The sequence below is a fragment of the Saccostrea echinata genome, unplaced genomic scaffold, assembly GCF_033153115.1.
Source record: "Saccostrea echinata isolate AGI-Se365-2 ecotype Australia unplaced genomic scaffold, CSIRO_AGI_Sech_v1 ptg000028l, whole genome shotgun sequence".
NCBI lineage: Eukaryota > Metazoa > Mollusca > Bivalvia > Ostreida > Ostreidae > Saccostrea > Saccostrea echinata.
The window spans coordinates 3024191-3078343 of NW_026889777.1; the positions used below are offsets into that span (position 1 = coordinate 3024191).

At 32.8% G+C, this 54153-nt stretch overlaps 2 protein-coding genes across 4 annotated transcripts; one reads left to right on the forward strand and one right to left on the reverse strand.

Moving 5' to 3' along the window:
- The first annotated feature begins 1024 nt into the window (after positions 1 to 1024).
- LOC133193850 (peroxidasin-like) lies at positions 1025 to 20341 on the forward strand. Its single transcript, XM_061329772.1, has 14 exons — positions 1025 to 1169; positions 1377 to 1494; positions 5636 to 5847; positions 7876 to 8055; positions 8740 to 8785; positions 9718 to 9830; positions 11177 to 11275; positions 11513 to 11599; positions 14667 to 14992; positions 15883 to 16046; positions 16290 to 16502; positions 18153 to 18319; positions 19408 to 19510; positions 20153 to 20341. The coding sequence occupies exons 1-14, from the start codon at positions 1025 to 1027 to the stop codon at positions 20235 to 20237; spliced, it is 2058 nt and encodes a 685-aa protein (XP_061185756.1). The 3' UTR covers positions 20238 to 20341.
- A 3680-nt stretch (positions 20342 to 24021) lies between these two features.
- Positions 24022 to 30707, reverse strand: LOC133193629 (uncharacterized). Of its 3 annotated transcripts, none has more exons than XM_061329584.1 (3): positions 30611 to 30707; positions 27249 to 27504; positions 24022 to 24571 (listed from the first exon to the last, which is right to left on the reverse strand). In XM_061329584.1, the coding sequence occupies exons 2-3, from the start codon at positions 27498 to 27500 to the stop codon at positions 24317 to 24319; spliced, it is 507 nt and encodes a 168-aa protein (XP_061185568.1). In that variant the 5' UTR covers positions 27501 to 27504; positions 30611 to 30707; the 3' UTR covers positions 24022 to 24316. The 3 variants fall into 3 exon arrangements, with proteins under 3 accessions (XP_061185568.1, XP_061185569.1, XP_061185566.1); XM_061329585.1 differs by having other exon boundaries at positions 27249 to 27501; positions 30539 to 30701; XM_061329582.1 differs by having other exon boundaries at positions 30539 to 30701.
- Positions 30708 to 54153: the final 23446 nt, after the last annotated feature.

Sequence of the window (54153 nt, forward strand, 5' to 3'; positions counted from 1 at the left end):
CAAGTAACCTGGGAAACTGGTTATTTAAACTTTACATTTGTCCACCTAAGGTGGGGCGGAGGGGGGGGGGGTGGTAGTGGAGCAAGATGGATGGTTTGGAATCCTTATTATTATTAATTTTTATGCATATAGATTAATAGAATTGAAAAATAGACTTTTGTGCGTCGGAAGAGGGGGGGGGGGTTGCAGTCTTTGTCAGAGTATGAAAATCGTACTTTGCCAACTTGCTGTGAAAGAAAACTCAGTTTTAAAAGGAATTTTGTCCTACAACTTTCTTGTTACTTTAAATGGGAAGCGTATTATTAATCATGTACATGTATTTTGTATTTTTTCTTCTATTTAAAAACAACAGCAATTTGATTCTTTGTATTGATTCAAAAAGTTATTAATTGACATTGGTTAATTATTGGTTGATTACTATGAAGACTATATTATCAATTTAAAAAAAATACACTGCAAAGGCCCTGACTTTGTACATGTAACTTGTGTACCATGTAAGCCTGAGATCGGCGATATATATGAAGATGTACATGTGTATAATCATGTTAAAAAATGATAAAGTACTTGGTTTAGTTCTGCAGTTCTTCTAGATTTGCTTTTTACACAGGTATTTCTAGGTTTATCAAATTCTGCTGAGAGTAGAAAAAATGCTTAAATGACCCGTGTAATCAGTATGAAATTGACGTTATTCCCAGGAGAAACTTCCTTAAAAATTGTGCCTTTGTTGTTGTTGTTGCGTGAGCTTTTAAAAATTCTATTCAATTAATTGTTTCCTTAGATGGTGTTTTGTTCATACACACCCATCATAGGAGGAACTTCTTTAAAGTTTGTGCTTTGTGTAGTTTCATGAAACCCTGCTTGAATTCCTTTCATATCGGAATATAGTTTCCGTAAACTGTCATCGATCTGATACCTGTATATAAACTGTAGCTTAAGTTTCGATACTGGTCAAATTCAGCGCATTTTAGAAGAAGAAAGATCATTTCTAATTTCTCACTACTGCATAGAAGACACGGTTTTCGAAATGTTTTGTATAAAAATCGTTGTACTGCTTCTGTGTTTTTTGGCGATTCATGCGCGACTTGGAGAAGACGTTGATGACATCATTGCTGACGCAGTTCAGCTTTCCTACCAAGATCCTCAGCGAAGATTTGGTACCAGGAACGAGAGTAAATTTTTTTTGAAAAATTATTTTAAATTATTTTTTTCTTAATTATTGTTAGTGTGTTTAATAAAAAGAATACTATATTTAATTTCGCATGTTCTGATAAATATAAATAAAAGCACTCGTCAGCTAAAGTGGTGTAATAAACTTGTCAATCCTTATTTTTAAACAAATACTTCAATAAAAGCATACTGCTTGCCATTTTCTTCAGCCACGATGCCTAGAACCGGGAACAGATTCGCTTTTCTGCAGAAACAGCTGGAAGAGGAAGACAGACTAGCCAGGGCGGGATACAAGTATCTCTGTCTCATCAAAAACCTCGTAAACGTGTGAGTTACCTGATAATTAAATTCGTGTTGTGGTGTCTCAACATATTCTTCATATCAAAACCCGCTGAAGTGAAGACGTTTACATTACTGTGAAAAAAATTTATATTCCCTTTTCATTAAACTTTTAAAACGATTTTTAGGCCTTTTAACTGCCGCTAGGGTTCGATGAAAAGAACGATAACCCATTACCGGAACTTGTTTAGAGCGGGTCCGAGGAAGCTAATTGTTTTTAAGGATGTCAAGTTTTAGCATTTCCCAAGTGTTCCTTCACTGACAGGGAAATCCAGTGGTTTTAAAATTTAGTTCAAATGTTCAACTCAATTATCATGTAGTTATAGACACTGTACAATAATATATAAGTGAATTTTTTAATAAAAATATAAGGTGAAATCCATCCCCCTTCTTAATTTTGATCTGATTAAATTTTTATACTTGATCGTTCTTCTTCGTGCTTAATGAAAAGAATAAGATAATTTATTGTTGCATTTAATTGCAGAAATATTTATCTTTATAGATGAAGCACAACAATGCACAAACAAAAAACATAGCATTATATTTTCTTCTTCATAACAACTGTTAGGTAGAGTTAAAAATCTTGAATATAGTCTGTTCCCCATTCACTGATCCCGTTATTCCAGGTATAGACTGAAGGCATTTTCCTTCTTTTTGGTCAACCCTTTTGTGTTCCAAAGAATATAAGGAACCCTTTTGTGTACATAACAATACCAATTGAAGTAGCCTATATGTCATTCCTATAAACGATAACTCAAAAATCGGCACTTTGTTGGTCATGTTTTACATTTGAGTTACCTGTCCTTAAAACACCACATCGTACAAATCAAATATTAATAATTAATTTTTTTATGATTTAATCAAAGGTATGTATAGGTTATAATCTTTTTTAAGAATTTCATGTACCTACAAATATATCTATCAATTGTTTTTTACCATATGTATAACTTGAAAAATTAGTTGAAAGGACTACGATTTTATCTTTGATAACTTATCAAGTACGGAAGCGTATTAGTGCCATTTTTACACTTTTTATTTTTTTTTAAATTTCTACACTTTAATCTGTAAAATTTACACTTTAATCTGTAAATTTTACACTTTAATCTGTACATTTTACACTTAAATCTGTAAAATGTACACTTTAAGCTGTAAAATTTACACTTTAATCTGTAAAATTTACACTTTTATCTGTAAATTTACACTTTTATATGTAAATTTTAAACCCTAAAGTGTAAATTTTACACATAAATCTAAATTTTTTACATTAATCTGTAAGTTTTTCACATTAATCTGAAAATTTTACACTTTAATTTGATAAAGTTATACTGAAATTTGTAATAATAGAACGGTCGTTACATGGTGTTAAACTTATGACAGTTGAAAAATTAGTATAAAACTGAGATGTTCACAAGTGTTTGTATAAAAATTTATACAGGTATATATAATAAGTAAGGATGGGCGATTTGCTCATGGGCCTCGTAATTTCCCCCCAACAAATTATCGGGAATCTGCTTTTCAATCCAGTATATTTAGTATTATAGCAAAGAGCGACGAACAGTTAAAATATATATCTCGAATATTTTTGTCTTTTCATTTGCAGTTTAGATTGATATTGCATGTTTATGAGACTATGATCATGATGTAAAATATATCAGTTAAAATTACGGTCATTTTAGAACGTAACAATAAAGATACGTCATTGAATCAAAGGACATTAATTTCTATGCTGTTCCAAATTAATATAAACTCATATACTTTAACTATTTATACATGTATATACTTTCATAATTAATATAATAATTAAAAAAATATATATAATTATATTAAAAACTTTCAATTCAATAAGTAATTCAATTGTTGTCCGTAATGCATGTAGAATGTAATTCAATTTATGCTTTCAATAATTGAACTGCTGAGCGCATCAAATGATTTGAGTATAATGATATCAATATCATATTCATTAATCGTTGAAAAGATATGTGTGTTTGATTTGCTCTTCACTTCCACTGAATTCATAATTCTTTCAAATATTCTATAGAAATCTCTCTATATCAGTCTTACTGGATTACTTGTATTTGTTTTATATCTATACATATAATATCTGATAATTATTTTCCACATTTATTGTTAATAAGAAATCAAAATTTAGGCCTTTCAACTAATTTTTCAAGTTGCACATATGGTAAAAACCATTTTATAGATAGATCTGTAGGTACGTGAAATTCCCAAAAAAGATAGTAAACTATACATACATTTAATTAAATCCCCCAAAAATTTATCATTAATATTTGATTTGTACGATGTTGTGTTTTAAGGACAAGTAACTCAAGTTTTAAAAAAAAAACTACCAACAAGGTGCCGATTTATGAGTTATCGTTTATAGGAATGACATATAGGTTGCCTCAGTTGGTATTGTTATGTACACAGTAGGTTTCCTTACATTCTTCGGTACACAAAAGGGTTGACCAAAACAAGGGGAATGTCTTCACGCTCCATGAAACAACGGGATCAAATGAATGGGAAACGGACTATGTTCAAGATTTATAACTCTCTCTGACCGTTGGTATGTAGAAGAAAATTTAATGCCATGTATTTTACGTGTGTGTTGTTGTTCTTCATCTATAAAGATAAATATTTCTACAATTAAATGCATCAATAAATTATCTTATTCATTTTACTAAGCACGAAGAAGAAAGACCAAATATAAAAATTCAATCAGGTCAAAATTAAGAAGGGGGTTTGATTTCACTTTATATTTTTATTAAAAATTTTACTTATATATTATTGTGCAGTGTCGTAATTACATGACAAATAAGTTAAACATTTGTGCTAAATTTTCAAACCACTGGATTCCGCTGACAGTGAAGAAACAATTGGAAAATGCTAAAACTTGACATGCTTAGAGACAGTTAGCTTCCTCGGACTCACTGTAAACAAGATCCGGTAATGGGTTATCGTTCTTTTCATCGAACCCTAGCGGCAGTTGAAAGGCCTACAAAATTAAATTTTATCATGCAGGAGTCATGGTCTGTTGGCTTTATAGCGTGTTACTTAAGATGTATGAAGTTGCCAACTTGATTATGTGAAATAAACAGATAAAAGTGTAAATCATACAGATTAAAGTGTAAATTTTACACTTTATTGTGTAATGTGTAAAATTTACAGATTAAAGTGTAAAATTTACACTTAAAGTGTAAATTTTACACATTAAAGTGTACATTTACACTTTAATGTGTAAAATTTACAGATTAAAGTGTAAATTTAACACTTTTATGTGTAAAATTTACAGATTAAAGTGTAAAATTTACACTTTAAAGTGTAAATTTTTCAGATTAAAGTGTACATTTTACGGAATAAAGTGTAAATTTTACAAAATAAAGTGTAAAATTTGCAGATTAAATGTAAATTTTATAGATCGAAGTGTAAAATTTACAGATTAAAGTGTAAAATTTACAGAATAAAGTGTAAAATTTACAGACTAAAGTGTGGAAAATGAAAAATAAAAAAGTGTCCAAGTGGCAATAATACGCTTTCGTAATCAAGACTAGACAAAAAGTACTAACCAAGATATCATCATACATGGAAATGTGCTATAAGGTAATTTTAACTTTTCAATATTTATGCATTTAGTATGCCGTCTTGCATCAGCCAAATCTAAGTAATTAACGAAAGACATTTTTTCACAATTAGAACACATATTGATTATAGCATGTTTTTAATCAGGGAGTCAAAACAAATTGTGGAGAGGGCTTATATAGGCAATTGCTGCTGCCTAATCCATTCATGTTTTATTACATAATAAAATACATTGTATCTTCAAATCAATTATAAATTCCAAGTAATTTCTTGTAAGCAATGTTTTCTGTATTATAGGAAATAAAATATTTTTTTAAACCTTCAAACTAATCAGAAATATGAAAAAGTTAACAGATGTTGTCTTTTTTCAAAACAATGGTCCAGACTTGGAAGAATCGAGGATGTGTTATTAAAACAAGTTTTAAGTAAAAAAAAACACATCAAACTGTGTATTCTATGAGAATACGGTCTGCTAGGTTCCCCCTTTCATAAAACACAAATGCAACAACTATAGGGTACTGCTTCTGACATTGTTGTTCTTAAATGTTTTCAGTTCGGGAAGGAGCAACAGAGATCTGGAAAGAAACAATGAATTCCAAACTTCTTTCCGTAAACAATTATGTGACAAGGTCATTCCGCTGTGTCAAGAATATGAACATTCCAGATTCAGAAGCGCCACCGGTGTGTGTAACAATCTTTTCCATCCAACATGGGGGAAGGCATTGCAGGCTCACGCACGATACCTATTACCGGTCTATGATGATGGTAGGAAAAAAATATGCATTTTCTGCATTCTTTACTAGTTAAAATTATTTTTCATACGTGAATGTTATATGCATAACATCATTCAACCGTGTTGAGTTTTGCAATTGAAAGGATTCACCTTCATTGAATTTAAAATTTTGAGGAACTTCTCGTTCTGCATAATTATAAATAAACAAGCATTCTGAGAGTATTGCATTAGCAATACTAGTCCCCTACCGGCAAGTGTAATCTGGTTCCCGTTAAGAATTGAAAATGCCATAATTCCGTCAAAAATCAATGAAGCGGGACCAAATGCAAACTTGATCTATAGCTATAATCAAGGTAAAGTCACATACCAAAAATCAGCTCAATATCTGAAAGCGTTAAGAAGAAAAATGCGGAAAACCCCTAAAAATTGAAAAGGCCGTAATTCCGTCAATAATCAATGAAGCGGAACGAAATGCAAACTTGATCTGTAACTCATCAAGATACACTCGCATACCAAAAATCAGCTCAAGATCTGCTAGCGTATAGGAAAAAAGTGCGGAAAACCAAGTGGGACAGACTGACAGACAGACAGAGGGACAGACAGACGGACGGACAGACGGACGGACAGACTCAGAGGAAACCTATAGTCCCCTCCGGTTTCACCGGTAGGGGACTAATAAACAATGACAAAATTACAATGGTGATTGTTGAATAAGTTTATGAAATCATCACAAATTTGGGATAATCCATCGAGAAAGTACTATATCCTATATTATAGACTGATGGGGTTGTAGGTAACGTAGCTCTTAGGTAATTGTGGTTGTAGTAATATTAGTTTATTCAGGATATAACTTTGGGCAATACAGCCCATCAGTTTACAAAAATAACATATAATAACATATATTACAGAATTTAAGACTCTCAGTGAGCCTAAATTTGGGGGGGGGGGGGGGGGGGAGACCCCTGGTCAAGTGTTTCTCAGTCCCACAGTTCAATTCATTTATAGTATACAATTATATATTGAACAAATTAAGTACAATACAATAAGCAGTACAATACATAATTCAAAGTTATAATACAATATATAGCAATGATGCTTTAATGTACAGACATCTGAAAATATAAACCTTACACAGATAGAAATTAGGTTAACCTGATTGATCTTCGTTACGTAATATTAGAGCATATAATGAATATATTTCCCTAAACCAACCAAGGTAGATATGCGGTTGGTACCCAACAATTGGATTAATTTAAAAGTACTTGGCGATTTGTAATAATATTCATTTATATATTTTTTTCTTAAATTTAGATATCTAGGCATTGAAGAATGAAATGGAATTCGTCTTCTATTTCACGTGTATTACAAACATCGCATAATCTATCCTCTCTACTTTTGCCTTGGTACCTTCCGCATTCTATGTTAAGATAGTGAGACGAAAGTCTAATGCGGGAAATATATATTTTTTTAAATTACTCTGAAAAGGTTTTGTTAAATAGGATTGCATTTTAAAGAAGTCAGATTGGACAATATGTTTATATAGAGAGCATTTTGACGAATTATCCATAAATGCAGTGCACTCTTGGAGGTATATATCTAGGATTCTATTTTTATACACGAGCATAAAATGAGCAAAGTTTATTGCTTGCTGTTTTATCTAAAATTCTCCCAGATCCAATCTAAATAGTTCAAATTTTTACATCACATTGTAGCTAGGTTATTATGAATGGCATCAGTATAATTTCAATGCCATGCAAAGAGCGACAAGAATGGAAGTAAGCATAATTCGAAGAATAGACTATTGGATGTTTTACCTTAGCAGGTGCAGTTTGCATTCTCAGACCTTAATTTTAACTTTTATCTATTTCATAAAAAAACATCGAAGAATTAAACCTTTTGTATCAACCAAACAATCCTATTCAGGCAACCGGATAAAATCAGCTGGGTCCATACATGGGTTTTAAATGAGCCCAGAACAGGGCTCGATGATAGAAAAACCTTTTCACGTTTAAAAAAGACAAAATGTTCGATTATTTACATAAAGTTTCATTTTATTTTAGGTTATAATAGTCCTCGGGAAAGGAACAGAAATGGAGGGAAACTTCCCAGTCCAAGAGAAATAAGTAACAAAGTTTTTGAGGGAGGTGCAAACACCCCTACAGACAGCAAACACAACTTGATACTTTTTGCCTTTGGACAGTTTCTAGACCATGACTTAACATTTACCCCAATCGCTATTGGTAAATTTTAATTCTAATTCCTTTTATGTTAATCACCTTTCCTACCTTTTGATCAACAGATAACACAATCATTTTAGAATTTCATCTCTGCTTAAAATATTTTTCATTCAATATGTCAAATTATAATTTTACATAAATTTTGATTTAAAATCAATCGGTAAATGATTTTAGTATCATACAGGTACAAGATAGAATTATATGTTAGATTTATATATAATCAATTTCAATTCCATAAAGCTTTGAATATTTACGTATGTTTACATTATGCTCTCAAGTCTGAATCTGCACCAGTCTGGTTGCTTCAAGCATAACTTGTTACATCCTCACAATGTCAGGAGCCCTGAGTCCATTCTCAGCCATGGGATCCCTGACAAACTTTATACGAATTTTTACGTGCTAACTGCATCGACGTCTTTCAGGATGATTACAAATTATGATTCTTTTCTTACCATACCTTTTGGTGACAAACAACTTGTACACCCATATTGAGGTGTCAGCTTCTTATTTTCTGTTTACTTTTTATGTCCACTTTTGAAAACCCCAATTTGATTTGTGCTTCACAATGAGAGAAGCTGGCCCAATAAAAATGTATAGAAATTTGTCAGGGAACCAATGGCAACGAGTGGATTAAGGTACCCTCGTGTTATGAGGATGATCGTCTAATTTATCTTCTCTTTCATGAAGGAAGCAATGGCAAACCTCTTGATTGTTGTGGAGCGGACAAGTCGGAGTAAGTGTCCTTACAATAATTGATGTCTGATATATGAAAATATATGATTATATAAAATAATTGTATATATAGTTACCTTGTCTTGGTTAAAACCATGGTGCAATTCCAGGTGTGTAGCTCTAGTGTCTCAAGGGGGGATAGTGGCCTTGACATTTAAACCTTGAACTTTTAATGATGATACACTTGTTAATTGATGGCCATCTCTAACTTCTTTGATTGCCAATAAATCTTGAAAATATTATTATTATATATAAAGACTAGATAACTCTACTTCCTCGATGTTGATTATTTGAAATATTAGTGGACATATTACACTGTATTCTGACGCTGTGAAAAATAACTTGCAAGGTTTTGTATAGAAATAATTCATTGTTCTATATTTGGATATGGAAATTATTTCTCGAGTGGTATGTGATTTTCTTAAATCTTTTCACGAATGTACATACATCATAAATCCTTTTTCACGAGAGAAATAAATTCAATAACCAACAAAAAAATATTGAATTTTCTGTTTAGTAGACGTTCTTTGTTTTTCCTATTGCACCTGTCTTTTCATAATGCAATGTCGTAGGCTTTGCCGTCACGTAGCTCAGTGGTTGTGAGATTATAAGGGATTGTGAGAGCGGAGAGTATAAACTTAGATTTTTATAACAATTTGGAGGAACTATGACAGTTTAGTTTAAATCCGTGTCTGGATGACATATTTACACTCCTACTATAAACAGGATTTTTGTTATAAACTATTCATAAAAGGAGGGAAATTCGAGAGGTTTTCCTAGATTTTTTTAATTTTTACTAATGAAAATATCATCTTGATATTTTCACTGGAAAAATATCACTTTCGAAAATGAAACTTTAATTCAAGGAATAAATTAAAGCATTTCACTGCTGAAAATGTAATAAAACTTAATTTTTCGATTACCTTTTTTCAGCCCTGAATGTATTGCAATAGACATTCCAGCAAATGACAATCGGTTTCGTAACAGAACGTGCATGGACCTGTCCCGGTCTATACCTGCTCCATTTGATGAGGGCTGTAGTATAGGTGAGTGATCTTTATTTACAATTGTTTTGTAGCTTGTTTAGTCCTTGTTACTGAGAATTATCAAATAGATTTAAGTACTGTAGTTTAAAACAATGCCATAAATTATTTAAATTTTCACCGCATAAACGTGCACAAATAAATGTTGAGGAACACTAATTTGCATTGATTTTTAACATTCACTCGTTCTATCATATATTAGATATCCTAATCTACTGCTGTAGAGTTCGCTTATTTAATAATAAGGCGGGATATCTGAAGGAAATATCAAATTTATTTTATCCAGACAATAGCCCGTCTATATTTCGTATTGAACATCGTAGGATCTTTAGCACTATATATGTACATGCATGTTTGATTTTTACAACAGAACGAAAAGGAGGGATTCTTGTCTGGTTTCTGAATAAATGAAATATTCAATTTAAGTATCTTTGTTTATGTGTCTTTAATATCAAAATGTTAGGGATTTAAAAGATCATTTTGTCTTATAAATGTAACATTTAAAAAAAAGAGTTTGAAATCTAGCAGTGATTATATTTTTGGCGGATGAGTATGTCTCCTTTCCTGCTTCTTAAAATTATTAAAGGCTTATGAGTTTAGTCAATACTTTTAAACAATCAAAGGTATAATAAAAGGAATTTTCTGAAGTCACTCAAATTAGTAATCGTGGACCATAACTTTGAAATATATCAAAGAAATATGATTTTCTAAAGCAATATTGTTTGATTTTGAAAGTTTCAAATCTAAGAACAGATTGGGAAAAAAATCAGTAAAATGTGTTTTCTTCTTTCAGTAAACATTTTGCTTTTTGTATCACTTTGTGTATTTATATAACAACTTCATATGTGAAAAGCCGAAACAAAAAAAAAATGAATAAATAAATAAAATATTAATAATAATAAAATCTAAATAAATCAAGCAAATCAAAACCATTAATGTTCCCCAAAATTGAAAAAAGAAATATAGGAAATTCCAGTTATTAATTCCAGTTTAATTTTTTATCTCAATTGTAGGCCCTATATCATTTTAAATGCCAAAAATTAATTATGAATTTGTAGTAGACATCACAGTATTTTTTATTTCTAATATCAGGGAAAAAAATATCCTTGACCTGACCTTTCTTCAAAATGAAATTGTCAATTTTAATTTAGTTGATCCTAAATTGTTTTCTTGAATCTGTAAACATTTTATAAATTTTTTAAATACAATAAATATGAGAAGAATCCCTCTTTAAGGTGAAATTAAAAATATACATAATTGGATTAGGAAAAAACTTTAAAGTAGAGGCAACATGCAATACATGTATAATTATGCATTATGTGTCTTAATTTTTTTCCCATTGATTATAGGGTACAGAGAACAAGTGAACCGTATTTCCTCCTTCATTGATGCAGGAATGATATACGGAGACTCAAAACTTTTTCATGAGAATCTAAATGGACGTGTTGGTTTGTTAATATTTTGGTTTGTTATTTTATGACAATTAATGATATGAATTATATCTGAGACGACTTTGAGCAAATACCATTCAATAAATCAATTCCTTGGGGGCCTTTTGATTTTAACTACGGAATCAATTTATTTTGGAATTCTAGATATCAACAATTATATCTGAGTAAATTTAAACAGATATTACCTTGTACCTTAAATTTGAAATTAATGTAAATGTTTGACGGTAACTATAGGAACCCTGAGGACCTCCAAAGGTGACCTTCTTCCTCCTGGAGGTGCCTGTGAGATTTCACAACCTGAGGACTTCTGCCAACTGGGCGGTAAGCTCTTTATACCACACATTATACCTGATAGTGTTAGACATTTTAGAATCAATGTAAAATCCCACACAATATCAATCAATCAAAATTAATTGTAATTACTTATTATAATTGAACGAACTGATGAAAAAACATCCCTAAAGTTAGACTCGATGGGAGGTTCTTCTTTTTATGTAAACGGGGCATTTTATCTCATCTGGGCCAGAGGCTGAAATAAGTTTATCTTAAACTGGTCATCTTATGTGATCTAGCTGACAACGTCAATTTCGTCCGGTATTTGTTAAGTTTCAACACTTTCAACTTCTTTTCAAGAAACACATGACTATTTTCAAACACTTGGAACAAGGTTTTCCTTGGGTTTAAGATATGAAGTGTGTTCAAACGAAGCATATTTGATCAGATTTTATCCAAGACATATTTTATCATCTAAAACCAGACCTTGAAATATTACGACAGGCAAATAAATATTCTTTACCAAAGAAAGCAAAATGAGTTTTTAAAAATCGACCAGATGAGGGTAGCGATTATGCCCCAGCACTCTGCTATGGAAAACAAAGCATTGTTAAGCAAATTAAAAGTGTTTCGAACAACGATAGCAATAATGTTTTATAGGTTACATTTACAGGGATGACCCTTCATCGACCCTAGGATTTACTGTACATGTACTTAAAAAAGCGGGCTTCATATTTTAACGGCTTTGGCGCAGACAACGATGCGCTAATTCATGAATACCGGTAAGAAATCATTTATAAAAACAGTATACGGCACGGACATGTATAGCGCTAATTCATGATTTCGCCAACAACTCCATACCCAGTGATTGCGCTAAATTTTTAATACGTCAATTTATGTACATGTACAGTATTTAGTCCTCTTGTTTTCTCTTTTTATGCCCCCGGATCGAAAGATCCCGGGGGTATATTGTTTTTGTCCTGTCTGTCTGTTTGTCTGTTTATCTGTTTGTCTGTTTGTTTGTCTGTTTGTCTGTCTGTCTGTTGTCAACTTTAACTTTGCCCATAACTTTTGATTGGTTGGAGCTATTACTTTCATATTTCACATGTGTATTCCTTGTGACAAGACCTTTCTTTGGGTACCATCATATTTGACCTTTTGACCTTGACCTTGGAGTTTGACCCACTTTTGCAAAATTTTATGAGACTTTAACCTTGGCCATAACTTCTGAACAGTTGGTGCTTGGGGTTTCAAACTTCACATGTGTATTCTTTGTGACAAGGCCTTCCTTTGGATACCAACAACTTTGACCTTTTGACCTTGACCTTGGACTTTGACCTACTTTTGAAAAACTTTAACCTTGGCCATAACTTTTGAACAGTTGGTGCTTAGGGTTTCAAACTTCACATGTGTATTCCTTGTGACAAGACCTTCCTCTGGATATCAACCACTTAGACCCTTTGACCTTGACCTAGGAGTTTGACCTACTTCTGAAAAACTTTAACCTTGGCCATAACTTTCGAAAGGTTGGTGTTAGGGCTTTCATACTTCACATATGTAATCCTTGTGACAAGACCTTCCTTTGAATACCAACCACTTTGACCTTTTGACCTTGACCTAGGAGTTTGACCTACTTTTGAAAAACTTTAACCTTGGCCATAACTTTTAAATGGTTGATGCTAGGGCTTTCATTCTTCACATATTTAATCATTGTGACAAGACCTTCCTTTGGATACTAACCACTTTGACCCTTTGACCTTGACCTAGGAGTTTGACCTACTTTTGAAAAACTTTAACCTTGGCCATAACTTTTGAATGGTTGGTGCTAGGGCTTTCATAATTCACATATGTAATCCTTCTGACAAGATCTTCCTTTGGTACCAACCACTTTAACCTTGACCTTGACGTTTGACTTTTATTTAAAAAACTTTAACCTTCGCCATAACTTTTGAACAGTTGTATCTAGGTCTTTCAAATTTCACAGGTGTATTCCTCAAGACAAGATCTTTCTTTGGGTATCAACATTTTTTATCTTTTGGCCTGGATTTTGACTTGCATTTGAGAAACTTAAACCTTCGCCATAAGCTGCCATACGGGGGCATCAGTGTTTCACAAACACATCTTGTTTTTTTTTTTTTTTTTTTTTTGGAAAGGAATTCTTTTCAAAAAATCGGCTTTGCAATTCCAACAAGAGATACGCTTTTTAACTTTTAGTAATTTATTTAAAACGTGTTCAGTATTCAATAACGGTCAGTCTGACACAATAGCCTGTTTGATGATTGGTCCTTGATTTCATTAATGAAACAACATAGGATTCCTTTTTGCAAGGGTACTTAAGTATTATTTCGGTACATGTATCTATAACAGCCAATAAATATAAGCAGAGATCTATACAGTCGAATATTTACTTTACAAAGAATAATCAACGATATTTTATACAGAATTAAGGTTCACTGACCCTCTTAAAAGAGACATGATAACTCTCACTGAGATAAATAACTATTTCTTTCTTTAATTTCAAGTTAAAAATTCTTTTTTGTACCCACTTTTTTCCCCAAAATAACTTGTTTTTAATGTGTACTGAAAGTTTTCTAGAACTATTTATTGAAAAGAAATTTGCATCGATTGTTTGTTCACTTCCTAGGCATGTTGAATTGATGAAGGCACCATAGATATGGTTCAAAGCTTCTTTTATAAAGTTATGTGCACAAAATCTAAAATTGAATTCCACATATTTATAACAATGTTGTAATGAATTTTTTTAATCGGCTACCTTGAGGGTTTAGAGATGGGGAAAATTCCTCAGGTGAACGATGTGGCCCATGGACCCTCTCGTAATTTTTGACATTCTCTTGTAGTATTAAACTTTTTAGTAGTAAACTTATCATTAAAGGAGATTTATGTTGGATAATGCAATCAACATAATCAAAAAACTTTCAATGTGAAAAATCAGTTCTAAATAATAATACATATTAATATTCAGAGAGTGTTTCTAATACGTGTACATACAATTTATTATAATTATATTGATGTAGAATACACAGTTCAAATTATGAAAAGTACTTTTGTAAATTTGAACTGGGAAAATTTAAAATTAAAGAAAATTGCGTTGCAGGTGATGAAAGGGTAAATGAAGTTCCGTCTTTGAGTGGATTACACGTAATATTTCTCCGCTTCCATAACATCCTAGCAAAAGCTTTAAAAAGAAAAACCCACCAAACAAGCCAAGAGGTGTTCCTGGAAACAAAGAAAATCATGGGCGCCATTATACAGCAGATAACATACGGAGAATACCTTCCGATCCTGTTGGGTGGAACGACCCGAGCAATTCTGGATTTGAACCTTCAGCCAACTGGTTTTTGGGACAGGTATGACCCATTTGTGAATCCAACCGTGAAGAATGTCATCGCCACGGCAGCTCTTAGATACGGACACTCGCAGGTTCGCTTGTTTGTTTTTAAACTCATGTCTTACCTTATTATCATTGTATATAGGTTAGATTTTTAGACTCTACGAATTCCCTGTTCATAATCATATATCAATTTTTTTAACAAAACGGATATACCCCCCCCCCCCTCTCAAAACAACAACACTTGTCATCATCAAATGATCTTGATGACATGCCAACCGCTAGTCTATGACCTCTTTTGCATGCCAATCACTCGATGTCGATTGATGACATATCCATCAATGTATGTCCTTAATGATATGTCCTTCACTATATGACCTTGATGGCAACCATCAATACATATTCATCACTATATGACCTTGGTGACATATCCATCACTTTATGACCTTGATGTCATATTCATCACTATATGACCTTAATGACATCCATCACTTTGTGTCCTTGTTGACATTTCCATCACTTTATGACCTTAATAACATAACTATAACTATATGGCCTTGAATTCATGTCCATCACTATTGACCTTAATGAATGTATCACTACGTACACGTAAGAGATGTAAGAAAAATAAATTAACAGGTTAAAATTATATTAATCATCAGATACCAAAGATACTATGTTTGACGCATTGTAAATTACAGCATCTCATAGATAATTGACCTTGAATTCAAAGACATTGGCGTGGTCATATTCATGACTCGTTTGACAACGCAATATTTACCCTTGAATCAATTCCATTCAATAAAGGTCTGAAGGTCTCAAGTGACGTTTACTTGAAAATAACGTTAGTTTTAAAAAAGAAGATTCATTTTTTTATTTTGCTTAAGGGTTATAATAGACAACTGCTCTTGACTTGATTAGGTAGAACCCATCCTTTTGATATAACTCTGACATCACAATACAATTACAATGTACATTGCAGATACCCCCAGAGCTTGGGTACATGACACGGAAGTTTGCCACGTCTAGAGTTTTTAAAACAGAAGATGTCCTAATGGATCCACACATGGTAGTCACGAAAAACGGGAAAAACATACCCGATTTAACACGATTTCTCTTAGCCACGCCCTCCAGAAAAGTTGACAGGTACAAAATGCATTAAACTTTATTTTTACACCAGAGCTGTTTAAGCAGTTATTTTAAAGCAACCACTTAATTGTTTTTATTTTGAATTCTACACATATATTTAAGGAAAGAACGTTTAGATGTGGATACCATTAGTCTTTGAAGAATTCGTTATACTGAGATCACTTTGGAAAATGGGGGGGGGGGGGGAGTTAATTAAGAATATGCAAATTTGATAAATTTACATTTTTTTGACTATTTCAGGGAAGTTGAAAATGCTGTCAGGAATGAATTGTTCCGTGACATGAATGGGGTAACCTTTGATCTGATGTCATTTAACATCCAGAGGGGACGAGATCATGGTCTTCAAGCTTACAACGCATGGAGAAAGTGGTGTAATCTTCCAGTGGCGCTATCTTTTACAGAATTATATGATCATAACTATGATAGCAGGATGCGGCTGGAACAAGCTTATGAGTAAGACCTGTAAAATTTAGACTTACATTTACGAGTAATATGTAGGGTTATGTCAAATCAAACATTTCCGATTCAGGTGCCTAGGAGGAGAAAACATCCCTTGTAGACCGGTCACACCAACCGTGAGTTCTCTGTATATATCAGGCAAACGGAGTATTTCGTAGTAAAAATTTGTATAAATACAAGGTCTAGAATTGGCAATAAACAAAATACTCAAAATACTACCCAACAATAGTTGTATTTGCATACCAATTCGTCCTTATATACTTGTAGTTTATATAGAATTTGCGAAATGCTTACTTTACTGTGGAATATGTTGCAAGTTTCTCCTTCAAAACAAATTTTCGTTTGTATTTTTGTTTTTTGAGGAGACTAAAAGATAAATAGGGACTTGGTGGAACATGCTTTATACTGTATAATGAATCGTGCAATGTATCTATGTAGAGATTTTTATGAAGTTTTAGAATCCAGTGTAGGTCCGGTAAATCAAATTCTCTTTCGTTGACTGGAATGTTAGAAGTATTTGAAACTAAAATGTGATTTTGAAGAATTTAATCTGTTGTAAGGACACCCTGAGTATAAGTTAGATTATCTGATGTGGAATTAAAGCCAGGTTCATTCTAAAATGCATTTGTATGATTGTGTCTTGCATAGAATATTTTGATGCAAATAATATTTCCCTGGGAACCAAGCACTTCTACAGTATGAGTTATGTGAAAGGTGTAAAGTTTCACAAAGTAATTTGAAACGTCAGTTGCTATTTTGCAAAAGGATAGTAAAGTTGTGTAGTTAACAATTTTTAGCATTATTAGTTACTCGAAAGGTTTAAAGTCATATTCTAAATATATTCGTTGTTTGTGGCTAGCCATCATTGAGTAGGAATTCCAATCGTTATTAATTTGCCGTTATTATTAGCAGACCTGTTTTTGAATGCCTTTGAAGCAAAATTTATTGAAAAACATCTTCATGAAAAGAAGTCTCTTGCTGTGGCCATCATCTTCATTGTTTATGTAGCAATATACATGTACCATTAACACTTGCATATGAGGTTTATGTCTCCCAGTTGATTCGATACTGAAGAGCATGTTCTTCGTACCATCAATTTCTAAAAAGAGGCAGGAAATTAATAAATAAGCTGAAAATACAAGGATATCAACAATTTCAAATGAAGTCTGCTTTCGAAAATTCTATGGTATATACAATCATAACCTTGTTTGCATATACAATCTGTCATTAAGTAATGTTGACTTACGTCTTCCATTCGAATTGTCAGGCTATTATTATTACACTTAATTGGTAAGATTTTTCCGCTTACCCGAACATGACAAAGATACACGGCGAGTGTGGCTGGTCGACAAGGGATGTTCGCCTCTCTTTGGAACCTGATCCCACCTCTGTTATCAGAGTCCGTGTTTGCTCTGCTCACAATTTTATTGTTGAATTGGATTTTGAGCATATTGTTCGTTATCTTCACATTCAATTTAAAGCATTTGGGGAATTTTGCCTTTTTTTAAAAAAAATATGAAAAATGAAAGCTTGGAGTTTGTTTATCTGGTACCCTGCTGAATATCCTCCACTACCTTTTATGATCATTGCACCATCCTCTATAATTCTGATGAAGTTAATAAAGAATTTCTTTACTTACTGTAGAGATGTTGATGATATCGATGTGTTCGTCGGGGGTATCACCGAGACACCTCGCGATGACGCACTTGTTGGGCCTCTTTTTGAATGCCTGCTAGGAAATCAGTTCAGGGACCTTAAGTTTGGAGACAGATATTGGTACGAAAAAAGTGGAACAGAGGGATTCTCTATAGGTATAGACTAGTACCGATATTTGAAAAAAAAAGCTTTCCTGATATATTTTCAATACTAAATGTATGCTATCGAATGTAAATAGGTAAAGAAAATAATTTATGTACATGTATTTTGTGTAAATATTCAAAAAAAGGAGCTACATGTATACTTTGTTTCTGTTGTGTCATATGTAAGTTTATTCATTCGGCACACTCTATAATTTCTTTTGAACCGTAAGAGAATTTTGATATTTAGCTAATTGACGTTTTTCGCCTTTTCTAAAACGTCTGGACCGCTAATATCTACACCATTGACCTGCTCCCTCTTTAACAGAATATCTTATAAACAATCAGAAATACATTTCAAAAACATGCTGGCAAGCATTGATAATTTCTGGAAAAAAATCCTTATTTTCTTTTAGATTTTTTTTAGGCAGGACTTTGATATGAATAAATATGGCATGTATTTCTTGTCATCGGTCCTTCTAAAACAAACCAGCAATCATGTTTTCGTGACTTTTATCGAGACCTTTGACATAGTTACATGTATATGAATGAATTCAATTTTGTTGATATTTCTAACCCTGGTAAATTGAGCTTTGATACGGCAAGATCTATTTAGAATATGACATTTATTCAAAATGCAGGAGTTACCTTAAAGTTTTCTCTTCATTTATCCCAATCCTTCTTTGTTTTAATGAGTCACATATCTTGCTTTTACATTTGCAAATGGTAGAAATTTAATAAAGGGGATGAATATTTCTTACTTTACGTCTTTCAGGAATTGCAGGGTTTACCAACCACTTCGTGCCGTGAAATGGACCTTGACGATTTATCTTCTTTTTTTGAAATTAAAATAAAAATATCTGCGTGTGATTAGGGCCTCAGTTTAGCACAGACGACCTATAGAGAAAATTGGTGCCTAATATTGTTTACTTTTATCATTTACCTGCTTTCCTTGATATGATTTAGAAAGTATCTTTGTATGAATTTAACCTTACCTCGTAGATGTTAAGCAAACACAACAGTTACACATTTATTTACAAACTCAGTTGCCTCAAGTAAACACTTTTCCTTGGAAAACACAAGTTTACATTTCATAATTGCAGGACAACTAAATGAAATCAGGAAACTGACCTTGTCTAAAATCATCTGCGATGCGCTGAATTTGAATAAGATACAAAGGAATTCCTTTTTCTTGCCTGGATTAAGGTAATATAATTATATCTTTATATATATATATATATATATATATATATATATATATATATATATATATATATATATATATATATATATATATATATATATATATACTTGTATATATATCGAGAGTCTGAACTATGCTATAGTGTTAAAATACAGTTTACTAAGCCCAAACTTGTAATTCCGTCCAAAATCATCGAAGCGGAACGAAATGCAAACTTGATCTGTAACTCATCATCTTCATATCATGTTAATCATACCTGCATTTATATTTAATCATCTCAATATTCGTAGCTTCAAATCCAGTTTATTCACAGCCACTTAGAACAATAATTTGTTGGTTTTACTTTTCATGGGTATATAAAGAGAAAAAAGCTTTCAGAAATACGTACTCTGATGACAAATATCATGGTCAAGGTAAGCGTTGTGGCCCAAATGCTTCTTACTTTTATTTGCATGGGAGAGGGCTGAAAAGCTCCTGTATCGGCTATTGAAAGCAGAGCAGTATTAGAAAACTGTTAAAATGCATAAAAGGTCGGGAGGGCTAAATGTCCATCTTTGAAACAAGAGATCTCGTTTGGTCGTTTAAGCTTTTTTTATCGATGTTTGTATAATTATGCATTGTATACATATTTTTTTCTTTGACAGTAATCCTTTAGTGACGTGTTCATCCTTACCATCCCTGGACTTTTCTGAGTGGGGAGACGCAGCTGCTCCACCACAGTACCATTGACTGGGGAACTTTTCACACTAAAAGATGAAAGATTTTTCTTCCGTATAGTATTACTATGTGTTAATTGATAATTTTATTCTCTAATACACGTAAAACCTCTGTGTAGTGACAAGATGTTTTACTTCATTACAAAATTCTCTGATTAAAATGAAACATTGGGATTTCATTCCACCATCTGTTGACTTATTTAACAAACACGGAGCAAATAAAGTTAGTGTTTAACATTTGCTTTTTGTAATAAAAATCCTCAATTTTATTATACTTTTAATTGTCTTTTTTTTATATATATATTTTAAAATGTGTGTTGATGATAAGAAAATAGCAATCTCTCTCTTTCTCAATATGCAATTTTTCTCTACAAATTATGTCGACATGAACATTGTGCATTTCCTGTTTGGTATGCTTGCGGTTTTTCTTTTTTATGAAGGAAACTGAAAATGAAATAAAGTTTTATCGATGAAAATACCTCTGAAATATTTTAGACAGTTCCACCATGGTTAAGGGGTGGGTATGGGGAAGGTATCTTATAGATCCTTGTCATATTCTCAATCAGAGAGACTTTGTATTGATTTCCTTTCAGTACTTTACGTTTTAAAATAAAAAAAATGTACATATACCTTGATACATTATCAGAAAATTGATTTTGAGATCATGTTCAATAGATGTCGATAAAGAACATATAAGCAAATCAGTAGGTAAACAAACAACTATACAATAAAATTAATATTCTTTTACATATTTTAAAGACATTTTGATAGTTGGTACAAAAAGTATACTCAAATATTTAACATTATCACAGATTTACCGTGTGTCCCCCCCCCCCCCCCCAATCATTTTAATATGCTTTAAAAAATATTTCTTACAGTCATTTTTTATGCTTCCTAAAAAACCGACTATACAGACCGATTTATGAACATGATTGACGGGGAAATCATACATTTTGGACAAATTAGCGGTCTATATTTAGTAAATATAAACATGCTATCCACATTTTAGGTCCATGTGAACATCTGTGTCTAACATTTGATGTTACTTTTTAATAAAGGACAAGGTGCGTTTGGTGCAAAATTCGGCCCCGTGTCAAAATTAAATAGTATTCCTCAAAACTCTTTTTTTTTTTAACAAGCATATATCCAACCTTTAATTTCAATGTAAAGTTTTGATTCAGCATAAACTTTAATTTTTAGAAATTCTGAGGGCCAAATAATATATCAAGTGAACCTTGTCCTTTAAGAAAAGGGGATTTGTCATGTACCAGTGAAGTTTGAAATAAAATTTTAGTTTCCGAAAAAGGTTTCGAGTACATTCGACTATCGTTCGAATAATGCAATCGAATATTCGACTAAAGAAATCTTTTGACATGTCATCCCTAAAAAAAAAAGGAGCCATGTGTCATACATGTATGTCGTTGAGCTCACTCTTAATCTCAGTCTCACTTTTCCAATAATAATTCCTTTTTTAAAAGTGAGACTGGGATAAAAATAGAGCTCGTCTAAGTTTTATGGCCTCGGAGCTACATTAATCAATGATACCGCTAGCATTTAATACAGTCAAAAAACCCTCTCTTTTTGATTTTTCTTTTGGCCAAAAGCAGGCCCATTTAGACATTTTTTTTTCAACTAAATTGGTATAATTTATTTTATTTAATCATATGCAGCATTGTAGACACAACATATCTTCAGATCTGTAGCACACTAAACGAAAATGATGTTCAGATAACTAAAGATCCATGTATTTTTTCTAAGCAAAAAATGTACAAAATTTTAGAGCTCATTCTCCGCATTTAAAGACAGTCATATTAAAATGTAACAAGCCCTTTTTCTTATTGATTTACTGCATATATATGCTTTCAAAATCAAATCAATCCCAAGATAATTGTAAAAAGCCCTTTTGTGCATTTGCTTGAAACTATTTCCAATGTCCTTTTCTCCAAATAAATTTATTGTGCTTGTAAATATGTGTAATACCAATGAAGTGCAAAAATGGAATTCAAACCATTCTTTTCAATCATATTATTTTTCAAAAGCAAAAATTGAATTTCCAAACTGATTTTAATTCTTTCTCTTTAAAATACCCCAAGTCAAAGTACATCATAACCACTTCAATCATCAGTTAATGAGTCCGTCAGTTAACGCCTGCCCGAAAATTTCATATTTAAAGAAAGGCAATCATACCGCATTCTAAAATCTGACTTATCAAATAGACAGTGGATTAGGAGATCCGTGATTTTAGTGATGGATTTAGTCCAGCAATTCAAAATCTATAGCAGTAAGGTTTCAAGATTGAAGGGAAATTATGGATACAACTATCAAAATACTTTGCATAAATGTAACGAGGGGACAAAAGGAAAAAAAAAAACTTATATAAATGTAATTACAATTTTAAAAAGTATCCTCTTTTTAGGAAGATTTCACTTATAACACCTTTAATGAAATAAATGCTTCCGCCACAAGCCCATCCGCGACCGAAGATTATATAATATACATGAACATGTATTTCAAATATGAAAAAAAGATTAACGAATTTCTTAATCAAGTAAATACAGAAAAACGAATTTGTAAACTAAGGGACCAACCTACTAACCTGGACCCAAAATTTAAGGAAACATCACTTCTCCCTCAGAGAAATTTAGGGAGAAGTTTTAAATTCTACGGAGACTTCTTAGTGCACATTGATCATTATTTAAACTTTAAAAAATTAAATACATGTTAATGTATATACCTTAAATAAAATTATATCCTAAGAATACTTAAAGAGACAAAAAGGTATAGTAAAAAAAAAATGATTATTTGATATTTTCTAATTGCAAGGCATACAAATGTCTACCTGGAAAACAAACTTTGTCAATCTAAAGTATTCAACTGATAGACTTAGGTTTATCAAAGTTATTTCATTTCTTGCATAGTTTATTTACATAATATTTACACTTAAGATTAAAACATCATCTCTTTTCATCTCTCCATATTTTCAGAGCCTTATCAAGGTAGCAAATTTGTTACATTCTCTTCAAAGTTCACTTCTAAATTCCTTATTATTTCTTTTTTGTGAATGTGTATTTATTAATAAATGAAAACAAAGAATAATATATTAATTAGTATATTATGAAAACTAGTAGATCTTCTTCTGCATGTCGACTGAGCGACTTTACCACACAATTACCTTTATTACATAAAAAAATGAAATGTGAAGAAACTGAACGGAGATTATTTTCAAATGCCCATTTACAAAATACAAATTATAAACAGAGCCAACAAGGACCTCTGAAAACAAATGTGGGACCAGGTAAAGTTCTTTGCAGAGTACCAGATACTATTACATTCTGTGTTGACTGCCCTCATGTGGCTAGTCTACTCTGGTTGGCGTTTTGGTGGTTTTGGCAAACTTTGTTTACTTTCTGAAGGCATCTATTTATGTTTTATTTTTGAACGCCAACTTTTTGCTTGTAGAGTACATGGCAACGAATGAGTCATGATTTTATCTTTCCACTATAAATTTAATTGAAATATGCATTTTTCTAAAATATTACTGCTGAGCTATTTGTTATTCGTTTTTAAGACTAAAACAACATAAAATGTAAGTAAAATTCTTTGTAGTTTCTTCTCATGATTTCAAAATAATTTTATCTGTAGGTACTGCGGTGATATCACATGTCAAATGCGACATGTGATATCACTGCAGTCATGTTCGTTAAAGTTATTTCTTTAAGAAGTTTCACTCTGCAGCAAGATAAAAGTAGTAGAGTTAAGAAACTTTTCTAAAATCAATAAATAAACTTCAAAACATATACACTCATAATATGGCATTTATTAAATTATCACAGAAATTGATGAAATCCATTACACAATAGAGTTATCCAAATGCTAACACACTCTCAATTACATTATTGCCTTAACAGTTACCACTGATGGGTTATTTCAGGACTGGTTGCAACAACCTACATTGCAAGTAGGACATAATTGGCATATTAATATTGTTAGCTTAAATTTGTAAGCAAAGTTCGATGTTATTATTTTATTCAGAATACGTGTAAATATTAATTTACAAACAAAATACTGTATAAAGATTTATCTTACATGTATTTATACAGGTAATACTGGGGGAGGGGGTGCCCCCGGAACAATTCCTACATGTGGAACATCTAGTTTATTTATTTCAGAAAAATCATCAACTACTTGTGGATCTAAAGAAGAGATGATACGTTCTCTAATACTTGTAGCATCTTCATATATACGAAGAGGATAAGTTTCAAGAGTATCCCAAGCAATATCCCCAGGAAAGAAGTCTGATTCCGAACCGGGGGCACATGAAGTCGTGGAAGTGATGTTCCTGGGTATCTGGAAATTAAAAAAAATTATAATAAAAATCTGATTGCATGCATATATGAATCATATCAATATATTGTTAAAATATGGCATTCTTCTTATTACGGCAGTATTTTTGATGCGGTTGAATATTGACCGAGGTCTTACAGAGTAATATTCCCTGAGAACTGTAACATTAAGATTTACGGAGTTATTGTCATCCACATTTTAAAAAAAAAGGTTCCTGTAATTCTCGCTCTTTAATGTATAATTTAGTCTTTTGCTTAATTGCAAAAAAAAAAAAAAAAAAAAAAAAAAAAAAAAAAAAAAAAAAAAAAATCTCGAACGCCCTATGATAACTAAACAATGACTGGACAAAGCAAACTTTAGTGCCAATCAGTGCGAAAGTAAATACAGGCAGAAAACATAAATGAAAAATGAAAACCACACAAATTGTAACATTTAAAGCTAAAAATCTGATAATTTTGACTACTTATATATTTTTGATACCATAAAATTTTGAATTCAGTGCCTTAAATCATTGAAATTATTTTAAAGTCTTATAAACATGATACTTTTTTGAATACATTAATATATTATTTATACTCATATATGTTGCGCACCATTTTATTCTTCTTCGATTGAATACAACTTCAATAGAAAAACAAGCCACACGTTTGAAACGCCTTCACTGCCTCATAGTAGAAGTTTTGTCAAACTTACATTACATTGTGTTAACTCAATGTGTTAACCCAGTATGCCATTAGAATAAGTCTACTATGTGATATGAAGATTTTTTTTTTCATTTCAACTGTTTATTACGAGAGGTTAAATGTTCATTACGTGATGGAATGATATGTTCATATCATGGCGATTCAGAGCTACATCAAGTCAAAAATTCTTAACTTTATGTAAAAATTCATTTATTTTGTGTCAACTTACCTATTATATTATGTCGATCAAATCTTTATCAAATGTTGTCGAAAAATCATGAATGTTTGAATATACCTATATTGCTTCGTCATTATATTATGTGAACTCTTTACTATTTGGTGTACGTAGTTCATTAGATGATGTGAATTTATCTTTACATACATATAAAGTCTTTATGATATGATGTCAGAATTTCTTTACATGATGTGAAAAAAATTTTCAGTTATGGTCAATTCATACTACATTATGTCAGCAATATGCTACATGATGGCAGAAATCTATTACGTGATGTGAATTTGCCGTTACTCTTTGGCAATCATTATTACGCTATGCCATTTTACCTTTATACTGTGTCAAAAGTGCATAGCCTATTGCCGGCATATCTTATATTATTTCAACTTTTTATTGTGCGAAGTAAATATATCTTTATATGATACAGAGTCTACTATATTATGTTTGTTTACAGATCATTACACAGATTATGCTCCTTCATTAGATTATATCGAAAGTTCATTTTGTGGTGTCAATATTATGTTACAATTATTTGTCTTTGACGCCGAAATTCGATGAAGTTTAATATAACAATTTTCGCTCATCAAATGTTACATTAAATTTAGTTTTGTGCAGTACAAAGGTTTTTTTTTTTAATTTTGAGTTGTTCTTCCATGATAGTCTGTAACTTCTAATCTTGCTAAAGACATTGTCCTTACTCCTTAGCTTTTTATTAGCCGTTAACCCCACCTTTTTTCAAGAAGTGCAAATACATTGTATCACGTGTGTGTGTGTGTGCATTCTAAGGCTCGGTCATTTGATTTAGAAAATTGGGCGTGGCAAATTTTGGAAATAGATATTCTGGGCATGGCAAGGGAAATCTTGAAAAAAATATGACTGATTCGCTTTAATTTATCAGGATCCTTCTCCCAGTTGTGAAAACACGGCCCCCATGTCCACTGTACAGGCCCGGAGCAACGGTTTTAAAAGGAAGGGGGAGCATCTTCCCCAAACAATCTAACAAGCAAAAAAACTGTCCAAAAAACCATGGAATTGGCCTGTGCTCGACCTTACAGTAACATAAATTAATATATGTACATCCTGCTGTATACTAGATTGACACAAGCGTCCTCTTTCTACAAAACAGATGGAAAGATAAATTCACTGATAATGTACTAAACGTTCAAAATCACGAAATGTGTATTGGCATAATAAATATGTGTTCACATTACATATAAGAACTTTGATAAAAAAGGAATACAGTTTGAAATAATGTAAATGTATTTTTACATCACATAATGAACTTTTGGCACCAAGATAATAAAGTGTTAACACAATGTAAAGACATTTTTACATCAAATTAGAGTTAACATAATCTTACTATATATCCACATCATGGAATGGAGTTTTGACATCATGTAATAACGAGTTGATATAATATAAAGACACATTATATTATTAACTTTTTCAGACCACTTTGTAAAGTATTGACATAAAGTTAAGATATATTCATCTAACATCTACATGCTTTTGGTGTAAAGTAAAGATATACATTTACATCACGTTATAATGCTTTGATATAATGTAGATATATCATTTCTTGATCCTTAAAGTATTTAAACCATTTAATGGAATAACATTATCAAAATCTTGACATATATATAGATAGATAGATAGATAGATAGATAGATAGATAGATATATATATATATATATATCTTGGGTAAATAACGATCCTGGTGTCTTCAAATCATCTAGAAAAACAAAATTTTAAAATACACATATACCTGCTGGTTACCGTCGTAAGAACGTTGACGATACATGTCTCTTTTTATTTTCTCGTCTTTACTGAAAGCATCCGGTATACTTAGCAAGTACAAAAAATCATCAAAAATGGCCATTTGCTCTCCAGGTAAATCAACTAGTTCTTCTACATCACCAGGTCCGTTCCCGCCATCTTCTTTCCTTTTGTCCACCGCACATGCTTCAGGCACAAGAAGCAGAGTTAAGAAGATGGAAAATGTTCGTTGATTTTTCATTCTGCTGTAAATAAGAATCTTTCAAGAGTCTTAAATGTTGTTGTACTTGAGTTAATTATACGACAATAATCGTCATGAACAATCATTTTATACATACCAGTGCAATTTGTTATGCAGCATTGTAATTTTAAACAATTAGTTTATTTTTTTTCGTAAGGAGTAAACAGAGTAATTATGTCTTCTACCTCATAGATGTAATCGCCAGTTTAGCTTTACAGGTTGTTTAAATTTTCAACAATTTTTGATAAGGTATATTTTACAGGTATATAAATGTCTTCCATAAGTTCTTACTTAAAAATTGAAGTTTGTTTTAATTGTCAAGTCAGGGTATAATCTAAATTGAGCTTCTAAACATTGGCATTATTGATTCTACGTGGTATTTTTTGAGGTTCTAAACATTGGCATTTTTGATGATTCTACGTGGTATTTTTTTTTACATTAATAGGACACTTGTTCTCTTTGCGCTTTCTAAGTTCTTTCAATTAAGGTTTTACTCATTTATTCCAACATAAAATTGTTATAATCAATATATTGCTTTACCTAGCCATGAAAAAGAGACTTCAACAATCTTTTATCTAGGAGGAAAAATGTCTTTCTATGCAATTCTTTAATGACCTCCGTTTTGTCTATAACCCAGCTGGGGGGGGGGGGGTGTCATGTTTTGAAATATTTTAATCCTAACTAAAAAATTTTTTTTGTAAAATATTAGCCCCTATAGTGGTAGCAGTCTGGTCACGCATATGGGGCCACAATTTCAATAAAGAGCATCTGGACTATAGAAGGACGCCTTCATACAACTCCTTTCATCGCCAGGCCTGTGGTTCCTTATCATTTTTAAGAATAACCACCCATGATACATGTACATGTATATGGAATATTATCAAACAGTGTTTTGTGCCAAGATTGATTAAAGATTAACTAATGGTTCTTGAGAGGAATTTCAAAACTGTTGGGGAAAATTTACAAGCCGACGAACATTTAACAAAAATTTTAACCCTTTCGCTCAAGTGCGCTAATAACCTAAAGGTGACTAATTTTTTCTGTTACAATACACAGTTAATGAAACACCGAGGGAGATTGCAAGATTCCATTTCGCCGATATCGGGACATGCTTTCATATTTCTTTGACTTATAATGGCTTTGGATGATTTTTTTTTTTAAATTCTAGACATTTAGTTTTTATATAAACGTTTGATCTTCTATTGTGGCCATGTCCTACCCCCGGTGACATGGTTTGAACAAACTTGAATCTACAACATCTGAGAACTCCCCTGTATTAATATGAATAATCATGGCTTTGTTATTCTTGAAAAGATTTCTAAAGAAATTTCCTATATATTCCTTTGTATAACGTTGATCATCTGTTGGGAGCCCATCCTACCCCGGGGTCATCATTTAAAGAAATCTGAATCTACATTACTTGAGGATGCTTCCATATCAATATTACTAATGGCTTTGCTGTTCTTTTTAATTATTTTTTCCTATAAATTCTAATGTAAAAAATTGGTTGCCCAATATGGTCCCACCCTACCCCCTAGGCGTCATGAGTTGAACATTACCTGAGGAAGCCTCTATGTAAATAAGACTAAGCACGGTTTGCTTTTTTTGAGAAGATTTTAGAACTATAAGATTTTTCCTATGTAAAAATTTGATAGCCCCACCATATCCCCGGGGGTCATGAACATATCTGAATCTACACTACCTAAGAATGCTTCCATACCATTATGACCAATCAAGGCTTTGCTCTTCCTAAAACGAAAATTTTAAAAGATTTTTTTTATGAATTCCTATATTAAACTTTGATCGCCCATTGTGGTCCAGTATTACCTTAGGGGTTAGTATTTGAACTTACTAGAATATACACCACCCGAGGATGCTTCCATGTGGATATAAATAAACATGGTTTTGTTGGTCAAGGGAAAATTATTTTTGAAGATTTTTCCTTTGCATTTCAAAGTTATACCACCCATAGTGGCTCCACCGTACCTCTTGTGTCATGATTTGGACATATATGTCAAGAAACTTTCACATGATTTGTTTTTTTGGCCATGTGGATTTGGAAAATGTGGTTTTTATTAGACCCCATTCAATTTTCACCATATCTTAATTATTTCCTCTTGTAAGAGGGTGTGTCCCTTTATTTGAACAAATGTGAATACCCTTAAGGGGACTACCATTTGATTCTGAGGAGGGGGGATGGCAATTTTTTAGAGTCAGATTATTTCTTTTCATATCGGTCAAGGACAGATTATTTATTTTCAAAATGATCGAGAACAGATTATTTATTTTCTTCTTATTGTCTGAAAGCGAAAAATAGATAATAATAATACTACTACTAATAATAATAAATCATTTAAAAAATAAAAAAGGAAATTGTCTTACTCTAAACCTCTATTTCCTGGGGGAGGGGTGGGTTAGCACCAGTCAAAGATTATTTATTTTCTTGCCAGTTAAGGGCGGATTATTTATTTCAGATATTTTCGAGGACAGATTTTTTTATTTCAAAAATCTGCCAGCCGACCCCCCCCCCCAAAAAAAAAAAAAAAATCCCCATACAGAATCAAATGGCCCTTCCCTTACCCGAGAGTATTCTGTAACAAGTTTGGTTGAAATTAACCAAGTGGTTCTTGAGAAAAAGATGAAATTGTAAAAAGCATACGACGACAACAATGGAAGACAACGGATAACTTCAGCTCATCTGAAACATGCAAGAAAACAGGCACTACATGTAAGTAACATGAATCTTGTTCAGTTTACATAAATCTACGTAATTTAGGCTATGTACGCCCTGTTATCGTTAAGTGTAATGAATTATGACGATTATTGTTCTGGTATCATAAATATACACTTTAAGCAGCAGATGATTTTTTTTCTGTATAACCACACACATGCCTGACATATTTACAAATTTTTAATTGACCTATGTCTAGAAAATTCGAACGTAATGAAATACATCAAAATAGATTTCTGGCTGTAACATGAAACCATACATAAATAATTTCTTAAATACTTGCAAACAAAAAAAAAAAAACACTTACCTACTCTGTACTGGAAATTAAAAGAAAACAATGACTGTTTAGACAAGCTGTACACATGTAGATTTAACGTACTTTGAAAGGTATTAAAACGAAAGTAAAATAAAAAAAACCCCCAGAATTCCCATGATTCCATTTAAAGGAGATGATCAGAGGCCTGTTCAACAGAGCGAGAGAGCTTGCAAACATTTCTGGTGAAGGGATAAGGAATTTTAGCAAGCTCGTGAAAGTTCGCTCTGTTGAACACGCCTCTGGAAATGTAATATTTAAAGCCCCGCTTTACAAATTAAAGAACTTACGATCATGACCAAAATGTTATTTTGCAACCATCGAGACCAAGCAACAGTGGCTGTCAGCTATCATCCGCAACTGTACTCGGCAATGCTGGTACCGGACATCCCATGACTGTACCTGCTCACTAATATCAAAAACGGAATGTTAGAGCAAGATTTTTCCGGATTGTTCAACGTATTAAACTATATGTTGTTAATTAAGTATGGATTGTTTTTTAATGAAAAATACGAAATGTGTTAATATGGAGGAAAGAAAATTTCTGATTTTAAATAAATCTACTTTATGGAGGCTTGGGGTAAAAAGCTGAGTGGAGTGGAGTGGAGTGGAGTCTTGTGGAGTCATGGAGTGGAGTCTGTATCATAACAGTACAGAAAGTTCAGAAAGTTATAAAAACAATTTGATTTCCCTAACATACAATCATTCCTTGCAATGTGATTTTGGATTTGTGTAAAAAGAATGAAATAAGAAACAAAAGATTCATTATGAAAAACAAATAAACAAAAAATTATGACCTTTAAATGTCAGCAGAGGATCACCTAAAAACGTTCTCATAACAAAGACTAGGTGATGCATAAACGAAACTAGGCTTAAATCCTATCCCAAACCAACAAACCTATTTAGAGGTGTTGACAGCTTTAATATCAGACAGATAAATAGCGATCATTAGAGTTTTTTTTTAGCTAACAGCTGCACTGAAAAGTGAATTATTAAGATGCATGATTTATTTTTAACTACCACATATTTGGATATGGAGGGGGCAGGATTTTCATTTATTGAATTTCTATTAAAATATTTCTTTAACTAAACTCCAGCCTACCCTACCCTATGGAAACACATGGACCCCTCCTAAATAGTAAAGAAGAAAGGGAGTCATTTAATTTCCATGGTTGACATTTTGTTAGAGTTGATGTGGGAATCACCCTGGAAATAAATCCAGGATCTGTGCATGTGCAAGGGTTGTTTAAAAAAATGAATCAACATACAGTATATCATAATAAATATAGAAGTATTAAATTTTATTTTTTCACAGTTGAAAAGTTCTATTAAAGAGCTCCCAATCACTGAAAAGTGAAAACCTCGTGATTTTTCCTATTATCCTTGCAAAGAAATTCTCTTTCAAATAAAGCATGGTCACTAACTGTTTAAAAATGTTCTCTTAGACATTGCTTAGACACTAAACATTTTATCATCACAACATTTGATAAAATTCTGACAAAGGAAATGAATGTAATAATATTTTTATCAGATAGGTGCCTTATTTTCTTACAAATGCCACAGACAAAAACATGCGTTAAATGTGACAACGGTTTGTCTAGAAAAGAATATTTAACAAATTGAAGATTTGTTTAACTTGTGTGATTGATGACAAAACATGGGAGTACTTTTTTTAACCGAAAAGGAAGATAAGTATTAAAATGTGAAATCAAAGAAAAATCTGTGGTCTTATTATCATAAAGACAAGCAAAAGCTCCAAACTTGTTTTATTAATTTTCATTTTTTTTTCTCAAGATGTCCACTAAGACATGCTCAAACACCCCAAGAAAGGACTATCAGTGGTAACTTAAATGTTCCAATTGTACTAAGGAAAGTCAAACAGATTTCCTGCAAATGAATTAAGTCTAAATATTGGTATCCAGGGTAATTTTCTTGTACCTGACAATGCTCACAGTTGCAAATTAGCATAGAGAAATAAATGAAATCCTGAAGAAAAGAAAGTTTACAGAACTGTGTCATCCCCCATATTGGCTAGGTCTCAGCCATTGTGAGATCTCTTTATTCCAAAAATGTACGAAAACAATAAAAGGAAGATTGTACAATATCAGATATGTTATAAGAAGTTGATTTTATCAGTGTCTTTGGGGCATCCCTACAGATAAGTATGCTGAGGTTTTCTGGCCACGGGTACAAAGACCTAAGACGTGTAAAGCTTTGAAGGATTTAAAATATTGAGAGTAATGTATTAAGTACTTTTCTTACTTTAAGATGACCTTTTGCATTATTTATTGAATGACCCTCGTACATTTTTTTTTACTTTCAAAGTGCAAGGCATCCTCTTTGTTGATATTTGATGATTTGATTGTCATTTTATAGTTTTTATTCCTCATTTTGTGTATATATTTTTACATCACCCTTTTTCTGGTTAAATTTGGGGAAATGCTATAAAAAAGATTTAGAGTGGCATGGAGTCAGGGAATGGTAACAGAATAGAGTTGAAAAGATTCATTTTCTGTCACTGTCCACAATTCTCCCTCCTTCCCTCTCTTATTTCTGTCTGCAAGAGTTATAGTTATTTCTGTGTTCACTCAGATTTTAATGCACTTTTAATTTGTATGACCCATATTTACAACCGAATAAGTGAAGGAAAATCTAACGACCTTCAAATGTCAACAATGGGAATGGCTTGTGTGTTTGGCTTTTTGTTTTAGAAAACAGACTGAGTGAACTGTGCACACACTTTTATCCTAATAGGCGAGATGTCTTGACAGATTTAATTACTGCATTTGAAATGCTTACTCAGTAAAACAAGCTTGCTATGAAACATAACTGGTTTTGTTTTTGTAAGCAGAAAAGTTCACCTGGGCATGAGTAATAAAAAAAACTTGTTAACAATCTGGTTTCAATAAATTGGAATTAAAAAAATACATTATTAATATATACTTTTCACAGGATCTGTATCATTTATTTACAATTTATTTTTTCTAAAATTTCACTTATAACATTATATATAAATTTATCATATCACTTAAATAATAAATGTTCCTTAAAAGTTACAATACTTAATAGAGAAAAGATAAATTAAGAGAAAAAAAATCTTTTACAATGTGTTAAAATATAACACACACACAAAATAGAATCACAAATTCAGCACAATTAGAATCACTTTTTCAACTTAATATGTTCATATTACCTTATGTATCATATTCAAGAGTGTCCATTGATTATATTCTATCAACAAATATGGGTTTTTGGTAAAAATGCTTATTTATATTGTAAATTTTAAAGGATAAAAAACTGTATTATAGATAAAGCAAAACACTTTACTCACTTTTTTCAGTGTTCAGTATACAAGTAAGTCCATTTTACTGAAAGGATACATTTAACTTTTGTAACACATCTTTATGGTCTGCAGTTAACTGAGACATGATTTCTCTATGTACAATGACATCTCTAGAAATTTCAAACAAAGGACATTTTCTTCTACAACAGTCTGAATTTAAATGATAATATGTATTTTGCAATGTTGGTGTTGTTTTATAGGTTTTAGAGTTTGGACTTAAATATTTTCTATGATCAAAGCGTTTTAATATAAGATCATTTGGTGGTGACCTTTGTCTATCAGAAAAACACTGTCCACATCCATAACATTTCTTCACAATTCCAGCCAAAAATGTGAGATGAAATGGCTGATCAAGCGAAGGTGTATGTGGTGTTTCAAATTCAATAATTTCAGTACTACATTTATTATTCTGACCCTTTCTTACTGAGGTTCCTTTTGGCTTTTGACCTCTACTTTTTGGCATATTTGCTAGCGCCATTTTAGTTAGACTAGTACCTAAAGATCTATACTTTTCATTGTAAACTTTGATAAAGTCTTTAAGAATGTCACAGTAGTTTGCAGCAGCAATCGTATGACTGCACAATTTAAAACTGGAAAACCGATGACATCTATTTTCGCAGGTAAAAAAGCTTGTAGTTTTCAGTTTGCATACTTTATATGGATCCTTCGGATGTGCAACGTTCAATATAAATAAAGATGATCTGTCTTTGTATCCTGGCATTTCAACAATTCCGTTCACAGAATTTATAATAGTTTGAGCCTCCTGAAATATATTTTTCAAAATTTGAAATGGAATATTTGTAATTTGGCTGTTCTCTGGTGAAATGGGAAGTGATGAATTTTCTTGAAGATCTTCTAATTCACCAGTATGGCATGTGGAGTCCTCTCCCAGAGCTAGTAATGGCTCTTTCAGCATCCTATTTAATATTAAATAAAAATGTTTTTTTAAGAAAGAGGAATGATAAATATGACAGATTATCGAGACAAAATACATATTAAATATTATACTAACTTTGTAAAAACTGCCTCTCTTTGTAGTGGTGTTTTTCTCCAATATATGTTGTCTGGTACTTGAAGATTTTGGTATTCTTTCTTTAAACGATACTCCCCCTTTCCGATTAAAGACAATTTGACTTCTGCTTCTTGCCTTTTTACAATTTTCTCCAAGGCTAAAACAACTTCCTTTTCATTGATTTTTGAGAGATGACCATCCTTTTTTAGGTCACTTTTGATGACCGAGTTCATGCATTCATTGGCATTTTGGTTATAAGGTTTTGGTGGAAAACCTAGTCCTGAAAGACTTCGCAACTCTGCTGACATACAATTTTTTATCAAATCTGCTTTGAATTCAACAAAATATTTTAAGAATAAGTTTCCATTTTGGTGTAATGACTTCCATTTTTCATATAGATTTTGCAATTTATGGTCAAATTCTTCAGAACTCATGCAGTCCACTAATCCCTTTATTTTGACTTCCCCAGTTCTTTTTCCAAAAATATCATCAATATACTCCCTGGCTTTGCTTTTTGTTATTCCTAGATCTTTAAGTTTTCTTTCTATGTTATCTTGCATGTGGATGTCACACAATAAATGTTTTGTGGATGTGAAACAAACTTCAAAGGCATCGGACAAATTTTTATCTCCATCAGTTCCGAACGCCTTTAAATTTTTCATTTCTGGGCATATTTGCAGAATTGAGGAAGAAAGTTTAAAATAACTATCAAAGTTTTTCTTCTGGTGTATCAAAATTGGTCCAATCATGACTGGTTCATTTCCATTTTTACTCATCAACATTGGATTTCGATAAGTTGTTACCGTGACATAAAAAGCACCTATATTAAAGGTAGTGTCAATGCCCAGTATTGAGAAATTCCTTGCATTCGTACAATATTTCTCCATTTCTTTAAGCTGGCGATTTGATGCTAAAAACACAGTAAATTCGGGAGCACATCTTACTTCACGTACAAATACATCTTTCATTTGCTCCTGTGATTTTGCAAAGTCCATTAGTTCTGCAAGTGAATCGAAATTGCTTGTACTTGATTTTTTCATTTTTGAAATATTTTTGATTTGTTGTCTATCTCGAGGAAGAAATAATCCACCTGGTGTGTGTTCTATGCCTCCTTGCTCTTCTATTATGGTATGAAAAATGTCTTTCGGGCGTTTATTTTCATCAACTAAAGTTTGAATCCTCAGTTTAGTGCTCTCACTAGTTCGCTGATATTTTTCCAGCTGTTTACTGTTTTTGTGTGGATTTGGTATAAAAGAATGTGGTTCATTTTCAAAGTAGTATTGTGCAAAAACGAGGTCTAGCACAGTCCCATCTTCTGTTTCCATGTGTAAAATTACTCTGTGTAGGTCAGGGGATGTATTATTCACATATTTATGTCGAATGGATTTTAGCACCACATTTTCTTTCAAAACTTCTTTCACATCATGTGAAATTTCAAAATCAATTTCAGAAATATTTATAAGTGAAACTTGTTTTCCCATTTGTTTCCAAGAGCCCATTCCGTCACACAGAGTATTCTTCCAGTGACCGATGAATTTGACACTGTATAAAAAGGAGACATTTTCATTTATTTGTGAGGGAATGTTCTTGGCTATAGAATTTTCATCACAATGCTGTAGTAACACTTTATTCACTTCTTTTGTTTCAATACCTTTTGAAAGTCTTTTGTAAATAGGCATTAATGGATCACTTTGATAAAAATCCTCAACTGAACCAGATAATGGAACTTCAGACCTTTCATCTATGTCAGGAAGAGAGTTGGAATCTGAATCAACACTAGTATGCTTCCTCTTTGCTGATGCTATGGAAATGCTTGAAACAGGTTTCTTTGGAGACTTTTCATTTTCAGATGAGGAAGACAAAATGTGAACATCATTGTGGCTTTCCTCTGTGTCTGGATGAGTAAGCCTCCTTCTTGCTGTTTTCAAAGATGAACAAGCAATTTTTCTTGGCGACTTTTCTGGAGAGGAATCTGAGATTTCAATTATTTCATCTCGAAAACAGATCTTCTTTGAAGGACTTCCATGTTTTTTCCCTTTTCTTTTTAATGATTTTTTGCTCTTGACTAGGGCTGGCAAATCTTCTGATGATCCTGAACTGCTAAGATTGGTGTATGAAAAGCACATATATTTTGGTTTCAATACACTTTCCCCCGGAAATCCATCACTTTCCAAAGCATTTTCTTCTGACACGTGTGAACCTGAAATAATAAATATTAATATATATTTCAATAGTTTCAGATACAGAGTATATATCGTATCATATGAAAATAATCATCTTTGAATCAATAGATAGATAGATAGTTTGAAGGATAAATAAATAAATAAATAATTTAATAAATACATAAATAAATAAATAAATAAATTAATTAATAACTAACTAACTAACTAAATGAATTGATAAACATTTTAAGTAAAAAACAAAAATTTTATTTTTAATACAAAAACAAATTTATTTGCTTGTCCTTACCTCGCACAGCATCAGCATAGGATTTTTGCAGGAAAAACTTCTTCGACATTTTTTTTTCAAAATTGTAACAAAAATTGCCGTAAGACTGCTATTATATGTTGTAAGGGTTTTTTTTGAAATAAAGCTTTAGTTTATTAAGGTACTTATATATTGTACCAAGCATGGGGAATATTCGCTGCCTCAGCAACATCAAAGATAAACTTAAATAAATTTTAATGTAATTATAAAGAGGCATTGAAAGATGTGTCCATTGCAGATAACTATGTTATTGTAATACTAGAACCAAGTTGACAGCATCCTGCTTTAGTATCCTTTTTAAAACAATGAGTAACCAAAACCTTTCAGCACATCATTATGGGGATTGACATTTTTTAACGTTCCCATTCTCCAATTAAATAAATTCCATCAGTGAACCTACACCAGTGAACCTACATCATTGTTTTCAGTGGTTGATAGACTGCATGTGATACAGTGCATTGAGGTAATATACAAATACAGCAATACCTCCAGATATATATCTCTTTTGAGTAACATTTATTAAATAAGCCTATGTTTGTTCAGATATTGGTGAAACTATTCATAGACAGGAATTAAAGCACATCCCCCTACCAAACACACAAAGATAAAAATTCAAGTTAGTGAATGCTGCATCACTAGTTATACTAAAGCACAATGTGTACTTTACAAAGTTTTAGATACATTTATAACAATATGAGTAGTTGAGTATATTTCAATAACTATTTTCCTTTATATATTTTATAATTAGTCTGCTAAATCTGATGGACATTGAATCTTCTGTAGCCCCCCCCCCCTCCCCCACACCCTTAATTTAAACAGGGAAATAAAATACAAACAATGGAATGATATACAGGAAAAATAAATAATAACATCAAATATCAACAAAGAGGCCACTTTGCACTTTAGTAGTAAAAGTCCATAAAAAAAATTCAACCAGTAATTGCTGTTTATCCATTTAATATGAAAGCTGTCAACAAGACATAGCTTTGTCTATGTGCATTGTTAATGAATGGCAGAGTCTTTGCCCCTGTGTGACATTTAAAGGTCATTATTTACTTTTTTTTCATTTTTTTCACACTAACCCAAAACCATGTAACAAGGGAATGATTGTATAAAGAGAAATCAAATTGTTTTTATAACTTTCTGAACTTTCTGTACTGTTATGATACAGACTCCACTCCATGACTCCACAAGACTCCACTCCACTCCACTCCACTCAGCTTTTTACCCCAAGCCCTTTATGGAAGGCTGTAATCGCCAAAACGGTAACGATAACTGGCTTAGTGAATATATCGCGGAAAAATATATGTAAACTTGACTATGCCTAAATCCATTGCATGGATCGCTATAATCTCTAAAAAGTAACATTTACTACAGCGTACATTTTGTATATCTATGACTGTATACATGTGCCTGATATACAACATTTGCGACTGTACCTGTGCCGTACATACACACTACCACTGACTCAACCCGCGCTTGATTAACTCAACCCGCGCTTGATTAATAACATCCACAACAAAAAATTCTGTGGATTTTCTCCGATTTAGATTTAGAATGAATTTAATCAAAGCGCAATTAACGCTAATCTTTATATTACCCATGACAGTGATACCGAGACAAACGATGTCAGCAGTGATTAAGGAAGGATTGAAAACTTTTACAGATTTAAATTTATAGTTTTATGTTCAGAGAACAATATGAGCCAGGTCTTTATTTTATTTTTTTTTTTTGGGGGGGGGGGGGGGGGGGGCTGGGGGCATGATTTCAATATCCTACGTGCTCAATAATAATGATGAATTTAAAATGAAACATGCTAGTATAATTATAGAAAATATACGAGTAAACAATAAACAAAGTAAAATAAAACAGGAAATTAAAATAAATATTGGAATTAATTTGTAATCCTTAATTTTATGTTAAACAGTATAAGTACGTCACAATATTATTAGTTTCACCAATTTCATTGATCACGCAAGTGGTGTCAATGAAAAACACAGGTGTTTTTTTCCATAAATATATATGTCTTACGATATATACTGGTTGAAGGGGCTGATTCATGCGTTTTCAATGTGTTATATATAAACATCTCAAGTGCACCTTATGAAGAGCCTCCTATGCCCTGAAAAAGAATAGTTCCTGACAAAAAACCTTTATTTATTTACAAAGTACATAAAATTTACTAGGCACAGGTATCAAAGTTGTAAAAATAGGCTGGAAGAACCCCCCCCCCCCCCCAAAAAAAAAAAATTCTCAAAAGAAATAAAAATTAATTTTATATGCATGGAACAATTAACATCTTGACTGGTCGATAACCGTGGTGTGATACCTGAAATATGTAGGGTATGGTATTAAAATAATTGCTCATTTTAAAGGAAATTAATGCTATAATTATCAATAACATCCGAAGAAAATATTTGTATAAGTAAATATTTTTATTAGATCCACCTCTCTAAGATTCTGCTGTACTGTCCACACAACTCTAGAAATTTTACACCATGACTGTACCGCTGCCTGATTGACAACATCCATGACTGTACCTGTGCAGTACACACACTTTATTCTACATCCATGACTGTACTTGTGCCTTATAAACAACATCCACGACTGTACCTGTCCAGTATATACACATCTTACTCTACATCCATGACTGTACCTGTGCCTTATAAACAACATGCACGACTGTACCTGTGTATGACACACACTACATCTATAACTGTATCTCTCCAGTACACACACTTTATTCTATATGCATTACTGTTCCTGTGCCTTATGAACAAAATCCCTGACTGTACCTGTGTAGTATACACATCTTACTCTACATCCATGACTGTACCTGTGCCTTATAAACAACATCCACGACTGTACCTATCCAGTACACACATTTTATTCTACATCCATGACTGTACTTGTGCCTTATAAACAACATCCACGACTGTACCTGTCCAGTATATACACATCTTACTCTACATCCATGACTGTACCTGTGCCTTATAAACAACATCCACGACTGTACCTGTCCAGTACACACACTTTATTCTACATCCATGACTGTACTTGTGCCTTATAAACAACATCCACGACTGTACCTGTGCAGTATACACATCTAACTCTACATCCTTGACTGTACCTGTGCCTTATAAACAACATCCACGACTGTACCTGTCCAGTACACACACTTTATTCTACATCCATGACTGTACTTGTGCCTTATAAACAACATCCACGACTGTACCTGTCCAGTACACACACTTTATTCTACATCCATGACTGTACTTGTGCCTTATAAACAACATCCACGACTGTACCTGTCCAGTATATACACATCTTACTCTACATCCATGACTGTACCTGTGCCTTATAAACAACATCCACGACTGTACCTGTCCAGTACACACACTTTATTCTACATCCATGACTGTACTTGTGCCTTATAAACAACATCCACGACTGTACCTGTGCAGTATACACATCTAACTCTACATCCTTGACTGTACCTGTGCCTTATAAACAACATCCACGACTGTACCTGTCCAGTACACACACTTTATTCTACATCCATGACTGTACTTGTGCCTTATAAACAACATCCCTGACTGTACCTGTGCAGTATACACATCTAACTCTACATCCTTGACTGTACCTGTGCCTTATAAACAACATCCACGACTGTACCTGTGTATGACACACACTACATCTATGACTGTACCTATGCCTTATAATCAAGATGTACACACAATAAATTTCTCAGGGTTTAAGAGGTACGTATTGTATACTGTAGTTGGACCATCCTACCATAAAAAACAATTATATTGAAACAATTTTATTTCACTCACAAATTTTGATCTTTAAGTGTGTCCTTGACTCTTAAAATTTGACCATGAAAATCAATTAGAATCAAGTTCGAGACACGAATAATCATCAGTGTACAGGTGGAAAACTCAAAGCTATAAGTCAACTCATAGCCAATTACTATTATTGATTTTAATTAATTTTGATAAACATTTGCCGTATACGTTTGACGTATAATCAGTTGTAAACTATGATAATAATACCCCGCAACTTTGGGGTTGGCACAGAAGAAGGTGTAAAAATGTTTTCATAGTTGAAAACATTTTAGGATGGAATAGTGCATTTTATCGTGTTAACAAAGAAAGACCTATTGAAAATAATTATTGCAGTACATGTAATACTACATGTATCTACACTTCACAATGCAATGTTTAAATGGCATTTAAAAGAATTACAAAATAACCCAATGATGAAACATGACATAAACAGGAGGGGAAAATGAGGAAAAAGTTGGATCTTTTTTCATGTGCTTAAGAGCCCTCTATACACTGCACACTAAAGAGTTCTAATTTTGTGGTACATTTATGCAAATAGAGTAATCTGCCCTTTCATCAAGAACAAGCATTCTGAGAGTATTGCATTAGCAATACTAGTCCCCTACCGGCAAGTGTAATCTGGTTCCCGTTAAAAATTGAAAATGCCATAAATTCCGTCAAAAATCAATGAAGCGGAACGAAATGCAAACTTCATCTATAACTCATCAAGGTAAAGTCACATACCAAAAATCAGCTCAATACCTGCAAGTGTTTAGGAAAAAAAATTGCGGAAAACCCTGAAAAAATGAAAAGGTCGTTATTCCGTAAAAAAGCACTGAAGCGAAACGAAATGCAAACCTGATCTGTAACTCATCAAGATACACTCACATTCCAGAAATCAGCTCAATATCTGCAAGCGTTTAGAAAAAAAGTGCGGAAAACCAAGTGGGACAGACAGACAGACAGACCGACAGACGGACGGACACTCAGAAGTAACCTATAGTCCCCTCCGGTTTCACCGGTAGGGGACTAATAAAATAAATTGAAACCGGAGGGGACGATAGGTTTCCTCTGAGTCTGTCCGTCCGTCTGTCTGTCCGCCTAGCTGTTCCTCTATCACTCTGTCCCACTTGGTTTTCCGCACTTTTTTCTAAACGCTTGCAGTTATGAAGCTGATTTTGGTATGTTAGTGTGTATTGATGAGTTACAGATCAAGTTTTTAATTTCGTTCCGCTTCATTGATTTTTGAGGGAATTACAACCTTTTTAATTTTTAAGGGTTTTCCACACTTTTTTTCCAACCGTTTGCAGATATTGAGTTGATTTTTGGTATGTGAGTGTATCTTGATGAGTTACAGATCAAGTTTGCATTATGTTCTGCTTCAATGATTTTTTGACAGAATTACAGCCTTTTTCAATTTTTAATGGGAACCAGATTACACTTGCCGGTAGGGGACTAGTATTGCTAATGCAGAAAGCTTGTCTCAATAGCTTTAATACGCATGTTTGAATAAACCATATGATAGCAAGAATGATTGTAAAATTCTGCCACCTATCGCAGAGTTAATTTAGAAAGTTAACATATTGGAATGATTTTTTCATATTTATATACCGAATATTTATGTGAATTTTATCAAAAAACATAACTTATTTGGGAAAACAAAGAGAGATAAGTTTATAATTTTGGTAAAACTTCATCTCTATAGAAATCAACGGAAAATATTTTTATCCCCCCCACCGCCCCCCCCCCCCCCCTCACTGAAACAACAATTCCTTTTGCAAGTATTATGAATTGTTATTTCACAAATTCAAATTTATACCAATTGTTTGTTGTTTCAGGGGAGTGGGTTGTTGGGGGGGATGAGGGTGTAGAACATATGTTTACAGACTAAAAGCAGCAAAAATAGTCATTTTATTGACAATGAATCTAATATGTCAGTTGACTTTTACATAAGTCAAACATACGGAGAGATTTGATGGTTATTTATCCATTTCCATGAGTATTTGAAAATCTGGTTCACTCGTTATGTTTAAAGCCCGATTTCAATTTGTAAAATTGTCTAATCCTTCCCCCTCTTTTTGAGAAGATTTTTATATCAGCAGTTAACTTTTGGACACTGGTTTTAAAATAATTAATCCATTACTTATAGAATCTTCTGCAATAATAATAAAACTTGGCAGAAGTTGTGAAGGCGAGGATGGAGTATATCGAAAGAAGGAGTATTTCCTCTTAAAATCAAAAGCCTAAATCCCACGCTTTTTTGCAGGCATATGATTCAATTTTTTTTGACGGGGTGGGGGTTGCATTGGGGGTGGGGTTCGGTTCACAAACGACAAAAGAACAAACTTTTAGTAGAGCCTTGAATAACTTTTCTTGGATGTTGTTAATAACGCAAAGATGCAGTCATGGAAGTAGAATAAAGTATGTGTACTGGACAGGTACAGTCGTGGATGTTGTTTATAAGGCACAGGTACAGTCAGGGATGTAAGATAAAATATGTATATATGCACAGGTACAGTCGTGGATGTTGTTTATAAGGCACATGTACAGTAATGGATGTAGAGTTAAAGTATGTATATATGCACAGGTACAGTCGTGGATGTTGTTTATAAGGCACAGGCACAGTCATGGATGTAGAGTTAGATGTGTATACTGCACAGGTACAGTCGTGGATGTTGTTTATAAGGCACAAGTACAGTCATGGATGTAGAATAAAGTGTGTATACTGGACAGATACAGTCGTGGATGTTGTTTATAAGGCACAGGTACAGTCATGGATGTAGAATAAAGTGTGTATACTGGACAGATACAGTCGTGGATGTTGTTTATAAAGCAAAGGTACAGTCATGGATGTAGAATAAAGTGTGTGTACTGCTCAGGTACAGTCATGGATGTTGTTTATAAGGCACAGGTACAGTCATGGATGTAGAATAAAGTGTGTGTACTGGACAGATACAGTCGTGGATGTTGTTTATAAGGCACAGGTACAGTCATGGATGTAGAATAAAGTGTGTATACTGGACAGGTACAGTCGTGGATGTTGTCAATGAGGCACCGGTACAGTCATGGTGTAAAATTTCTAGAGTTGTCAGAACAGATACAGTTGTGGATGTTGCATCCCAAGACATTCCTTACGATTTTCTTTGAGCTGAACACAATAAAGGTGCTATTGACGCTATTCACCGATATTCCCTACAGATTGATTCCAGACAATTGATTGCAGAATCTTAGAGAGGCGGATCTAATAAAAATATTTATTTATACAAATATTTTCTTCGGATGTTATCGATAATTATAGCATTAATTTATTTTAATATGATCAATTATTTTAATACCATACCCTGCATATTTCAGGTATCACACCACGGTTATCGACCAGTCAAGATGTTAATTGTTCCATGCATATAAAATTAATTTTTATTTCTTTTGAGAATTTTTTTTTGGGGGGGGGGGGGAGGGTGGTCTCCCAGCCTATTTTTAAACTTTGATTCCTGTGCCTAGTAAATTTTATGTACTTTGTAAATAAAAAAAAGTTTTTTGTCAGGAACTTTTCTTTTTCACGGCATAGGAGGCTACTTTCTGGGGTGCACTTGAGATGTTTATATATAACACGTTGAAAACGGGTGGATCAGCCCATTCCACTCATATATATCGTAAGACATATTTATGAAAAAAAAATGTGTTTTTCATTGACACCACTTGCGTGATCAATGAAATGGGTGAAATTAGGAATATTGTGACGTACTTATACTTTCTAACATAAAATTAAGGATTACAAATTTAATTAATTCCAATGTTTATTTTAATTTCCTTTTTTATTTTACTTTGTTTATTGTTTACTCGTATATTTTCTATAATTATACTAGCATGTTTTATTTCAAATTCATCATTATTATTGAGCACGTAGAATATTGAAATCATGCCCCCAGCCCCCCTCCCCCCAAAAAAATAAAGACCTGGCTCATATTGTTCTCTGAACATAAAGCTTTAAATTTAAATCTGTAAAAGTTTTGAACCCTTCCCAAATCACTGCTGACATCGTTTGTCTCGGTATCACTGTCATGGGTAATATGAATTTTTTGTCGTGGATGTTATTAATCAAACGCGGGTTGAGTCAGTGGTAGTGTGTATGTACGGCACAGGTACAGTCGCAGATGGTGTATATCAGGCACAGGTACACAGTCATAGATATACAAAAATTAGGCATAGTCAAGTTTACATATATTTTCCGCGATATATTCACTAAACCAGTTATCGTTACCGTTTTGGCGATTACAGCCTTACATAAAGTAGATTTATTTAAAATCAGAAATTTTCTTTCCTCCATATTAACACATTTCGTATTTTTCATTAAAAACCAATCCATACTTAATTAACAACATATAGTTTAATACGTTGAACAATCCGGAAAAATCTTGCTCTGACATTCCGTTTTTGATATTAGTGAGCAGGTACAGTCATGGACCCCACTCAAACCAAGATGTAATTTTCCAAATAGTTTTCATTTTTTATATCAATTTGAAATTGGTATTTCTCTTGTTTAAAAGAATTTTGAAAAACACTGTTATGCAAGCAATTTTTAACAGGATAATGATAAGTTCGAAAGATTTTACAATCAGCTTAAGTTTTAGTCTTACAAAATCCAGTTCACATGCGCCCATTTGCATTCAATTCAAGTTGTCCGAAATAAACTGGAAGAGCTCTTCAGGGGTCCCTTGCCAAATGTTTTGTTGTCTATTGTTATAGAGTTTGTTTACTTTGAAGTTAAGTACTATGTCGGTCACACAATAATTTGAATATAATTTTGCCATTTGTTATTCCGAGTAACATAGATTGATGAATAGGAAAAGATAGTTCTGCCCCATCCATCCCTCTTGTAAGAAAATAGAAGGCATCCCTCACCGGCCGTTCCTCGCATTTAATTATATAGAAGATATCCCTCACTATATAAAGAGTATTGAGGGATACCCGATAAGTATGGTCATTTAAATCACCTATACGATCGATACGATGGAATGTTGACCTGTGGCTAAGGGGTCACTGCAGACTTCACGCTTACCGACGATCTATTTTACATAGCCCTTTAAACTCAGGAATTTGAAGTCTGAATTCTGTATAAAGGCGTTTGATTAGTAAAGATATGTTACTTTATTGATAAAATAATAACATGATTAAAGTTATAATGCATAAAAAATAGTGTGTTCACAATGTGATTGCATTATTCAAAGTAACCATGAACTGGAAGGAACGCTTTAAAAAATATCTTTTTTGATGTGAAAACCCCATCAGCTACGCAGGTCCTAAAAAATTTATCATTACCTGAAGAAGAATATAAAGTAGGTTTGTCTGTTATCAAACAATGGCTACAGGACATTGATGCCTACAGCCTTCAACGTTCATAGAGATGTAAATTTAAGACAAACGGTTATTTCTCCAGGAATAGATTTCCTTTGGGATGTAGATTTAGCCGACGTTTCTTCGCTGTCAAATGACAATGGTGATATAAAGTATTTACTCATCGTCATTGACGTGTTCTCAAGATATGCTTGGGTTAGACCTTTGAAAATCAAAATCCATGGCAGTGTAATAGATGCTTTGTCTGACATTTTCAAAACGGGACGCGCGCACAAAGAACTGAGAACAGACAAAGCAAGAAAATCAAAAAATCGATGGAGTTGATCATTATGTCACACAGAACGTCATTCATGCCAATTTTGCCGAGCGTTTCATTCGGACTCTCAAATCATGATGTATCGATATTTCACCCATAACAGAACGTATAGATTTACAGACGTTAGATACAAGACATGCAGATCATTAAACGGCTCATCGCCTACATCATGTACATATATAAATAAAACCAATGAAGCGGTGACTTGTAGATGTCTTAAAACCCAAGGTTTTCAAAAAGAAAGCGTACAAACCACGTAAGCATTTTAAATCAAAAATGGGAAATTATGTAAGAATATCAAGCACCAAGCGCATTTTCAAGCGGAATTTTGAACAGAAATGGACAGAAGTTTTCCTAATAACAAGAGATTCTTACGTCAAGGGATACCAGTGTACAAAATTACGGCCCATTATGATTGACTGCATGGCTTGTTCACAATTCTATCAGATAAAATTACGCCACTTTCTACTAAAAGATAACTCTGTTGAAGTTTCAAAGATTAAATTTATCTGTTTTAAAAGTTATTTCCCATTTAACAAACTAGGCGAACAGCAAAAATGTCGATATTGCATTAAAATCGCAAATGCTTTTGTCAGTGCACTGTACCTTAATCGAATGTCCATTATTCATGCAATATTAAAGGGTTTGACAATTTTTTTATGCTAAAATGGGTAATGCGTAAGGTACATATATATCTATGATTACAATCTCTTTCAGCTGTTTTGTTTCTGTTTTGATCATATTGTGTAGTACAAACGGAATGGGATAGGGTTTCTTCTGTACTGTTTCATCGTTGTTGTAATGAAGACGTTTTTGTTTTGAAATACGCCAGTAAATAATCAGTTGTTTGTCGCATTATTGCAACCTTACTTGACTACTCTGTTGAAAAGTTGACCTTCCAGTATTGGTATATTCGATCTTACTACATGTATTAGTATCTGATCGATTAACTACATCTAAACATGCTAAAAAATTATTCTTTTTTGAAAGTTTCACTTCTGAAACTATGTTAAGCCACTCTTTCACCATGTTGATGCGATTTCAGTTTCCTTGCTCCTTGTAGTCAAATAACCTGGAATAAGCTTTTTCACCACCTGTGGACCTTTTCACTTAGAGCTACCGGTTCGGAGAAAAACAAGACTACTTTCTGTCCTACCAATTTTTTTTTATGTACTTGCTTTTTGCCATAGTATGCTTTCTGTCTTTTCTTTTTTTTTTTTTTTTTTTTTTTTGGCATTTCATTCTGTTTCATTCAATTCTTAGGATATAGCTCAGCTTTCAAATTTGTTCCTCTGAAGGTTCCTCCAACCGCTCCTTCAAAATTGTTTAGGGTCCTCTAATAATTCAACCATATAGTAATTCAAAGGGAGAAAATCAAACTGTTTCTTTTTTTCCTTTGTATGCAAAAGGAACAATTGGTACATAAATATCCCATTTAGGGTTCAGAAGAAGGCATGTCCTCAGCATTTTGCGAGCGAATGTCTTCACTTCCCTTCATGGCTTTTCGAAGGGAAAGCTTCCGAATAACGTACCGTGTTGCTTTGTCCATACAAACGAAGATGTAGCTGGGTTTTTTTCCTTTTCCGTCAACGGAAAAGTACCAACAAAATCGATTACTTTTTAGAATTGTTTTGAGGTGTAAAATGGGAATAAGTGGAGGTGTTGGAGTTCTCTTCTGGCAAAAAAAAAACAATATTTACAAAATAGATTAATCAACATACCAAGCCAAAAAATGTTGCCCCCCCCTTTTTTTTGCAATTATTTCTAACCGGAATATTCGAGGAAATTTCTTCACAGTCCTTCTTCTGAATGTAAGACTAATTACCTTCCGATAAGACTCAAAACTGTTGCCTGATTCCTGAAGTTCAACCGACTTCTCTCTGCTGAACAGTAACCATTTTCGACCCTCATTCTCTGATTCCTTGTCGTTTGATTGGCTATGAATTTTATCTTGTTTTGAATGGACTGCAAAGTTTGAACTGTAGTTCATGTGATTCCATATGGCTGCTTCTCTGTTTCCTTCTCATCCTCTTTTGGTATGAGTGTGATGACATTACATGTATTTTCAATCGCTGCATTAGCAAATGGACACAAAGAAACCAGGGCAAGTGCCATACCTTATACATAAGGCGTTTTAAGGCTTTCGCCGTCTCATCAGAATTTCCTTTGCAATCGCACTGCTAATGTAACCACTCTTGACTAATCAGATTTTTACAGTCTGCATGAAGTATCTCTTAAGACTGTAACTGTTTGGTGGCCCACCACATCTTCTACCGGATCCAAATATTTTTAGACTCTATACTCCGACTTATCTAAATACAACCCAATATTTATTTTTCCTACATATACCTCTTTACCTGTTTGGTGATTCTCTGGCTTTTACCGTCTATGGGTTTGACTGAGTTTTCTTGAATAGACAGTGCATTGTAATATTCCCAACCATGTCACAATAGAAACAAAATCTGTCATCCGTCGTGTTCACCGTTGAATGGCGGTTTAAATCATATTTTTGAGAGTAAGCCAAGAAATCTTGTCCGACTTTACAGTCGATATACTATAGTATCTTCACAACATAACATAACATCATAGCATTAATACAGACAGCATTGCTGCTGATGTAGTTTCTCTTTCCTACTACCTAAAATGCATTGAGCAATGTAACAATCTCATGCCTCTAAATCCGTTATTGATTGACTGTATGTTGTTTTACGTTCCTTTCGAGGTTTTACGTCCCGTTCGAGAATTTTTCACTCGTATAAAGACGCCACCATATAGTCAAAGAAGATGGGTGAACAAAGCGGGCGAAGTGCCTATAGCGCGACAAACATGAAGTGAAAAATAAAATCTCATTTATATAAAAATTTTCTTTGATATTTCATCTAACATTAAAGTATATTTTATGCTAAATCTCTACAATTTACAAAAATCTCACAAAGACTGAAATTATTTGCCTACGAAATAGCATACACACACTAAAGAGGACAAAAAGGATCATTTTCTCACACTTTAACAAAATTTTTCGATATGAGTGGGTCTTCGCTCCATTTTTTTGAAAGTTGATCCTAAAAGTTTGCATAAAAATATACATTTTTTGGTTTACAAAAACATGGAGCAAAGACCCACTATACCTTAAAAGTACACTTTTATGACAAAGCATTCGCATCTTTCCGAGAAATACTTGAGTCCATTAAGTCAAGGGTCATATCACAAACATGATTTAAATGCCACTATTCGTCAGAAGCTGCGTGGCGTAGTAGTTAGCGTGTTAGTCTCAAAACAATAAGATACTCCGGATTTTTATTGATTAGGGGTTCGAATCCCACGAATACCATTTTATTTTTTTAATAAAAGAATAATTTTTTCCGAGATCTTTTTTCTCAGAAAAGTTTTGTTAATCATAATTTCATAAATTTCAATAATGAGAACTTTATTTTAAATACTAAATTCACAAGTTGAATATGATTTTATTAATATCTGAAGCTATAGGCATTCTGCACGCCTTGTTCACCAATCTTCTTTAGACCTTTACTCGGCATTTAGGGCCATTGAGCAGTAATGGATCTTTATCGTGCCAACGACTGTTGTGACATGAGGCCTCGGTTTTTAAGGTCTCATCCGAATTACACGCACCTTTCACTTCAAAGTGCCGAGAGCTTGGCGAAGGAATAGTTGCTACCTATTTTTGATAGACTTTGGTCAGTGGCGGTCCGATCTTGAACCCATGTCCTTCCGATCACGGAGCGAGCGCTCTAGCTACCGTGACGGTTCTAAATCCGTTATTAATAGCATAATTATTTGCATAAACTCTGACAACCTGCTCCTCAATAACATACAACCTGCCAAATTATAACCTACCAGTGACCCTTTCTACCTTTACAATAAAATCCTTAAAGGATTCATCACCTTGACGATTCTTTTCTCTGTATTCCAAAAAATAGCCCAATTCCTTGTGAATAACAGTTTTAACAACATCTTTTTTTAACTCTCTGCATTGTGTGTACAATTTCAAATATTTACCTACCAACTCCACTTTTCCTTACCAACTATCTTTTAAAAATAATTTAAGAATACATCAGATTCTTGTGCCTTCTCAGATATGGGCAACTTACGAGTAACAGTGGATATTTAATTCCAAGAGGTGAAACCCTTTGTTTTAGTATGTTCTAGTTTTTTTCTCTCTATTTTGTCTCGTATTTCCAGATTTCCCTCTATCTCTAATTTTATACATGTACTACCTCTATGAGCTCTTCTTTGTCTTGTGCAAGCATCTCTGTCGAGCTCTCTCTTTGAGTCCAACTCTTATTGAAACGTCTTGAAACACTCTTTGAAATTTGTACATTTCTTCAACTATGTCAGTCGTCCACTTTGTCATATCAGACATTGTTGAAATTTTTTGAATCTTTAAACAGAAAAAAGTAAAAATGGAACACAAACAAAAAAAATCTTCCCTTAATTTTTAAAGGACAATAATCATAAATATTTCTCAAACTCCGATAAAGAAATGGGTTGGAAGTGATAGGGACTAAATCTATGCATAGAACATGTCAGCGAATATCGAAAATTGTAAGTAGGAATCCTTTCAAAGAAAGCGTTGGAGTGGGGAGCAGTCAGATGGTAAATCTTTTCTCCAACGAAACACCGATTTGGTCGTATTTGCAATTATATGACTTAATCTGCGAAGCAATATTGGAATTTTTCCTTTTAAAACGTTCCAATAGCATGTGGAGCTATACAACAAAATTCTTTTACACACTTTTCTTTTTGCTGCCTTTATATGCAATTCATTTTATATTTTTACTTGATACCTTTACAAATATTTAGATCACTCTGCTTTAGTACATAGATATTCCTATAACTTGACTTTTACAAAAGGAAAACTTAATGTCTATTATTCATAGAATAAAGAACAAGGTACGGTTTCAATACAAATCTTGCCCTGTGTTTCTCTTAAAAATAAAAGTTTTATAAAAAATTAAAACTCATGCTTAGCCTTCTGAATCATTGATCATACAAATCATTTTTCTCACATGACCTTCTTAATGCTAATTGTGACGACATAAACGTGCATTTTCCCGTATTTTCTTTAAAAATTGCAGAAGACACTAATTTTCAATGGAATTTTCTTTCAGATAATATTGTCCGCAGGCATCGCCCACAAAGATTTTGAGATATGTGATTTTTAAAAGAATTTTACACAACATATGCGAAAATTAAAGTGGGCGACGGCTGTGGACCCTATTTACTTGTTTGCTACATGTAAATTAATATTTCCTATATGTAACCGATCTAATAAATGTTGTTTTTTTTTCTCCTTTGAAATAGTCTTGAAATAAGTTAAGCAAACTCTCCGACTCTGGTATATATTTGAAATCAGCCAATAATTAACATTGATAGAGAAGATATGGTTAAATTTCAAATTTTAAATTTCCCTTAGGAATTCTTGTCAAAAAGTAAATTATGTTTTCTGAAAGCACTCAACTTGAAAGGTGAAAAGATGTAACTCTAACTGCTCATTTCTTCTTTTGAAAAAAAAAAAACTCTTTTCCTATCAACAGCATTATGCTTTGTATGTGCGTTTTTATTAGTTTTCAATATTTAAGAAATAAATTTAGAGCAAAATTCAAAAAAAAAATATTAAAATTAAATCGTTTTATTTGGTAATATAATGAAATCAATATCAATATTTATCACATTGTGCAATAAATAAGAAAAACTCTCTCATACAGTTTTGTAGATATAATGAAATGTATAGGTCTGAATAAAACGAACAGTAATACAAAATATATTTCTCAAATATTAAGTTAATTACTCTGGAATCATTAGATGTCGTGGTGGCTCAACTTTCTTGGAATTCGTCGGTGCCTCTCATCCACGAATTTATAAACTAGGGTTACAAATTAAGGTCATCTTTCCTTCTGTAGGTGTAAGAGAATACACGAAATTACGTCCCCACCAACCTGTAAAATTTCAGCAATCCACGAAAATTGGCGCCCAGGAATTTTAATGATTCCACAGTACCAAGATTCTTGGAAACATTAGAGGTGGGATCAGATTTCATAGAGGAGGAATCATCCCCTGTCGACCTGTCAAAATCAATGTGAGCACTTTACCCTGATCAGGTGAGCAGAGTAAGATCTTAATACTTATCACAAAAATATTTAGCTTTTCAAACCATGTATTATGAAAAACAATAACATCGTACAGTACGAACAAAGGTATGAAAAACGTATTGATTTATATATTTTATGCGAATTGTCAATGCCTAATAGTAGAAAATAATCCTTATATTTACCAGTTTATTTTGCAACTTACTTTATACATTTATTTTACATTAAATGTACAAAATTATTTATGAATACAGGTTTGGCACATTTATACAGGTAGCACAGGGGGAGGGGGAGCTGCCGGTACTAGTCTAGCATCAGGATGATCATATACATTGACATCAGTTACATCGCTGATTTTCAGCGGATCAAAGGCAGAGTTAATAGGTAAAAACTTATAGGCTTTTTCAGGATATGGGGCATCAAGATAAACGGTATTCAATATTATTCCATCAATATCGGGCCAAGAAACGCTTTCATCTAAAGGCATAGAGGTGGTGCTTTTGGATATCTGTCATGGCAAGAAAAGAAAACAAAGAATTTAAAATCATTTTTTATATGCGCTCTAGATTTCATATAATAATTTCCAAAACGCATGTCTACATCTGTATGCAGATCGATTTTTTAATCTCTTAGGAATAAATATATCGCATCCACTTTCAAGTTTTTACATAAAAAGTTATAATTTGCATATATTTATATGCTTTACATCAACAACAGGACTACAGAAATATGTATGTTGTTGAGTCTTTTCCTACTCTTAATTTAGCACTATTATACAACATACAATGTTCGTGATTAAAAGAGAATGTTCTCTATGTACTCTAATGCCCAGGTCCTTTTATTGTTAAAAATGCGTTCTGCGAGAATTCACTTGAGACTCCATTAATTGTTTTTTTCATGTTCTTCAAAGAAATTTTCATTTACCTTCCAAACATTAGTCTTTGTTTCTGTCTCAGTCTTTGTTTACCTTTTGCTTAGGATTAGGCTGTGCATTGGAACGTTTTTGGGACTGTTTCCTTTTTCTCTTTGGTATTTTTTGTAGTTCGTCATTATGAGGTTGTTGTGAATAACAGCATCCCATAACTGTTGATTAACAGAAGAGAACTAGAAATAAAAAGTAATAATGAAACATCCGAACAGAGGAATAACTGTTCTAAAGAAA

Coding starts and splice junctions, on each gene's coding strand:
- LOC133193629 (XM_061329584.1), bottom strand. CDS start 27,500: ATGAAAAATCAACGAACATTTTCCATCTTCTTAACTCTGCTTCTTGTG. Junction 24,572..27,248: donor CTTACGACGGTAACCAGCAG/GTATATGTGTAT, acceptor TTTAATTTCCAG/ATACCCAGGAACATCACTTC.
- LOC133193850 (XM_061329772.1), top strand. CDS start 1,025: ATGTTTTGTATAAAAATCGTTGTACTGCTTCTGTGTTTTTTGGCGATT. Junction 1,495..5,635: donor ATCAAAAACCTCGTAAACGT/GTGAGTTACCTG, acceptor AAATGTTTTCAG/TTCGGGAAGGAGCAACAGAG. Junction 14,993..15,882: donor TTAGATACGGACACTCGCAG/GTTCGCTTGTTT, acceptor TGTACATTGCAG/ATACCCCCAGAGCTTGGGTA.